At 48.5% G+C, this 68,702-nt stretch overlaps 3 protein-coding genes across 13 annotated transcripts in view; all 3 read right to left on the bottom strand.

Moving 5' to 3' along the window:
- Window positions 1-6,153, bottom strand: part of ZNF853 (zinc finger protein 853) — a 7,402-nt gene extending 1,249 nt beyond the window's left edge. The window contains exons 1-3 of one of the 2 annotated variants that reach the window (XM_067705446.1): window positions 5,583-6,153; window positions 4,675-4,792; window positions 1-2,123 (exon numbers count right to left, since the gene is read on the bottom strand). The exon at window positions 1-2,123 is cut by the window's left edge and continues 1,249 nt beyond it. In XM_067705446.1, the coding sequence (XP_067561547.1) occupies window positions 88-2,123; window positions 4,675-4,792; window positions 5,583-5,594 (2,166 nt within the window). In that variant the 5' untranslated portion in view covers window positions 5,595-6,153 and the 3' untranslated portion in view covers window positions 1-87. Of the gene's footprint in view, window positions 2,124-4,674; window positions 4,798-5,582 lie in introns of both variants that reach the window. The other variant, XM_067705447.1, reaches the window with a different exon arrangement.
- A 14,494-nt stretch (window positions 6,154-20,647) lies between these two features.
- Window positions 20,648-38,057, bottom strand: INTS15 (integrator complex subunit 15). Of its 5 annotated transcripts, none has more exons than XM_067705452.1 (6): window positions 37,562-38,055; window positions 36,899-37,120; window positions 34,722-34,887; window positions 30,077-30,601; window positions 29,243-29,282; window positions 20,648-21,274 (listed from the first exon to the last, which is right to left on the bottom strand). In XM_067705452.1, the coding sequence occupies exons 1-6, from the start codon at window positions 37,751-37,753 to the stop codon at window positions 21,262-21,264; spliced, it is 1,158 nt and encodes a 385-aa protein (XP_067561553.1). In that variant the 5' UTR covers window positions 37,754-38,055; the 3' UTR covers window positions 20,648-21,261. The 5 variants fall into 5 exon arrangements, with proteins under 5 accessions (XP_067561553.1, XP_067561549.1, XP_067561552.1 ...); XM_067705448.1 differs by having other exon boundaries at window positions 20,648-21,463; XM_067705451.1 differs by lacking the exon at window positions 37,562-38,055 and adding an exon at window positions 37,321-37,512 and having other exon boundaries at window positions 20,648-21,463.
- Window positions 38,058-39,435: 1,378 nt separating this feature from the next.
- On the bottom strand, window positions 39,436-53,294 carry ZDHHC4 (zinc finger DHHC-type palmitoyltransferase 4). 6 transcript variants are annotated; one of them, XM_067705453.1, is made up of 8 exons: window positions 53,172-53,294; window positions 52,542-52,709; window positions 51,756-51,879; window positions 50,503-50,576; window positions 49,824-50,002; window positions 47,442-47,567; window positions 45,525-45,769; window positions 39,436-39,818 (listed from the first exon to the last, which is right to left on the bottom strand). In XM_067705453.1, exons 2-8 carry the CDS (start codon window positions 52,598-52,600, stop codon window positions 39,528-39,530), a joined length of 1,098 nt encoding a protein of 365 aa, XP_067561554.1. In that variant the 5' UTR covers window positions 52,601-52,709; window positions 53,172-53,294; the 3' UTR covers window positions 39,436-39,527. The 6 variants fall into 6 exon arrangements, with proteins under 6 accessions (XP_067561554.1, XP_067561555.1, XP_067561557.1 ...); XM_067705454.1 differs by lacking the exon at window positions 53,172-53,294 and adding an exon at window positions 52,906-53,150; XM_067705456.1 differs by lacking the exon at window positions 53,172-53,294 and having other exon boundaries at window positions 52,516-52,703.
- Window positions 53,295-68,702: the final 15,408 nt, after the last annotated feature.

Below are 68,702 nucleotides of genomic sequence, written 5' to 3' on the forward strand. Positions count from 1 at the left end.
GGGTCAAGACGTCCTAGCGGGCGCTGAGCTTCCTGGGTGGGGGACAGGGAGAGCGGCGCCCTCCCCGACCTCGGCCCCCGCCCGGGGTCACGGCGCCTTGTCCGCAGCCTGCTCGGCGCGCGGGGCCCCGCCGGCGGCCGCGCGCGCGCCGCGGAGCAGACCCAGGCCCCGGGAGCGGCCGGCGCCGTGCAGCTGGCGCTCGTGGCGGCGGATCTGCACCTTGTGGCGGAAGCGCTCGCCGCAGTCCTCGCACACGTAAGGCCGCTCGCCCGAGTGCGTGCGGCGGTGGCGCAGCAGGTTGGACGAGACGCTGAAGCGCTTGCCGCAGTCGCCGCAGGCGTAGGGCCGCTCGCCCGTGTGCGTGCGCTGGTGCTGCACGAGCGCCGAGCTCTCGCTGAAGCGCTTGGCGCAGTACGGGCACGCGTAGGGCTTCTCGCCCGTGTGGATGCGCTGGTGCGTCACCAAATTCGAGTGCTGCGAGAAGCTCTTGCCGCACTCGCCGCAGCGGTGGGGCCGCTCGCCCGTGTGCGTGGCCTGGTGCCGCACGAGGTCCGTGCTGCGGCTGAAGCCCTTGCCGCACTCCCCGCAGATGGTCGGCCGGTCCCGGGCGCGCCGCCGCCGCCGCTGCCGGGCCGGCGTCAGGGCCGCGCTGCCCGCCGGGCCCGGGATGGCCACCACCGAGGGCGCCGACACGGCCGGCAGCACCATGAGCTCCTGCAGCACCACGTAGCCCGGGGGCGCCACCACGACCGCGGCGGGCGTCCCCGGGACGGCGGCACCGCTGCCCCCCGCGGCGGGCACCAGCTCCAGCTGCAGCTCCGACGGCACTGGGGTCAGCTCCAGCTGCAGCTCCGGCGGCTGGGCCCCCAGCTCCACCGGGGTCAGCTCCAGCTGCACCTCCTGCTGCTCCTCCAGCTGCTGCTGCTGCTCCAGCTGCTTCTCCAGCTGCTGCAGTTGCTCCTGCAGTTTGAGCTGCAGCTGCCGCTGCTCCTGCTGCCGCTCCAGCTCCTGCCGCTGCCGCTCCAGCTCCTGCTCCGACCCCAAGTCCACCGGCATGAGCTCCAGCTCCACCTCTTCCTCCTCCTCCTCTGGCTCCAGCGGCCGGGGCTGCAGCTGCTGCTGTTGCAACTGTTCTTGCTGCTGCTGCAGCAGCTGCTGCTGCTGTAACTGTTGCTGCTGCAGCAGCTGCTGCTGTAACTGTTCTTGCTGCTGCTGCAATAGCTGCAACTGCTCTTGCTGCTGCTGCAACAGCTGCTGCTGTAACTGTTCTTGCTGCTGCTGCAACAGCCGCTGCTGCTGTAACTGTTGCTGCTGCAGCTGCTGCAACTGTTCCTGCTGCTGCAGCTGTAACTGCTGCTGCTGAAGCTGCTGCTGCTGCTGTAACTGTTGCTGCTGCAGCTGTAACTGTTGCTGCTGCTGCAGCTGTAACTGTTCCTGCTGCGGCTGTAACTGTTCCTGCTGCTGCAGCTGTGACTGTTCCTGCTGTAACTGCTGCTGCGGTGGCAGCTGCTGTGATTGTAACTGTTCCCGCTGTTGCTGTGACAGCTGCTGTTCCTGCACTTGCCGCTCCTGTGGTTGTTCCTGCTGTTGCAGCCGCTGCGGCTGTGGTTTCCGCTGCTCATAGTGCACAGATTGGGGATTTTCCTGTAGTTCCTGCTGCTGCCGAGGCAGCTGCTGCTGCCCATCTTGCTGCTGCTGGAGCTGTTCCTGCTGTTGCTGTGACAGCTGGTGCTCTTGCATGTGCTGCTCCTGTGGCTGCTTCTGCTGTTGCATCAGCTGCGGCTGTGGTTTCAGGGGCTCCTGTCGCACAGGTTGGGGGTTTTCCGGCTGTGGTCGAGGCAGCCGCTCTTGCCCGCCCTGCTGCTGCTGTTGCTGCTGCGAGTTTGGCTGAGGTCCTGACCCTTCGTCTCGTGGCTGCAGCTGTTGCCGCTGCTCCTGCTGTGGCTGTTGCTGCAGCTCTGGCTGCTGTTCTAACTGTCGGGGTTGCAACTCCTGCTGTTCTGGCGGGGCTCCCTCAGCGGTTGCACCGGCCCCCCTCGGGGCTGAGACTGCTGGCCGCGGTGGGCTACTGCTCCTCTCCTGAGCCTCTTCCTCCTCCTGACTCTCACTCCCACCGCTGCCACCTGTAGCGGAAATGGCAGGAAGCCAGGAGAGAAAGATCTACAGGCAGCTCTCCGATCCAGACTCCCAGGATCTCCCCCCTTATTCTGCCCCATGTACAGTCACTGTACCATACACTCCTGAGCCCTCAGAAGGGACCCCAAAACACTGGACCAAGTGACAGTGGCGGTATGGTAGAAACGGAAACGCCCAGAGGTGTGGAGTTGGCTTGGAGAGGTGCCCCAGGGACAGCTGGTCTCGTCACTCTGGACCCCAGCCCCTGACCTCTCCTCTGGGCCTTCTGCCACACAGGCTCCGTGCCTCAGACCTTGGCAGTGACACCGTGGGGGCCTGTGGCTCCCCAGCACCTCTCCCTGAGAAGTCCTTTGGGCTTAACTGCCATCCAGTAGGAAACAGTGAACCAGCCATTCCCACGGCTAAGCCACAGGCCCATGCTGAACTCAGACCTCAGTTAAGGTCACACCGTAAATTAAAGGAACTCACCTCCTCTGTACATAATAACGAATTTCTGTAAGGCTGCCTGGAAGTGTTTCTGCGGCAGTTTCTAAAAGTCACCAAAGTGTCAGAGAGAACATGAGGTTTCCAGGTCGAAAGTCCTCAGTTCAGAAAAACTCTACCAGTGAGCAGCTGTCTAACCTCCTGCAGGTTCAGGGCCCTCCTTATCTGTAACATAGCTTAGTGATACCCACACCAACAGCTTAATGAGTGAAGCAGGAAGAGCCCTGACATTACCCCTAGCAGGTGCTTGAAAAATCCCTCTCCCTGTGGGTTTGGAATGGGTTTGAAAACTAACAAACAGTTCGGAAATACTGAGGATATAACTAGCTCCAACTGAAACAGTCCTTAAGCTGGAAGTGTTTTAGATTGTTATTCTGGGATGGAAAGGACCAACTCACGGCCCCAAGTCAACATGGCAACTGGCCAATTATTTAACCTCTGGGAACCTAAATTTCCCCATCTGCTAAAGAAGACAAATCCCTTTCAGGGAAATCGTGAGAATTAGAGGGGATAAATGAGCAGCCCCAGCACGGTACAGGACGCAGTGTAAGCTCAGCTAAACAGGACTCATTCCGTTGCTGTTTCACAAAACCCACACGCAGTCTCTCACTTTGAGCATTCCTGCTGTGTTATCAGAAAATCTGAAGAGGCTTTCTCCATTCCCAAGTCTGATTTCAACATCTGTTCTTCGTACAATATCATCTTTTCAATTTTGTAATGGAAAGTAGAGGTTTGATTTTGTAAATTTTGCTTTCTGGCTACTTTTCCAGGAATATATTGAATAATAAATAATATTGAACTAATAAAGCCAAGGGATATCTACATGTAAATAATTCCCTTTTAGGAAACTATTCCCAATAACCTTTGCTTAGACTAATGGATCAGTGAATGCATTTTTCCTATACACTCACATCAGGTGGGAGTATGCGGGAAGGGAGGGAAGACAGCCATGAAAACCTGTTTTCTCGGCAAATCGACACTCACATGGACACTCCCTTCTCCCACCACCTCTGGGTGCAGCAGGGACACAGCACGCCTCTGTGTGGGTCCTCTCATTTCTAGGACAGTGCCTGGCCATGTGGCCACTCCGGACTTCTTCTGGCATTTTAAACATTGTTAACAACAATGCTGTAGTAAATGTATACTTAAGTGTCGCCTGATGTGTCTGCTCTCGTGAGATTTTTGTCAGTTAAATATTTAAGCCAAAAGAGTCCTGGGAATTCCCTGGCGGTCCAGAGGTTAGGACTCGGAGCTTTCACTGCTGAGGGTGCGGGTTCAATCCCTGGCCAGGGAACTAAGATCTTGCAAGTTGCGCAGCACGGGCAAAAAAAAAAAAAAAAAAAAGCCCAAAGAGTCCTAGTTAAGTCCACACATCCCCATCCAACCCCTCCAGTTCCCTTGGTCCTTTTCATGCTCTGTTCAACCCTGCCCCAGCCCCTCACTCAGCACCCTCGAAGCCCAGAGTGGGGAGTTGAGTCCCACGAGTGTGGCCACCATGGAAAGATTCGCCCAGAGCAGGTCCCAGAGAGAGACGGGGTCTTGGAAGGTTCTGCAGGGCCACAGTTGCTTCTGGGCAAGAGGGGAGAGAAAGCTGGATGGAAGCAGAGGCCAAAGAAAAGCCACGCGGCCAATGACAAGAGGGCGCCTCTGCCGCTGAATTCAATCTGGGACCTTGAGTCTGGAGCCAGGGACAAGTGGGAGGAAAATGGAGGCTGTGTGAGCCCTGGGGAAACAGCAGAGGGTCCCAGCCAGCACTTATACAGGTCCGGGGCAGGGGCTGAGAACGTCTGCACTGCCAGGCAGCCCTCACCAGCAAGACTGCAGCCCGAGCCACCTGCTCTCTCGATGTGAACCTGCCGACGTGAGTGGGTGCAGTCTGCCCTCCACACCCCGGAACTGCCAGGTGGGTGCCCCTCCAGACAGCAGGCCGCCCGCCACCACTCAGGGCTCCCTCCCAGCTGTGGCAGGCCTGCGTTCTGTCAAAGGATCCTCGCTGGGGACCTGAGGACCATCTCCTGGTTTAGGACGTCAGAGGCCCCCCCCCCAGCCCCTCACCTGAGAGGGTGTCAGGCCTTGAGCCCCCATCTTCAAGACACCGCAGCTCGAGCACGAAGGTCTTGGTTGCCGGCCCTACCTCCATCCTGGCAGTCAGACGGAGATCCCAGGGAGCCCGCTGTGCTGAGGAAGGAAGGAAGCTGTTCAGATGCATAGGAGCGCTGTGAGCCCCGGGCCCAGGGGCACCAACTCCCTTGACGACCCCCAGAGCTGGCAGCTCACCCCTGCTAGAAAGAAGGACCGTGTGGTCCACAACCAGGAAAGGGATGAGCAAGGGTGGCCTAGAGGCTTGGATCCCCAGCCCGTTCGCCTGCACAAGGAGTCCTGCCTCTCCAGACTTTGTGCAGGGCCCGCATTCAGCCCCACAGCCGGGGCAGCCCATGCAGCTGTGCGTCACTGAGGGACGATACTAAGGTGGCTAGCTGCACTCCCAGAAGGGACATTTGGGGAAGTCTGCAGAAAAAAAGAGAGACTTGTCCATCTCACACTCCCCTAGCCCCCTTCCAAGCAGTGACAAGTCTGTTCAATTCCCTGGCCTCCTGCCTCCCAGGCTGCTGGGGGGTTCACCCCACCTTCCCAGGCCGCCAGCAGACCAGCGGTTCCAGGCCATGTGGGTCGGTCCAGGTGCCACCTCAGCTCCCAGGAAGGCAGGTTTCCAGGGTACCACGACCCACGGAACTGGCGGGCTGCCTGTCTGGCCCTGTGCCCAGGCAGTCCTGAGGTCTGGAGGGCTCCCCGCCTCTCTCCCGCGTCCACCTTGGCCCCTGCAGAGGTGTGCCCATGTCCAGTCCTCCCTCCCCTCCTAACAGGGTGACTCCAGGTCTCCCTAGCCCTGCAGAATCCAGTCCAAAGCCTCTTCAGAGAAGCGTCCCTAGGTTCACCCTGCTGTCCTACCCACTGGGCCTCACCTGGTACAGCATTTCCTGCTCCTCACGCAGCCTCTGCACTAGGGGAGGTGTGGTCAGCAGGGGCTGGAAGGTGAAGGCCCAAGCGTTCAGCCAGCACCTTCCTGAGAAGCCTCCATCCAGAAGGAGCCGGGGAGGCGCCAGGCCGCCCGGGGGCCTTTCTGGGCACTCAGGAGGGTCGGCCGCGGTCTGGGTTGCCGAGGTCGCGCTGGGCCAAAAGAAGCGGGCAAAGCGGAGTTCAAGAGCAGAAGTTGGTGTCGGCTCCCTGGGGTGGGGGCTGGAGGAGGCCGAGCCCCCAACCAGCGCGGGGCTCAGGGCCGGCCGTGCGGGACCATCGCGGGCGCCGAGGGCTACGGGGCGGCCCCGAGGGCGGCCCCGGTGGACGACCCAGCCCGAGGTCGGCGGGGCCGGGTGCCACTGGTGTCTTTTCAGCCCGGGGCAGCGCGGGCCCGGCCGGGGTCCGCCTGCCGCCACAGGTGCCGGGAGCCCGCGGGCGGGCAGCCTGGGCCGGGCCCCGCGGGCGGCGGGCGCCACGGCCGGGCCGGGGTCCCCGTTCGCTCGCCCGCCCGCCCGAGCGTGCGACCCGCCGGCCGTGCGTCCGTGCGGGCAGCGGCCGGGCCGGGGGCGGGGGCGGCGGGGGCCGGCACAGGAAGTCCCCCCGGCATCCGCATCCTGTCCCCCGCCCGCCGCCCGCGCGGCCCCGCGCCCCGGCCCCCGCTGCCGCCGCCGCCACCGCCGCCGCCGCCGCCGCTCTAGGCAGCCGCGAGCTCGGTGGGCTTAACCCTTCCCCGCCCGGCCACTCGCCCGGCCGCATCCCTGGGTGCGCGCGTCCGCGCCGGGGTTGGCGACTGTCGCCGCAGGAGTGTAGCGGGAGGCTCCCAGCTGGGGCCCTGCCGCCCCGTGAACGACAGGCACGGCCTCAGGGCGCCCCTGGCCAGGGTACAAATTGGGCTTAATTAGCACTCAATTAGATGACACTGAGTTAGTGAAGCCCCACCCCGGGCCACCTGAAGAGGCCTCCCCCTCCTCCCCTTGGACCTCCGGTCCTGGACCCTGGAGTGGCGAGGACAGGCCTGAGGGGGCGGGGAGTGTTGCAGCCAGGACGGTGGGCGTGGGTCCCAAAGGACCAGATGGCGTCGTAGGGGCCACCCTCGGGCCACCCTGGTCAGCTCGTCCCTCTCTGCGCCCCCTGCTCGCTTCCTCTGTGCACAAGGCCCCCTGCCCCACCCCCGCCCTCTGCCTTCCCCAGTCCCCACCCCAGCAGCACCTGGCAGCGGCCTCCCTGGACGTGCCTAGCCACTTCCCGGCTGGTCAGGGGTCCTTCCATCTCAATATCCCATCCCTTTACTGCACTGTCTCTCTGATCTGGAGATGAGTTCACCCTGAAATCGGGATACTCCAGTTCTCTGAAAACCCAAAGAGCTGGCCATAGGGAGCTGCTCCTGGGTGGACTATGGGAATGCCCCGCCGGAGGGGGACACGAGCCCTCATGTGGTCACAGCCCCCTCCCCTCCTTACTGTCTCCATGCTCACATAGCTGCCACACGTGTGGCCCCCTTGTTCCATTTCTGGATTCTTCCTGGCCCTTCAGGCAATGGCGTTTGGGGCTTCCCCTCTGGCCCTTGTCTGAACTGCCTGTACTCTGTCTGGCAGCTTCACCTCAGACTAGGAGCTCCAGTGGGCAGGGCCACATCTTCCTCCTCCGCAGAACAAGCGCAGTAAGAGCCTAGCTTTGGAGACAGAAAAATCCGGGTTCCCAGGGACTTCTTCCAGCCATAGAATGAGGCCAATCATTGCCTTCCATCTGTGGGGTGGGGACTGCACCCCACTAGCCGGATGTCTGAGGATAAGTGAGCATCCCCCTCCTGCACAGGGCAGGTGTGCACCTTCCGCTCCCCTGGGAGGGGCTGAGGGCACAGCTGTCTCTGCCTTCTCCTGCCTCTTGGGAGACCTCACACCCAGAGGCTCTACTCACCCCTTGAATCTTTAACCTCCCCCGCGGCTGGCTGCTTTCCAACAGCATTTACTCACTCTCGTGGCTCTCTCATCTTAAAAACATACAATCACCTCTCTCTCCTGCCCTGGGTGCCCAAACTTCCCGGAAAGATGACCCATAATAGTTCCATCCACATCCCCATTAGCCTGTCCCTCCTTCCCTCTCTGCAGCCTCGCCTCTGCCCCATCACTCCACCCAGATAGCTCCCTCATGTCACCAGACACCTCCATGTCACTGGATCTCTCATCTCATTCCACCTCTAGGCAGCTGTGGACATCTCTCTGGTGGCTGCTGGGAGAACACCCTTGGTTCCCCTTCCTCCCGATCTGCTGCCTTTTCAGGCTCTGCTTCCTACCACAGGCTCCTTGCTCACCTTTACATCCTGCAAACCTGCAGTAAGGTGTCTTCCCAGGTCAGCAGGTCTCTCCCTAAGAGCATCATTTCTCTGGTCCATACCTGAGCACTGGCTCAACCACAGCCACCCTTTCCCTTTCTTCCTCATTTTCCCTTTAATTTTTTTTTTTTTTTTTTTTGGCCGCGCCTTAGGGCATGCAGGATCCCCAATCAGGGATCAAACCTGTGCCCCCTGCAGTGGAAGCATGGAGTCCTAATGGACTGCCAGGGAATTCCCTCCCTTTGATTTTTTTTTTTTATCAAGGTAACACACGTACCGAGCTGTGTAAGTCAAATAGTTCTACAAAATCTGTAGCAACAAGGAAAGTATCTCCTCACTTCTGAGTCCACTCCCATTTCTTCTAATATCTCTTGCCATATTTCTAAATAACATGCTTCTAATGCTATTACTTGATTTTTCCAGTTTAGATGGTATCTATTGACATCCCACTTTGGAAGGTGCAGATTTAACTCTTTAAACCACACAGACACATGCATACTTTCCCTCTCATCCTCCTGTTGTCCAATCATTTGTCTGGTGTTTATCCCGTTTTCCGGAAAACAGCTTCAAACCCTAGGCATTTCCTCGGTGATAGGAATGCCTTTGTTATTCCTGCTGGACCCCTGGAGAGCTTCAGGGTGGGTGCTAGTCATACCCTGAAGACCAACTATGTGATTCTGTAATTGGGGCTTTGAGCCAGTGATATCAACCCAACCTCTGGGGAGAAGGTGGGGAGCTGGAGATTGAAGTCAGTCTCGTGGCCAATGATTCAGTCAATCATGCCTACGTAATGAAACCCCAATAAAATCTCTGGACACCAAGCTCAGCTGAGCTTCCTGGTTGGTGATAATCAGAGGAGTGGGATGCATTCTGATTCCACAGAGAGAGGATACAGAGCGCTCCATATTCAAGACTCTCCCAGACCTTGGGTCCCTTCATGGCCCATGTCTGGTCCTGATTTGTATCCTTTATAATAAAACTGTAATCATAAGTATAGTGCTTTCCTGAATTCTGTGAGTTGACCTAGTGCATTATTGAACCCGAGTGGGTCATAGGAACCCCTGAATTTGCAGCCAGTTGGTCAGAAGTGTAGGTGGCCTGGGAAACTGCAAACTTGCAGTGGATATCTGAGGTCAGGGCAGTCTTGTTGGGGATCATGTCTTTAACTTGTGGAGTCTGTGTCAACTCTGATGGTCAGTATCAGAATTGCAGTGCAGTACCACACCTCTCAACACAATTTTATCAGTTTTGGTAAATCCATGTTTACTGTTTCCATAATTATATCTATGCAAATGTTGTTCACTGCTCAGCCTAGTGAATTATTTTTCTTAGTTTCCTTCTTATACAACTCTTGGTTCTTCCTGGAATTAATCACTCCTTCTCTCTTTCTCTCTTAAATTTCTTTGATTCATTCTTAGAATCAACAGTTAGGTCTCCTCACATCTTCCTTCAGCTCTATACATGCCTCTCAACCCAACTTTCCACCTGGTGAAACTGGTCAGAAAATCTATTTGTTTCATTTTGTTTCCAGAGACATCCCTTCTGGAGCCTCCTTCCTTGGGATCCAAATTGGGCAGGTTGCCCTCAGGGCTGCTGCCATCAGCCTGGGACTCTCCACTGCCATCAATCTGGGACTTTCCTTTGCCTCTCTCTCTCTCTCTCTCTCTCTCTTGCATCATTCTGTTTCCTCATACCACGTCTTTCTCTTTCTCATTGTAGTAGAGACATTTTGTGCTTGACAAATATTCCAAGAGCTCCCCTATATTTCCAAGCATTCCATGCAGTTAAATTGGGGTTAAATGAATAACTTGGCCAAGGGACTATGAAAGGAAGTGACATATGCTACTTCTAAGACAAAGCTCTTATGAGCTGGTGTGCTTCCTCCATCTCACTCCTCTGCTGCCGTGTGGCCTTGGTGGAGATGTGTTCCAGATAGTACAACTACAAGAGTGGAATCTCAGTCAGCCCAAGGCCCGGAAAATCCATTCAGGAAAACAGCAGAATTCTCAAGTAATTAAACATAACATTTAATACAGGAAAATGGTACAAACATGTTAAAAGGGCTTCAGTATTACAAAGAGGGAAGATGAGACCACCCAGAAATTAGTGCCCTCGGGGCTGGAGGAGCAAAGGGGAAAAACAATATTTCAGGGAGCAGTGTCATCAAGCCTGTTGTACCCACTGTTGGAACTGTGAGTCCAAAGCAATTTTATGAGCCCAGACCCACCAGCCACTGGTGAAGGCACCACCAGAAACAGGAAATGTCTTCTCTTCCATCTCTCATTAGTGCATCTCACTAGTATAATAGAATCTAGCCTGAGGTCAAGACAAGGGAGTCTGGGAAATGTAGTTTGAAGTCTTGCAGCAGAAAAAGTATATGGCAAGTAAATTTTGGGGAACCCTCATGTGCAAAAACCTTCATTCTCATGTGACTGAGTATGGATTACAGATTGGCAATTGTTTCTCAAAATTTGAAAGACACTGCTTCATTGCCTTTTGGCTTCCAGTATTGCTACTGGGGATGTCCAGGGCCATTTTGATACCTGATCCTTTGCATGTGACGGGTATTTTCTCTTTGGAACCTTGTAAATCTTTTTTTTTTTATAACCTGTATCCTGAAATTCCATAATGGACACTCAAGCAGCTATTTCAATCTGGAAACTCATGTTTTTCTGTTCTGAGAAATGAATTTGAGTTATTTATTTGATAATGTCCCCCTTCTGCTTTCTTTTCTCCTTTTCCAGAATTTTGATTATTCAGATATTGGACCTTCTGGACTTCCCTGGTGGCGCAGTGGTTAAGAATCCGCCTACCAATGCAGGAGACATAGGTTCAAGCCCTGGTTGGGGAAGATCCCACATGCCGCGGAGCAACTAAGCCTGTGTGCCACAGCTACTGAGCCTGCCCTTTAGAGCCCATGAGCCACAACTACTGAGCCCATGTGCCACAACTACTGAAGCCCACGCGCCTAGAGCCCGTGCTCCACAACCAGAGAAGCCACCGCAATGAGAAGCCCATGCACCGTAATGAAGAGTAGCCCCCGCTGGCAGCAACTAGAGAAAGCCTGTATGCAGCAACAAAGACCCAACACAGCCAAATAAATAAATAAAATAAATAAATTTATATATTAAAAAAGATATTGGACCTTCTGTTCTAATCCTCTCAAGTCATTTTAACTCCTCTTCCATTTTTCATCACTTAAACTCAGTGCACTTTCTAGAGCCCAGATCTAGAGGATGTTCTCTTCATTTTCTTCTAAGCTTTTTGTTGAATGTTTTTATTTCTGCTATCCTGTCTTCAATTTCCCAGCACTTTCTTATTCTCAAGCTGTTGCTTTTCTCATACTTGCTGTTCTTGTTTCATGATTACAATACTTGCTCTCATCTCTCTGAACAGTTAACTTTGTTCCTGCTCCCTCTGTCATCTTTGTTTGCTGCAGTTCCTTTTGTTGTTCGTTTTTTAATGTGTTTGTTTTGTCTCTCCTGTTGGAGGGTTTCCTAGCATGCCAGGTGACCCTGGGTTGTTCAGTCATATGCGTGGAGTGAGTCACTCTGCATACAAGAGAGGGAATTGAACAACTGGAGAACTTCACCGGGGGAGGGGTGTCCTCAAACACCTGTTAGTACTTTCTCTTAGGCCACTCAGTTTTTCTAGAAAGGACTCATTTAAGCTCTAGCCTGGAAAAGTAACTCGATCATGAGCATTCTAGGAGCCTAACAGGGAAAAGAGGATTCCCATATTACGCAAAGCAGATTTCATCAAATCCCCCTGCTTTCAAGATGAACTCTCCCTGCCTTGGCTCTGCCCGGTGTTCCCCAAATCAGAGCCTATTTGGTCTCAGGCTTCTGCCAGGGTGGAGGAGGAGGGGTCTCTTAGCTGGATACAAAGTGGGAGGTGAGGTCTGGGGGCCCACTGGCTCCTTTTAATACTTTGTACCCATCTTCCTGTTTTTAGGAAGCCTTGGATTCTGCAGGCTTTCTGGGGGTCTGCGGAGCTCAGGTGGCTGCTTCTCGGCTTCTGCCTCTGACAGCTTAGCTTTCAGCTTTCTCTACTCTGCTAAGTCAGGTCCACTAGGTCATCTGTGTTCCAGTTTCTAAAATCTGGTGGATGGGTGCTTTTGGTTTTCTCTTTCCTGAGAGAGGCAGAGACTGTGTGCAAAAGAATCAGAGAGAAGGAAAGACAGAAAGGAAATTACACAGGCCTGGAGGGGGAGTGGAATGTGACAGACTTGCACCCAGATGGCAACTCTGGGGCTGCAGGAAGTTGCATCTCCAGCTGGGGACGATGGAGAAGGTCCAGAGTATGCTCTGGGGAAGAGTGACCGATGAGGGGGCAGCACTGACTGCCCAGGGTGTGTGTAAAGCGTGCATGGTGGTGACCAGTGGGCAAATGTCAGGCATCGCTTCCCCAGGTCCAACCCCCCACCCTCCCATCCCCTGATGTTCACTCTCAGAGAACTGGAACTGAGGTGCTTGCCTGGTTCTGAGTTTAAAATCGGATTGGGGCTGTAAGTCAGCTCTGCTCCCAGAGCAGGAGACCTGGGAGGCACATGTTCTTGGCCGCCACATCTAAACTCCTAGGGAAGACTCTGAATGGCTCAGCTCAGTTTGGCTATCCAATCTACATTGCCCGAGGCACAGGGATCACGTGCCAGGGAGGCAGGGGGGAAAAGGGATCTAGTGGTGTGTTCAGCTACCACCTAATTTCGGTGGAAGGAGAAAATGGATTTGGCGGACAGCCAGCAATCTCAGCTCCACAAAGTTAGGAGGGAAACTGCACCTTAGGGCTTGGTGGTGGTAGCTCAAGCCCAGGGAACAAAGGGGCAGAAGTTCTCCTTTCAAACGCCTTAGTCAAGCTACACCTATGGAGGAAAGCGTGTTTCGCCCCATTTTGTGGCTGAAAACACCAGGGCTCAGAGGATTAAATGAACTCCTCCAAGGCCACAAAGGGCGAGCTGGGGTCAGATCCTGGTCTGTGGAATTCTAAAGCCCACGCTCTTGATCATTCCACCAACTAATTCCTAGTCCAGCAGGTGACGTAAAATCCCAGGGGCTGAGGTGCACCTGGGGTCGCCACGCAAATATTAGCAACTGCGTTAAACATTTCTCAGCTTTATTTTCTTGATCTGATCACAAAGTTAATACTGCGTGTTGCAAACACTTTAAACGTGATATCCATCGAGCAAAGATTTGCAGGTTGGCTTTCATGCGCTCTCTCTAATTTTAGTAATATTTCACCCAATCTATCCAACATAGTATCATTTCAACGTGTAATTGATTTTTTAAATTATGAATGAGAACTTTTACGTTCTTTTTATATATGTCTTCTGCACGCACAGCGCATCTCCATTTGGGCACATTTCAAGGGCTCCTCAGCTGCCACATTGGTTACAGGTTTCCATGTGGGACAGCAAAGCCATAATGTAGAAAGTTTAGGGAATTCCCTGGCAGTCCAGTGGTTAGGACTCGGTGCTCTCACTATCAGGGCCTGGGTTGGATACCTGGTCCGGGAACTAGGATCCCACATGCCGCGTGGCGTGGCCAAAAAAAAAGTTTAACTCTCCTAAAATCCCAACCTCCAGAGACAACCCCTCTTAACAGCTAGGAACACAGTTTTCCAGATGTTTCTTATAAAAATCCATAGGTATATGTATTTGTGAATTCATCAGGAATCTCTCGGCTGCCGGTAAAAGAAAATCACCCCGAACTGGTTTGAGGAAAAAAGTTGGGAAGCATCTATTGACTCATAATTTAGAAGCCCAGGGTATAGATACCATGTTTAGGCATGTCAAGATCCAGGGCACAAGTGTCATCATAAGGACTTTGGGTCTCTTCATTTCTCAGCTCTGTGTTCCTCTGTGTGGTCACCCTCCATCCACGTGATTGCCCCCCCGCCTCTCCCACCCCAGCTGTGGACTTACACCCTCCTAGCTTCAAGTGAAAAGACAGATTCTCTTTCCAGTAGTTCTGGCTCAAGTCTTTTTTTAAAAAAATATATTTATTTATTTATTTTTGGCTGTGTTGGGTCTTCGTTGCTGCGTGTGGACTTTCTCTAGTTGCGGTGAGTGGGGGCTACTCTTCGTTGCGGTGCGCGGGCTTCTCATTGTGGTGGCTTCTCTGGTTGCGGAACACGGGATCTAGGCCCACGGGCTTCAGTAGTTGTGACACGTGGGCTCAGTAGTTGTGGCTCACAGGCTTAGTTGCTCTGTGGCATCTTCCCAAACCAGGGCTCGAACCTGCGTCCCCTGCATTGGCAGGCGATTCTTAACCACTGCGCCACCAGGGAAATCCCTGGCTCAAGTCTTAGAATTGGGTTTCATTAGGGTTCATTGGGTTCATGCGTTCATTTCCAGGCAATCACCACGGGGGCTGCAGAGCTCAGCTAGGCCAGGCCTGGGCCAGGGATGGAGCCAGGGACTCAGGGGTGAAGTGAGGATGCTATCAGTAGCAGGAAAAAAGGGGCAGAGTTTTGAATGGGCAGAAACAACAGAGATACATCATAACTAGAATATATTGTTATTTATTTATAGTGTGTTTACACAGCGGGGGTCATAATATACATATTGACTTGCAACAACTTCTTTATTTTTGTGGCTTGCAGGATGTTAGTTCCCCGACCAGGTATTGAACCCTGGGCCACGACAGTGAAAGCGCCAAGTCCTAACCACTGGACCACCAGGGAACTCCCAACTTGCTCTTTAAACTAAATATATTTTGGACATCTTTCCATGTAGAACAAATACCTACCGAATTAGAAAAAATCCCTCTTAGAATCCAATTGCAAGGATATACCTTAATTTACTTAACCAGGCCCATACGGATGACTATCTAAGCTGTTTCTCATCTTTTGATACTGCAAACATGCTTGTACATGGAACTTAATTTAACTGTGAGAGTTCTTCTGTGAGATACAGCCCTACTTGTGGAATTGCTGGCCAAAGATATTTTATTTACTTTATTTTTTTTGGTCACACTGCACAGCATGAGGGATCTTAGTTCCCCGACCAGGGATCGAACCTGCACCTCCTGCAGTTGGAAGGATGGAGTCTTAACCACCGGACGGCCAGGGAATTCCCGGAAACAGATATTTTAAATTTTGATAGATATTGCCCTGACAAAGTTGTACCAATTTAAACCATTACCAGCCAAGAATAAAAGTGCCTGTTTCCCAACCACTCTGCCACATCAAGGATACTTTCAGTTCCAAATTTCAGAAACAGTTAAAACTGGCTTAGAGAGGAAGACGCTATTATCTCATGTAAGAAGAAGTGCAGTGGCGGGGGTTCTAGCGTTGGTCAATTTAGTGGCCCAAGGACACCTCAGTGACCAAGAGGAGTCCCAAGAGGACTGCAAGATGCCTACGTCCTAAGAATAGAGGTGCCATATCCTCGACGACAGTGTCCAACCAACACCAAAACGGCTGTGTCCCCATTTCTGGTCCCTTTGGGCTAGAGAACTTTCCAGAAAGCCATTCTCTCAGACCTGCCCCCACCCCGGCCAGAAACACATCCCCTGCCCATGACAAAACCAAATTCCGAGCAGAGGTGTGGAAGGACATGCCGGTTTAGACCAACCACAATTCATTCCAAGGAGGGGCCCAGCTTCCACGGAGCAGGTGCCTGTCAAGTATTTGCCCCAACTGAGGTCCTTTAGGAGGCTAATAATTCTGCCACATACACTTGCTAACCACACATTTTTTTTTAACAGCTGGCAATGTGATGGGTAAAAATGACCTCGCTTTAATTTGCATTTTAAAAAATTCTCAGTGATGTTGAACAGGATTTCGTAAGTTGAAGAAGGCATAGGTATCATTAAAATACTGTATTTTAAAGAAACTGGAAATTTTCTTTTCTGTGTGGTTATGCTACCGATTCGGATACCAAGTTAATTTCACCTGCTTCAGTTTGCTTTGTGTTTCTGTCTGACTTAATGAAGTTAAACATTTACATGGTCCCAAAGTCAAAACTACAAAACAAGGTACATTCAGCAGCCTCGTTTCCATTCCTATCACTTCACTCTGCTGCTCCCCCTTCCCCTAAGCTACTATTTTATTAGTTTTTCCTTTATCCTTCCTTCATTTCAATTTATATTTCCCCACCTCCTTCCTTTTGCAAAAGGTAGCACACTATACACACTTTTCTGGGCCTTGCATTTTTCTTTTAACTTAATAAATCCTAGCAGTCGCTCCCTGGCAGAATATCTTAAAAACAAAATCCAAAAAACAGTAGCATAATACTCTTCCATGTGGATAAAAAAACATGTTGATAGACTCACAGGAAGTTTTTGATCTTTTGCTATTACACGTAATGCTGCAATGAAACGACCTGTATGTGTATTATTTCCTATTTTTGCCATTGGAACTAAAAGGAGGTTCCTGGGTCAAAGGGCAACCACATATACAATTCTGCTAAATATTGCCAGATTTCTTTCCAAAGGGGTTATACCATTTTGCATCCCCACCAGCTCCACTGAATTCAGCAGGTGATTCTACTTTTCATTTCTTGACGTTCTAGCCAGCTTTTTTTTTTTAATCTGCTAGGTAATTCACAATTTCTTTTTCCCTGGAGATAGTGTCACATTCATCTTTTATCCCTTTAAACATGACTGTTTTAGTCCGACTCTGACAACTGTGACACTGGAAGACTTTCTGCTGGTTCCCACTCTTGGCACCGGGTTCACTTCTCATTGTTTATCGGTCGTTCTCCTTGGACAGTCATTTGTGGGCTGAGCCTAGGATGAATGACTTTCCTCCAGAGGATGTGTGTTTGCTCCTGCCAGGTACCTGGGAGGACTACAAGTCTAGGACCCCCACGGACTGAGGTCACAGTGGGATGTGCCCTGGGGTAACCAGTGCTGTCAACCAGGGTGAGGACCCACCCCTGTCCCTCACTTCTCAGGAACCAGACTTTCCTTTGGTTTTTCTCAGGCTCTGCTCAGCACCAGGGAAACCTTCCATGCTGTCTTCTGTTCTTACTGAAGGTACAGCCCTGGGGGTTCCAGCAAAATGGAGAGAGGGTCTCCTAGTAGACCGCCACTTTGAGCCCTTAACCCTTGAGGCCCTCAGGGCAAAAGTGTCTTAGCGCACCTTACCTGCTTTCCCTTGGCACCCGACTGGACGTTCTTTGCAACCTGTGGGCTCATCAATAGACTTCTGTATTTTATCCAGCATTTTAATTTAAAGTTAAAGGGTTGGTCTGAAAAATCTAGCCCATCACTACCAGAAATCGAAGTCCTAAAATCCCTTAAAAAATTATCTTTTAATTAGACAAGTAACATGTGAATACATCATCCTTATAAAAATGTAAAACGTGCAGTACTGGCTAGGACATATACCAGACGCCGGCTTCTCTTACTTATAGTAGTCAGGGGCTGATTCAAGTCTTGTCTTTCATTATGACTCAGAATATTTTGTTTGTTTGTTTGTTTATGGCTACGTTGGGTCTTCGTTGCTGCACCCGGGCTTTCTCTAGTTGCGGTGAGCGGGGGCTACTCTTCCTCGTGGTGCGCAGGCTTCTCATTGCGGTGACTTCTCTTGTTGTGGAGCACAGGCTCTAGGCGTGTGGGCTTCAGTAGTTTTGGCACGTGGGCTCAGTAGTTGTGGCTCATGGGCTCTAGAGCGCAGGCTCAGTAGTTGTGGCGCACGGGCTTAGTTGCTCCGCGGCATGTGGGATCTCCCCAGACCAGGGCTGGAACCCGTGTCCCCTGCATTGGCAGGCAGATTCTTAACTACTGCGCCACCATGGAAGTCCCCAGACTATTTTTTTTTAATTAAGAATTAAAAAATAAAATGAAACTTTAAAACTGTACAGAGAAGGAAAGGTCTCCTTTGGCCGTCACCCCATTTCTAGTATCCCCCCCAGAGGTTTCCACTGTTTTCAGTTTGGTGTATACCATTTTTAAACACATGTACATACACATCCACGTATACCTGTGGGAAAGCTGCAGTATCACCTTGTCTTTTTATTTGTCACATACATGGCTTTAGGCATTACACTCTTCATAATGCTATCCAAGCTTTCACTTGGCAAATATTTCTCGAGGAACTTTCCATATCAGGAGCCCAAGGGGCAGAAACAGGAAACCTCTGGGTCAAATCTGGTTTAAGACTTTGTCATGGTCAGCCCACATGGCATTTGGGGTTTTGGGGGGAGGCACTTGTTATCAAAGGATAACGACATATGGAAAAGTGCACAAACCTGTGGAACCAGCCTCTACTAGTCACGACCCAGCCTCCCCCACCATCTTGACTTCTAACAGCAGAGACTGGTTTCCAAATGTGGTTTTTAAATTAAGAAAACGCAACATGAAAAATCGTATTTCCATCTTCCGTGAAAAGTCAGAAGTCCTGGCAACGTTCCCTTGGCCCAAGCGACCAGGTCTGGCAACGACCAGCTCTAGGTGTTCTCTAGTTTAGCGTGGAACCTGGTCCCCGCTGGGGTCTAATTCTGGAAGCTTCATCCCTTGACATCACCTGCCTGGTCCCTAGAGACGCCCAAGTTTACAGCACCTAGTCGGACAGTCCTCTATTGATGCCTATTTGAGGTGTGTCTGGATCTTCCTTATTAAAGAAATACTGCACCCAGTATTTCCATATACATGTGTATGTGTATATATACGTATACCTTTCTCTCCAAAGGAATCAAAAACATGTTCACAGGAAACCGTGTACACAAATGTTCATAGCAGCAATATTCATAAGAGCCAAAGGGTTCAAATGTCCATCAACTAATAAATGGATAAACAAAATGTGGTCCATCCATACAATGGAATATTATTTGGCCATAGAAAGGAATCAAGAACTGACACTTTACAGTACGGATGAACTTTGAACACATTATGTTAATTGAAATATGCCAGTCACAAAAGAACATATACCGTATGATTCCATTTATATGAAACGTCCAGAAAAGGCAAATCTATGAAGACAGAAAGTAGACTAGCTGTTGCCAAGTGCTGGGAGGAGGGGGTCAGTGACTGGTAATCGTTGCAGGGCTTCTTTTTCGGATGGTGAAATGTCCTAAGACAGATAGTGGTGACGGTTGCACAGCTCTGTAAATAAACTGAAAACCACTGAATTGTACCCTTTAAATTAGTGAACTGGGTATTATCTGCCCATAAAACCGTTACTTAGAAAACAGACAATACAGCCCTGAACACCCTTGTACATCTCTTTCTAGTATTGCTGGACCACAGAATCATCTTATCTTCTAATTTCTCCAGAGCAGCTCAACTGATTCACTCTACCACAAACCGCAATCCTTCTCTCCCCACATCTTTAGCGACACTTTCTATGGCATTTCACTTTAATTTATATTTCCCTGGTTACCACTTTTAGAATCCTTTCTTATTTATTGGCCATTTGTATTTTCTCTTCTATGAATTTTCTGTTTATGTCCTTCACTCAGTTTTAAAATTGGAATGTCCTTGGATTAATGTGTAGTTTCTTTATACACTCTGGGTAGATACACTTTATTTCATATGTTGCCTAGTATTTTCTCACATGTCAGTTTTTAATGGATGTAAAACACTTAGCAAGTGCCCGCACATAACAGCGTAACAGGAGGGCCATCGTTTTTAATATGCTGACTTAACTGACCACATTCTGCTAAAAATACCACAAAGGAAGTCTGTGGCTCTAGTGGCTTTATTTCCTACATTTTACCCTTCTTTTTATTTTTATTTTGGCAAAAACCACCTCGGGTCTGAGAGGAGCTAAGACTATCCAGCCCTGGACACGGATGGTGACAACCACCTTCCGAGACAGAGCCAGGTTTAGAGACCCTCTCCAGCCAGGAAGCAGTGTGAGAGCTCCTTTTCCACCCTTTGCAGAAACACTTGGTACCAGAGTTGAACACGAAGAACCAGCAAGTGCTACTCTCCTTAGCTCCGTGGATGAGTCCCACCAAGAGAGATGGAAGCAGAGACTTGACTTTGGCTCCTGCCCTGACATCAGCAGATTTATACAGGCAACAGGAAACACAGGGACAATGAAATCAAACTCAAAGAAAAGGTAATTTCCTCTCTAGTTCACGGCTCTCAAAAGCAACCTAAAAGCAGGGTCCTGATAGGCGTCACTTGCAGGCTGGTTCCTACACACCGGCTGGGGCAGCGGTGAGCACTCCCGGGGCCCACGGAAGACCACGAGCTCGTGTCCCTGAGAAAGCACCCTGGTCACGGACCCTGGAGGCCAAGTATGGCGCTCTCTCTCTCTCTCTCTCGTCTGGTCTTCCAGGGCACGGACTTCAGCAGCAGCAGGGTAAACAACGGCAAGGTTACACTTTACCCCGAGTTAATCTTGGTCCTCCACGCTCACTGTTTGCTGTAGCCGCCTCTCGTTCCTCACGCTCAGCCTAGGGGAGCCCAGCCATGGGGTTACTGGTTATCTTTCCTTCCTCCCCAAACCAATAAGTGAGAACTCCGAGCAGACACCTTCCAACCGCGTGCTGGAGAAAACTCCTGAGGCCTGAGTTTTGTTCCTGAAGGAAGAAAGGAACCGTAACTGAAGCAGACAGACCCTGGGTGCCCTGCACAGGGTGCGGGGAGCGCCTGCAGCGTTTCTGCCAAAAGGAGCACCTACAATTGTATCCAATCTTCTCACCAGGATCGCGGCGGACTGGGGAGGACATCTCCGAGGCTCACAGCTACTAAGTTTTTAAAATACAGGCCATAAAGTCTATAAAACTGTTTAGAAAAAATTTATTTGAACATATGGAAGGAAAACTTAGAGACCCCAATAAAACAGAGACGTTCCTTTCCCTACTGATGGGGGCCACGCTCACAGGTTCCCCCGACCCGTGGGGACCAAGTGCTGGGTGAGAGCTTGCCATGCCGGCGGTTCAGCCTTGCGCTCCTGGAGCCATGGGAGTGCCTTGTGCTCCTGGCGGGACACAGCCCGTCCACAAGGAGGGAGGCCAGACACGTGGACTCGCACACGCTGCTCCTCCACCAGTGCTCCGACGGCACAGGCTCAGGGCGTGTGTCCGCAGTGACACCCCAGACCACAGGTTCACAGCCCTGGCAGCTTTTAAAGATGCCCGCATCGCTCCGCAGAGGGCTGGACGTTTCCTTACATCGATCCCATCTGGACTTTTACGAATGAGACGGGTAGGAGGTGCCTGGACGGCGACGTCGCAGAACTTCCGCACCGACCCGGTTCTGTGGTTCTGCAGCAAGGAGGGGCCGCCCGGCTGCCCCCCGAGCCCTCTCCTATGGATCGGTCGTCCTTTCCTGGGAAGGCTTCCTCCAACCAGGCATGGAAGGCACGGTGCCACTCAGCGGTTCGCGGGGGCCAGCCTAGCGGATGGGCCTGAACGGGAAGGTCATGCCTGAGATGAAGGTGTGCCCGGGGTGCGTGGGCAGGGCAGGGTGGGCGGCAGGGTGGGCCGGCACAGCCCCGTAGCCCAGCGGGGGTGTGTGGATGTGAGGGTAGAACCCGGGAGGGAGCGCCGCGTGCGGCGACTGCGGCACGGGGCCCGAGATCACCAGCTGGAGAAGGCTGCAAACACAAGGAGAAGGGTTAGGATGCCAACGGTGCCAATGGTGGCATCCGCCCAACCCGTGGCGCTATGGGTGGGGGGCAGGCTAGGCTGCCGTGGTGGTCCTTGCTCCTGTGCCGGAACAGACACCAAGTTTCCAGGGAGGCTGGAGGGTGGCTCATGGCTGGGTAGCAGGATGGGGGTGACCTGGAGGCAGCGGGATGTATTGACAGACTGGGGCCTGGAGAGGCGAGGGGCCGTGGTGGGAAAGCCGGGATCCTGCCGGAAGCGATGGGGAGGGAGGGAGGGGGCCTTAGTCCACAGAAGCTCCGACACAGCCTTGGCGTCTGTGGCTTGGGGACCGTGCAGGTGTGCACTGGTGTCAGCCTCACCTGTCCACACCTTCGGGGGCTGTGACTGAGGAGCCACAGCAAACAGGACAGAGGGCCACGCTTCTCCAAGTCACTCCTGGTGACCGAGTCCTAACTGAATTCCAAGCAAAGCCACACAGAAGGTGGCTTTTCACATGACCCTGACGTCCGGAGTCCTCAGGAATGGCCCCGGCCTGGACCAGCCCTCACCCACTTTCAGGGCCCCCTCCTGCCCCACTCCCCTCCCCAACCCCCTCCCACCCTGGCCTGTGCTCCGCTCTCTGTGGTTCAGCACTTCAACAGCCTCTGCCTCCAGGAAGTCCTCCCTGCTCCTGAATTCAATGTCACCTCCTATGCTGGTGCCTTCTGAGACCCCTTGAAGAGCTTCCTCTCATTAGTCTCATCCTATCTAATGCCACCCTCCCCTCTCAGCACCATCAGCAGAGCGTCCTAACTTTCTCTCCACCTCTAGCTTGTCCGGACTCAGCCTGAAATAACCAAGTCCCCCGGTTACGCCCCTTCAGGACAGAGGGCCCCTCCCCAGCCCTGCCCTCCCCCTGGATCCCCTGGCCTCTGTGCTTTGCTCTCCCAGCCTCAGCCAGGGCCGTGGCTCCGGCTGGGTCCTGTCTCTCGAGTGCGTACACTGTCCCTCCACATCACCAAACCCCGCCTGCCAGGTCCCGTTCTTGCCCACCACTTGCCCCTCAGCTTCCCGGTCCCACGAGGCCACACCTTCCCTGCATGCTGTCCTGCTTGGCCCAGCGAAAGCCCATCCCGACGGGCCACTTCACCCTTGGGAGACTGACTATGGTTGGCTGCTTCCTGGAGCTCTGAGATGAAGCAGGGGGCGGGCCTAGGTCTTTGGCAGAGTGACCCTCACTCTCTCCCACCCACCAAGTACAAAGTCTGGTACCCTGGGCCCCCAGGAGGGGCTCAGGCAGTAAACCCAGGTGTGAAGAAATCTGGTGCCTTTTAGTGGCTTGAAGCTCTTCTGACTCTCTTCACTACGTTTTAATAACTACTACGGTTTCATAACTCTGGGTAAGAAGTTCAAGGAAACTAAGCAGTAAGTCCAAGGAGGGAATACACTGCGGAGGCAGAATGTAGGTCACGCGCTCGTTTGAACCCGCACACCCTGCCACAGAGGGGTTTCAGGAAGTTTCTGGTTTGAACCCGCACACCCTGCCACAGAGGGGGTTTCAGGAAGTTTCTGGTTTGAACCTGCACACCCTGCCACAGAGGGGGTTTCCGGAAGTTTCTGGTTTGAACCCGCACACCCTGCCACGGAGGGGGTTCCGGAAGTTTCTGGTTTGAACCCGCACACCCTGCCACAGAGGGGGGTTCAGGAAGTTTCTGGTTTGAACCCGCACACCCTGCCACAGAGGGGGTTTCAGGAAGTTTCTGGTTTGAACCCGCACACCCTGCCACAGAGGGGGTTCAGGAAGTTTCTGGTTTGAACCCGCACACCCTGCCACAGAGGGGGGTTCAGGAAGTTTCTGGTTTGAACCCGCACACCCTGCCACAGAGGGGGTTCAGGAAGTTTCTGGTTTGAACCCGCACACCCTGCCACAGAGGGGGTTTCAGGAAGTTTCTGGTTTGAACCTGCACACCCTGCCACAGAGGGGGTTTCCGGAAGTTTCTGGTTTGAACCCGCACACCCTGCCACAGAGGGGGGTTTCAGGAAGTTTCTGGTTTGAACCTGCACACCCTGCCACAGAGGGGGGTTTCAGGAAGTTTCTGGTTTGAACCCGCACACCCTGCCACAGAGGGGGTTTCAGGAAGTTTCTGGTTTGAACCCGCACACCCTGCCACAGAGGGGGTTTCAGGAAGTTTCTGGTTTGAACCCGCACACCCTGCCACAGAGGGGGTTCAGGAAGTTTCTGGTCTGAACCCGCACACCCTGCCACAGAGGGGGTTCAGGAAGTTTCTGGTCTGAACCCGCACACCCTGCCACAGAGGGGGTTTCAGGAAGTTTCTGGTTTGAACCCGCACACCCTGCCACAGAGGGGGTTCAGGAAGTTTCTGGTTTGAACCCGCACACCCTGCCACAGAGGGGGTTCAGGAAGTTTCTGGTCTGAACCCGCACACCCTGCCACAGAGGGGTTTCAGGAAGTTTCTGGTTTGAACCCGCACACCCTGCCACAGAGGGGTTTCAGGAAGTTTCTGGTTTGAACCCGCACACCCTGCCACAGAGGGGTTTCAGGAAGTTTCTGGTTTGAACCCGCACACCCTGCCACAGAGGGGGGGTTCCGGAAGTTTCTGGTTTGAACCTGCACACCCTGCCACAGAGGGGGTTCCGGAAGTTTCTGGTTTGAACCCGCACACCCTGCCACAGAGGGGGTTTCAGGAAGTTTCTGGTTTGAACCTGCACACCCTGCCACAGAGGGGGTTCAGGAAGTTTCTGGTTTGAACCTGCACACCCTGCCACAGAGGGGGTTTCAGGAAGTTTCTGGTTTGAACCTGCACACCCTGCCACAGAGGGGGGTTCAGGAAGTTTCTGGTTTGAACCCGCACACCCTGCCACAGAGGGGGGTTTCAGGAAGTTTCTGGTTTGAACCTGCACACCCTGCCACAGAGGGGGTTCAGGAAGTTTCTGGTTTGAACCCGCACACCCTGCCACAGAGGGGGTTCAGGAAGTTTCTGGTTTGAACCCGCACACCCTGCCACAGAGGGGGGTTTCAGGAAGTTTCTGGTTTGAACCTGCACACCCTGCCACAGAGGGGGTTTCAGGAAGTTTCTGGTTTGAACCTGCACACCCTGCCACAGAGGGGGGTTCAGGAAGTTTCTGGTTTGAACCCGCACACCCTGCCACAGAGGGGGTTCAGGAAGTTTCTGGTTTGAACCCGCACACCCTGCCACAGAGGGGGGTTTCAGGAAGTTTCTGGTTTGAACCTGCACACCCTGCCACAGAGGGGGGTTTCAGGAAGTTTCTGGTTTGAACCTGCACACCCTGCCACAGAGGGGGTTCAGGAAGTTTCTGGTCTGAACCCGCACACCCTGCCACAGAGGGGGGTTCAGGAAGTTTCTGGTTTGAACCCGCACACCCTGCCACAGAGGGGGGTTCAGGAAGTTTCTGGTTTGAACCCGCACACCCTGCCACAGAGGGGGTTCAGGAAGTTTCTGGTTTGAACCCGCACACCCTGCCACAGAGGGGGTTCAGGAAGTTTCTGGTTTGAACCCGCACACCCTGCCACAGAGGGGGTTTCAGGAAGTTTCTGGTCTGAACCCGCACACCCTGCCACAGAGGGGGTTCAGGAAGTTTCTGGTCTGAACCCGCACACCCTGCCACAGAGGGGGTTCAGGAAGTTTCTGGTCTGAACCCGCACACCCTGCCACAGAGGGGGTTCAGGAAGTTTCTGGTTTGAACCTGCACACCCTGCCACAGAGGGGGGTTCAGGAAGTTTCTGGTTTGAACCCGCACACCCTGCCACAGAGGGGTTTCAGGAAGTTTCTGGTTTGAACCCGCACACCCTGCCACAGAGGGGGTTCAGGAAGTTTCTGGTTTGAACCCGCACACCCTGCCACAGAGGGGTTTCAGGAAGTTTCTGGTTTGAACCCGCACACCCTGCCACAGAGGGGGTTCAGGAAGTTTCTGGTTTGAACCCGCACACCCTGCCACAGAGGGGGGTTCAGGAAGTTTCTGGTTTGAACCCGCACACCCTGCCACAGAGGGGTTTCAGGAAGTTTCTGGTTTGAACCCGCACACCCTGCCACAGAGGGGGTTCAGGAAGTTTCTGGTTTGAACCCGCACACCCTGCCACAGAGGGGGGTTCAGGAAGTTTCTGGTCTGAACCCGCACACCCTGCCACAGAGGGGGGTTTCAGGAAGTTTCTGGTTTGAACCCGCACACCCTGCCACAGAGGGGGTTCAGGAAGTTTCTGGTTTGAACCCGCACACCCTGCCACAGAGGGGGGTTTCAGGAAGTTTCTGGTTTGAACCCGCACACCCTGCCACAGAGGGGGGTTTCAGGAAGTTTCTGGTTTGAACCCGCACACCCTGCCACAGAGGGGGGTTTCAGGAAGTTTCTGGTTTGAACCCGCACACCCTGCCACAGAGGGGGGTTCAGGAAGTTTCTGGTTTGAACCTGCACACCCTGCCACAGAGGGGGGTTCAGGAAGTTTCTGGTTTGAACCCGCACACCCTGCCACAGAGGGGTTTCAGGAAGTTTCTGGTTTGAACCCGCACACCCTGCCACAGAGGGGGTTCAGGAAGTTTCTGGTTTGAACCCGCACACCCTGCCACAGAGGGGGGTTCAGGAAGTTTCTGGTCTGAACCCGCACACCCTGCCACAGAGGGGGGTTTCAGGAAGTTTCTGGTTTGAACCCGCACACCCTGCCACAGAGGGGGTTCAGGAAGTTTCTGGTTTGAACCCGCACACCCTGCCACAGAGGGGGTTCCGGAAGTTTCTGGTTTGAACCTGCACACCCTGCCACAGAGGGGGTTCAGGAAGTTTCTGGTCTGAACCCGCACACCCTGCCACAGAGGGGGTTCCGGAAGTTTCTGGTTTGAACCCGCACACCCTGCCACAGAGGGGGTTCCGGAAGTTTCTGGTTTGAACCTGCACACCCTGCCACAGAGGGGGTTCAGGAAGTTTCTGGTTTGAACCCGCACACCCTGCCACAGAGGGGGTTCCGGAAGTTTCTGGTTTGAACCCGCACACCCTGCCACAGAGGGGTTTCAGGAAGTTTCTGGTTTGAACCCGCACACCCTGCCACAGAGGGGGTTCCGGAAGTTTCTGGTTTGAACCCGCACACCCTGCCACAGAGGGGGTTTCAGGAAGTTTCTGGTTTGAACCCGCACACCCTGCCACAGAGGGGGGTTCAGGAAGTTTCTGGTTTGAACCTGCACACCCTGCCACAGAGGGGGGTTTCAGGAAGTTTCTGGTTTGAACCCGCACACCCTGCCACAGAGGGGGTTTCAGGAAGTTTCTGGTTTGAACCCGCACACCCTGCCACAGAGGGGGGTTCAGGAAGTTTCTGGTTTGAACCCGCACACCCTGCCACAGAGGGGGTTTCAGGAAGTTTCTGGTTTGAACCTGCACACCCTGCCACAGAGGGGGGTTTCAGGAAGTTTCTGGTTTGAACCCGCACACCCTGCCACAGAGGGGGTTTCAGGAAGTTTCTGGTTTGAACCCGCACACCCTGCCACAGAGGGGGGTTCAGGAAGTTTCTGGTTTGAACCCGCACACCCTGCCACAGAGGGGGTTCAGGAAGTTTCTGGTTTGAACCCGCACACCCTGCCACAGAGGGGGGGTTTCAGGAAGTTTCTGGTTTGAACCCGCACACCCTGCCACAGAGGGGGTTTCAGGAAGTTTCTGGTCTAGTCCAGAAGACAATTAACGCAAAAGGAACAATCAGAAATCAAAGAGGTAGTCCAAGCGACTGTGGGCCACTCTCTCCCCATGTCAGTGTCAGGCTGCCCCCGGGGGACTGGGGCCCAGGGCTGTACGTCGGAGCAGCAGCGACAGGCCCCTGGGGGGGGGTCCCTCGGGGCAGTTATAAGTTCCAGAGGATTCCCACGGGGACCCCTAGTTGTAACACTGAGATGATAAACAATTCATACCCTATCACATTTTAATGCCCTGAAAACATTAAACATTACATAAAAGCTGTGCACAAAGAAGGAAAAGGTTGCAAAGGGATTAGTGCGAGGAGGTGAAGAGGTGCCGCGTGCACTGGCGATGTCCTCAGACGCGGGAGACTTTCTTGGAGGGAAGAAAGGAAAGAAGGAAGGGACGGAGGGAGGGAGACAAAGGAACAGTGTGGGCTCCCGAGGGCGAGGTGGCCTCTGGACAAGCTGTCCACCCTGCCGATGTCACTTCTCAAGGTGGACCGTTTTGTTGCTCCAGAAACCCCCGTTTAACCACCCAGATGCCTGCCTGGAGCTACCTGCCCGTTAGGGCCCGACGCCAAGCTCCCGGCCCTCTGGCCGCAGCTCCTCTCCTGTCAGCCCGGGAAGTAGCATCTGGCCCATCTTCTGGCCTCAAATTAAGCCTTTGCTCAGCCTGCCACACCTGCCCCACTGCCGGGCCCCGGCAGGGCTGGTGGGTCAGGCCCTGGGCGGCTGGGAGCACACACGGTGCCGAGGGGCCCAGTGGGCTTGCTCACCCTCTGTCCGCACTGCCTGCCAACGTCAGCCCTGGAGCCCCACTATCCACCTTAAAAACCAGTGCGACCCTCTGAAGAAAGAACTTGGCTGTTTTCATTCCTGTAAACCGTGCCCAGGTGCACACAGCAGGCAGCAGGGCAGTTCTGCCTTCAAGGATAAACATCTCCTCACAGGGTGGCCACAATTACTGTTTTTAGTGGACACATAATGTTCCATCCTCCTGATGTATCACTACTAACTTACTAAGTATCCCCAAGCTATGGGATGGTTAGCTTGTTTCTGACTTTTTGCTACTGATAAGACTGCCTTTGCATGAAACATTTTTGTGCACATAGCTTTTTGCTTCTTAGCTTCAGTGAAATTAATTCGATTAAGAGAAACTCCTGTTACACAAATAACAGTAAAAGTCACAGTAGCTAACACTTCTTAGGTTATTTACATGTCAAGTACCATTCTAAGTGCTTTCTATGTTTTTACTCAATTAATCCTCACAAAACTCCTATGAGGGGAGCAGGGCGGGGGAGGCAGGGGGACCTGAGGCAGGTACTACTGTTTTCTTGATTTTATAGAGAAAACAAGGATAGTGGGAACTTGTCCAAGGTCTTACAGATAGGAAGTAGTAAGGGTGGAATTCTCACCAGAAGCTGTTAGGACCACACAGTTCCTGCTTTTCACCACTATTACCACTGCTTCCCCCCACATTAGGACAATAACGACCACTTACGGAGAGACTCCCGTGTGCTGTGGACAAACAACTTTGCAAACACCACCTCATTTACACCTCACTACAACCCTGGGAGGCAGGTGAATTACGGTCCCCATTTTACAAGGGGGGAAGCCAAGGCAAAAGAGTCAGCCCCGGCATCACAGCAAACCACAGACAGAACCACGCTCAGAACCCGGTCTGTGCCACCCGAGACCAAGGCGCTGGCCTAACGGACACAGTACTTCCGTGAGGGCTGTGCGATCAATGTCGCCACAGCACATGCCATCACCACGACCCACACGCACGCTGACTTAGTGAGCAGTAAAGGCCCCCGAGTTCGCTCCGGCTTCTCCCTTGACGCCCAGAAGGACGGCCACTTTTCTTACCTCGTTGATGGACTCCCTGCTTGGGTCTCCTCTCCTGTGTTATGCTATCACATCCATTCCCCCACTTACTGTCAGGTTCTGGGGGGCCCCTTATTCACAGACGCTCTAGACCCTGCAAACCAGCTCTCCCCAAGAAGCCAGGACAAGGGGTCCGCCCTGCCTTGCACCCCACCATTCCCTCACCCACCCCCGCCCCCGCCCAGCTAGAAGTCTTGGGAGGATACTTACTTATTATGGGGCAGCCGGGAGCACAAGGTTCTCAGGTCATCTGAAATGAAGGAGACACAGAATTAAGGAACGGCCTGGAGATGACGAGGTGAGAGGTTTGCTAATGTTCAAGGATGCGAGCGAGACAGTAACAGTACCTCATGCTCACCTTCCTAGCACCATTTAGAAGCGGGGCTCTCTTTTTCTTCCATTTTTGCTTTAACACACGCCCTCAACAGAAGACATCACTTAGGAAAGGGGGCAGCTCTACTGGTAATTTGTCAGATGGCTGGGAAAAGGCCCAGAGACAACAGATCAGACGCCCAAGGCTAAGAGCAAGATAAGAGGGAAACCCATCTCCAGGGACGACTGCATGGGCCTCAGGCAACGTCTGTGAGCCAGCAGTCAAAGAGCAAACAGAAGTGTGTCATTAGCATCAGATCATTCTTCTGGGCGAGTTCAAGCACTGAAATGCAGAATTAAGGCGCCCTCTGAACAGGTGATGGAATGGTTCCTGCACTTAAACAGGTGCATTTCATTGTACGTAAATTATGCTGCAATGCAGAAGAACTGCAGAAAAAGAAAAGATTCCCTAAGAGGAAGGAGATTAAGCCATTATTACCTGTGCTCTGGAGGCATCCCCAGGCCTGGGCAAATCAGCCAGGAGACACCCAGATGCCACGGCCACGGGATTCTACCTGGGCACGTCCTGCAACTTCCGCCCACCTACCCTGCGTTCACTGAGAGGAAAGACGTCCTAAAAGCGGAAAACAGCCCTTGTCCAGGAGCCCCGATTTTCTTTCCGGCGGGTGGTGGTGACCCACCCCCGGGAGGCCTGGGCAGACAGTCACCCACCTCTCGTGCACAGCAGGGCTCCAGAGGCCATGGCCACCTGCAGAGCCTGTGCCAGCCGGTCCAGGGAGAGCTCGATCTCCTGGGAGGCGTTGAGGGGGTTCAGTTCATCCGCCAATCTGTTGATCTCCTCCACCAGCGGGACCATGTGGTCAAACAGGATGAGCCCCAGGCGGCCGTACAGGTTCTTCTCAGTCAAGTGCACCTGGAGCATCATGAGGACCTGCAGGACGCTGAGGTGGAGCTTTGAGTACAAGAGGTGGGAATCTCTGTCCGTCCCCCCCGAGTCCTTGGTGACTTTGGCAGTGATGGGGCCATTGGCTAAGGGGGGCTTCTTCTTCCTTTTATAAGCCAGAGGGGCCTTCACACACCAGCGGATCAATCCAGTGAGCGGGGTGAGCTCTAAAAATCCTATTGGGAGATTGGCTGCGATCGGAGTATTTAAAAAAGTGATGAGAATCAACCTCGGGTCCTCAAAAATCCAGTTGACAATCATCTCAAGCAAGTCCAACGGTGGGATGAGATCGTCTGCAAAACAAAGTCAGAAGGGTCTTCAGCCCCACAGACAGGAGACAGGGACAGACAGACCTTCAAGCTCACAGTACTCATCAACCGACATCCGGACGACACACCTCTGTCCTCACCTACCCTCTGTCTCCTTTCCTGGAACGTCCCCTCCGAGAGGGCTGGGCTCTCATCCGACTTAGGAAGGCCTGGCCATGGTTGGGCTCAACACATTAAACCAACAATTCCCTAGAACTCCATGATGCCTTGTGATCCTGTGTGTCAATTTAAATAAAAGTCCACTATCTATGTCCAGAGCTACCACCACCACACTTCATCCCTTCCCTTGTGAGTAGGTTTCATCCCTGTGTTTGGTGTCCCCTCAGTGGTACGGTGACAGCTACGGGGGCTGTCAGGGAGCAGCTCAAAGTCCAGACAACGATCTGTCCGCTGCCAGGAGCCATCCCAGCCCCAAACCTGGAACCTCTAAGCAAGGCCTGGCCTCCTGTGAGTCCTGAGATCTAGTACATTCTATGGCAAGACAGAGAACAGTAACTTTAAAGACAAAAGTTGATATTTATTCTGAGTTTAAGAATAAACTAAGTCCTACCACAGATGAACTCACTTAATCCTCAAACAAACCATCTATTATATAAAGGATGAGGAAACTGAGGCACAGAGATGTTAAATCATTTTCTCCAGACTCATTAAAACTACGTGGTGGGCCCAGACCCGACCCCAGGTGGCCCAGCTCTTACCACTAGGCTACACCGCCCATCCTGGGGTCAGCGGACACTGCCCTTAGGCTGTGTGTGCGTGGGAGCGGGTCCCCAGCCTCCTGCCTCTGGGGCTGTGCACACCTCAGCTCATGAAGCTGGGGATGACGGAGCCCCTTCCGGGCTGCTGAGGTCCAGAGCCAAGCATGAGAAGAGAGACTGAGGGGCAGAGCGAGCCCCGTGTTGGTGTGAAGTCTCCAACTGCTCTTCCTCAGGAGACACCGGCCTTTCCCCTGGGACTGTCTACTGCTTGCGGGCTGACCCACGCCATTCCCTTCTGCTACGAAATGACGGTGACAAGAGGGAGTTGTCGTCTACGACCTTTACTTGGCAAAATAAACAGTGGTGACCCTGTGTCCGGCCCCTTGACTCCCCGAAGCATTTCTGTCTGGGACACGCCAGTCTCAGGCCCGCTCCTCCAGCAACCCAGCCCCTCCCCCGCCCGACACACGTCTAGCTGGGGCATCTCCGGAGCCTGAAGGTGGCATATGCACACATGCTGTGTACACGTGTGCTCGGTGAGTACACGTGAGCGTGTGTACTTGCGTGAATAATCTCCACAACCTTTGTATGCAGAGACCCAGGTTCCCTGTGACAATGGGGCAAGAGGGTGTTCTGTTCGGTTAGGTAAGCCCCTTCCGTTTCACAGCTTCGGAGGCACAGACGCCCGTCAGCCACAGTACCAAGAGCAGCGGCAAGCACCCTGCTGCCGGCGGACTCAGGCCCACCCTCTGGGCCACCACTATGGAGCCAGGGATGTCCGTATCTCCAACCTCATCCAATTGTACATAGAAATACATAGCTCTCTCTCTGTCAATCCTACCTCGACAGAGTGGTTTAAAAAAAAGTCTTGACATGTCAGACTGGCAAACTGACTTAAGAGAAAAATACCACGTCTCATGTCCATCCTAGAACGTTAGTGGTATTTTCTGAACATTATTTCCTTCTCCATATGTTAATGAATCCATTCCCAATGTTAAGGCCAATTTCTGTCCTTGTCACCCTGGAATAACCGATGACTTGAAAGAGCAACTACGATGCTGCAAATCCTTCCTATGGGAACATAAAAGGCCTAAACACCGTGCCTAGCTATCAAGAGCTCTTGAGAAGCCTCTTAGGAGAGCGCCAGGGAAGACTCCACCCCAGCAGCGGGGCGCCCACAAGCCCTGCCACCCATCCCAGCGAGCAGCACGCAGCGATGAAAGCCAAGTATGCAATTACACGCGGGTATGACACGCACTTAAACGTTCACGGTAGGTCCATGCGAACTTTCTCAAGAGAACTAAAAAGTCGTTCTAACGGCAAGGAAGAGAGTTACAAATAAAAGGAGAATCAAATACAATCAGGGTGCTGGCAGGAGACCAATGCTGGACTGAACAAAAGTGGAGAATGCTGCTAAGGCTTTCCAGCAGCTGGGTTCGCTATTAGACCAGGAGAAGAAAGAGGCTACCTGCCAGCCCTCTGAGCGGCCAGAGCTGAGGGCAGAGGAGGAACCTGAACTAGAACAGCGGGCTTCGGGTCTGCCTCTGCAGAGAAAGCTGTTCACGAGGGCGAGGCCTGTGCCTTCCCCAGATGCAAAGCGAGGGCAGCAGCCCTAGCCAGGGGCCGCGAGGGCTGTGGGGGTCATTCAAGGACACAGATGTAGAAGGACTCAGTGCTTGTCAATCCATGTTCCTTGGAACCCACTCCTGGGGGAGGAAAGTGGGCAGCAGGGCCCAGTGGGTGGGGTCTGAGACCCCTGCCACAATTCAACCAGAGCTGGGCAACTTCTCTTGGTTTTCTTTATGGGGGGGTCCAGAGGGCTCTGCTGCTGGACAGGGACAACGGCTGTGGGCTTCTCCCAGCTGAAGTCAAATGCCATCTAATGGCCTCCCTGAGGCCCTCTCCTGGTACCTTGCTAAGGAAGTCTCAGAACATCACCCACAGGCCAACAGACACGCTTGCCTCCCGGCGCAAGGACACATCACGGCCTGGGTAATATTGTTGCCACAAATGTTTAACTTGAACCTTTCATAAGGAAACAGACAAAACTAAATTGAGGGACATTTTGCAAAACAACAGGCCTGAGCTCTCAAAAAATGTCAATATCATAGAGATTTTTTTAAAGGCTGGGAACTGTTTTATTTTTGTTTTTAACATCTTTATTGGAGTATAATTGCTTTACAATGGTGTGTTAGTTTCTGCTGTATAACAAAGTGAATCAGCTGTATGTATACACATATCCCCATATCTCCTTACTCTTGCATCTCCCTCCCACCCTCCCTATCCCACCCCTCTAGGTGGTCACAAAGCACCGAGCTGATCTCCCTGTGTTATATGGCTGCTTCCCACTAGCTATCTGTTTTACATTTGGTAGTGCATATACGTCCATGCCACTCTCTCACTTCGTCCCAGCTTCCCCTTCCCCCTCCCCGTGTCCTCAATTCCATTCTCTATGTCTGTGTGGGAACTATTTGAAAAGGACCAAAGTGACGTAACAACCATGTATGAGACTTGACTGGATCCCGAATTCTCCTGGTCCCTCAAAAGGGGGGAAAAAGGCTATAAAAGACATTATTGAGACGATCAAGGAAATCTGAACAACGGCTAAATATATGCGATAAAAGTATTCTGTCAGTATTTAATTTCTTACATGTGATAATGGTATCATGTTTGTGTAAGGGAACGTTCTTGTTCTTAGATACACATTTAAGTACTTGGTACCTGACACTGGCAACAAGCTCAAGGGTTCAGGAAAAAAATACTTGTGAGTGTGTATGTGGAGAGAAGGGGAAAGAAAGAGAGAGCAAAAGGAAAAGAGAAAAAAAAGAATATATGGCAAATGTTAATAACTGGTGAACCTCGGTAAGAGATACACAAACCTTTGTTGTAACATTCTTGCAGCTTTCCTGAAGTTTTGCAATTTTTCAAAATAAAAAGTCGGGAATAAAAAAGCAAGGCATGGGGACTTGCCCGGTGGCCCACTCGTTAGGATGCTGTGCTTCCAATGCAGGGACCACAGGTTCAGTCCCTGCTTGGGGAACTAAGACCACACATGCTGAGTGGTGTGTTCCACAAAAAAAAAAAAGCAGGTCATGTCTGGAGAGAAAGCCATATCTGTCCCAGACACCAGACCCTTCCTTATTAGCTGTCTACCACCCGGACCATTCTGAGTCAGGCAAATGGGACTCACTAAGGAAAGTTCCCTGTTAGCAAATTCCAGAGGTGCAGGTGGCCCATCCCTTTAGCTTTCAGCCTGAAATAAAATACACATTTCAGAGAGAGAGGAAAAAAAAAAAAAAGGCCATCCGCCGGCTGGGTGTTCAATGCAAATACAACTAGCAATCGGCCGAAGCCTCCTTAAGGGTAACAATCTGCTTAAAGTTTACCTGACGACAGGTCATACAGCGCAGTGACTGAGGTTATGAACTGGCAGCAGAAGCGAGGGCTGGCACTGAATATCTGCTTCAGCGTCTGAACGGATCCCGGCACCAGACAGCAGTAGTCATCCACGAGGGCCCTGGCTAACCGCACACAGTAGACCACAGGCGTCCGCTGGAAAGAAGCCACAGTCCACGTAACTACAGGTGTCGTGAGCCAGAAGACTAGCAACTATGTACACGTGGTGAAGATCAGAACTGGCAGAACGCCTTCCAAGAGGGGAAGAAGACGTTAACAGCTTACTTTGAAGCAGAGATTGGCAAATGAAAGCCCACAGACCAAATCCACCCTGCCACCTCTTTCTGTAAATAAAGTTTTATTTAAACACAGCCCTGCTCATGTGTTTGCTATTGTCTCAGGCTGCTCCTGCACTACAAGGGCACAGCTGAGTAGGGGTGACAGAGATCATATGACCCGAGGGACTTCCCTGGTGGTCCAGTGGCTAAGACTCCACGCTCCCAATACAGGGGGCCCGGGTTCGATCCCTGGTCGGGGAACCAGATCCTGCATGCCGCAACTAAAGATCCCGCATGCAGCAACTAAGGCCCGGAGCAGCCAAATAAACAAATATTTTTTTAAAAAAGAGAGAGATTATATGACCCGAAAAGCCTAAAATGTTTACTATCTTGCCCTTTACGTGAAAGGCCTGCCGACCTTTGAAGTTTACTTCAGAAAAAATCATTCCTGACTTCAAGTGAGGAAACGACAATTTTTGTAACCCTACAGGTGAGACTCCAAAGGTAAAAATTAACAGTTGCTACCACTTTGATGTGACTCAGGAGAGTCTGTGAACTATCACATGATTTAGAGCAGTACTTTCTCAAATTTTCCTACAGTCCTTTCCTATTACGGATTCCGTTAATATGTTTGAACCCTACATCACCACCCTGCCGTCTTTTTCCTTCCCACTCAGATGCCCATCTGTAGCCACATTTAACCATTGTTCAGGATGCTACAGTTTCAGGGCTACAACACAGCCTGCAGGGCAAACTGCAAGGAGGCATCAGGCCAGATTGTTCATTCACGCACCAAACCAGCCATCTCCACCCTTTTCTCTGGAGGAAGCTGCAGCCCTACACCCCAGTGTGGCAAACCCTGACCCAAGCCACAAGACCCTTTCCTGTTGTTAACATCTGCTTTCACTTTGCCAAAATGCCAGCGCAACAGCACCATGAGAGATAAATGGAAAATTATATGAGGAATTTCAAGATGCTAAACTTGACTTCATCAGGTTGTCAAGGGATAGAGGTAATCTTGACATTAAATACAACACACAAGATTTATTCAGGTGTCCCAGAAATCAGAATGGTGGCCATTAAGGTACAGATTCCCTTGAGATTTACCTGTGTATTACAAAGAACACAATATATTTTTACTAGCCAAATTTTAAAGATAAATAAGATCACAGGAAAAACTTTTAAATAAATTGAAAAAAAACCCAAATGATGTCAAGTCCTTGGGAATGAAGCAGGTTTGAAAAACTGAATGTAGTAAATTTTGCTAGCTTAGCTGAGGATGTTAATCAAAAATTTGAGTTAATAACTACTCTAAGTGGATTATGAATTTTTCAACAACTCTGAGTAACGAAAAAGCAAAACAGAATAGATCTTCCAAAAAACTATCTAACACGAAGTCTACTATGAAAATACTTTTTTTTTTTTTTTAGATATTTAAAAACACTATAGAAGGCTCCTATGTCCATATCCATTAGAAGAGCCATCAGCTTTGAAATGGCACCCCGGAACAACTCCCATGTTTACTGATCTAACTATAAAAAACAAGCAAACATTGCCACAGTTTGACACATAGTGACCTTAAAAAAAAAAAGAATCCAATCTTTGAGACTGCATGCATAGCTGTTTTCAAAATCCTACCTTGTTTTCAACTAAGAAAAATTAACTTTCACTTATTCTGAAGATGGAGCCTTCATTTACCGTTACAAACTACTGTTTTCTCAAGAATGGTGATCACCTGTATATACAAGTGTGGGGTATCAGCATACAGGGCAGGAACATCAAGAAGATAACATATGGAAAAGACCTCTCTAGAAATCCAATTAAATTAAACTTCCTGACACGAAACACCTCTTCAGAGACTCTCAGAGATGCTATCTCTAGAGACGTACCTGGAGCCAGGAGGCTGCACATTCCAACACTGGGATTCGACACACAGCCACTGCCATGGAGACCAGCTTTCCCAACAAGCTCATTCGGCTGTCATCGGCTTTGTTCCCTTGGGGGCTGAAAAGGGATGAGAAAATAATCTGCCGGACAGAGTCCTTGGTTTGCTCCTGGAAATAACTGCACATGATTTCAAGAAGTTGGAGCTCCTGAAGTGAATTCAATCTCTGTAAAACAAATCCAGGAGAAGCGATGAGAAATTTGGCCTATTAATTTCACACAGTGAGAAAACAGAAAACACTGGTTTCACCAGGGAACTTTTCACCTCCCTAAAGCCCGGGTCCCACGGAGAACTCTCTACTGTTAATCTCGAGAAATACCATTCTACGTCATTATGCATCACCCTAGGGGGCTCAGGGTGACCTACAGCGGTTTGAGATTCTCGGTAACAGGCCTTTAAAGTCTCTTCCTTTAACACCATTGAGACATGGTTGTCACAAGCCCCGCAAAACGGGCATTTTGGCTGCTGCTGAAGGAGCAAGGCCAAGGGTGAGGACGGAGCCCCCGATCCGAAGAGCGTTTGTGGTCTGGCCGACGCTTGTCACCGAGAAGGAAAAAGGAGCCAGAGTTTACTTATCGGGGACGCGGCAGCCGAACGCCCGGCGCACCTTGGGCTGCGCGCCGCGCTCCTTGGGCACCTGGAACACGAACTCCTCGAGCAGCTCCACAGGGCCCTTGTCCACGATGGGCAGCGGCGCGCTCTGCAGCTGGCTGCTGAAGTAGATGTCCAGGTGGTACAGCACCTCCTTGGCGGCGCTGAGCGCGTCGCGGCGCAGGAGCGAGTGGCGGATGTCGCTCATGGTGCCACCTCTGCGGCCGGGGCGCCGGGAGCGCGGCGGGACTTCCGCCCCGGGCCCCGCGGACGCGCCCGCCGCTGCCGAGACAAAGAGGCCGCGAGTCGGCCTCCGCCCGCCGACCCTGGGCCTGGGCCGCGGCGCCCGCCCGCTCCCCGCTCCCCGTTCGGGCCCGCTCAGGGGGCAACCGCCGCCGCCGGCGGCCAGCGGGCGCCCCGGGTGTGCGACTCCGGCGCCACCAAGAGCCCTGGGAACCCGATGCCGCGGAGTCGAAAGGCGGCAGATGCCGACCGCGGCAACGGCGGCCCGCAAGGGCCAAGCGCAGGCGGTGGCGAGGGCCCGCCCCCTGAGGGCGTCCCCTGGCGGCTCGGCCCGCGGGCGCGGAAGGGCCCCGCCCCTGAACCCCGCCCCTGGGCCCCGCGACCGCCGAGCGGGTCCCGAGCTGCCGAACTGGGGGCCACATCCACCAGAGAACGCAATCTAGGTCTTGTGCGCGCCCCCCAGCCCCGCAAGGCCCGCCCGGAGCTCCCCTTGCTTTCTCTGCGCGGCGTTCAAAGCCTACACATGTGATTTCATGGAGCTTTTCCAAGGATAGGGTGGTGGTGCAGGGCCGTGGCTCAGGCCCCAGCCGTTCATCTTTAACGCTATATCTAGTCCGAACTCGGGGCTGCGACGACAAATGATGCCTGCCTGCCTGCGAGTCCCTATTCCCCAGCCCCCTCCAGATGGGCCCCGCCTAGCCTGGGAGGGCCATAGGAATCATGTCTCCTGCGCCTGACTACTACGACCTCAAAACCCTCAGCACTTTCTGTGACTCTCTTTTCCTGCATTCATCTCTCTGCAATGAATGAGCAGCGGGGCTAGCCTGGGATTTTAAAAACAGCAGAAATGACTTGAATGTGGCCACAAGAGGCCAGTGGAGGGCAGGCCAGAGGCCACAGGAATGAGCCTTCTGTAAAAGGTCCATTCTGGCCTGAGGGTGGGCCTAGGAGAGGATGCTGGGTGTGGTCAAGGAGATGAAAAAAGCCAAGGCCTTTCCCAGGGAAAGATGGAAAGGACATTAAAGAGGGTGCAGCTGAGACAACTTCAAGTCACAGAGACCCTCCTGCATATCAGGGGACACAGCCATAAGGCCCCTCCTGTCCAGGAGCCCAGTGGGAGACCAAGGTCAACTGGAACCTCTGGGAATTCACCTTTGAACCCCTTGGCACCAGGACTTTAGAGATGCTCCACTCCAGCCGGCTGAATGAACAGAGGATGAGCAAGGGGTATTTCTGCCCCAGGGTTTATTAGCATGGCACCTGGCAAAGCTTAGGCACTCAGTAAACACTAGTTTTCCCTTCCCTTCCTTAGCTACTGAGAGCCAATTCATAAACACAGTGGAAACCGGGAAAAAAGAAATAAACCAATGCTTAGAAAGTAAGTATCCAGGACTTCCCTGGTGGTGCAGTGGTTAAGAATCCGCCTGCCAGTGCAGGGGACACGGGTTCGAGCCCTGGTCTGGGAAGATCCCACATGCCACGGAGCAACTAAGCCCGTGTGCCACAAGTACTGAGCCTGCGCTCTAGAGCCCATGACCGCAACTACTGAAGCCTGCGCGCCGAGAGCCCGTGCTCCGCAATAAGAGAAGCCACCACTCGACACAACTAGAGAAAGCCCACGTGCAGTAACGAAGACCCAACGCAACCAAATAAATAAAAATTTTTTAAAAAAGAAGAAAGTATCCATATGTATAAATAACATATACTATATTTAAAAGGCAGTAACACTCTTCCCATTCTTATTTCTTCTTTCTCTCATAATGTGCAACAGCAGGTAGAAAGATCTCGCGAAGGTTGCTCCAAAGCCCACGGGAGTGAATGTTCCGGTAAACCTCGGGCTCTGCTGATGGGGGCCAGGCCACGTGGGGGCAATGCTGGCACCAGGCTCGGGCACCTCTGTACCACTCGTTAGTGGTCTGGTTGGTAGCGGCCAGGTACAGACAGAAGCACAGGTAGCTCCCCAGGAGGAAGCTCAGCACCACAACAAAGCCCAACAGGAAGACAATCCTCGGGAAGGTCAGGAACAGGTACTGGGGGCAAAGAAGAAGCAGCACGTTAGGCAGCTAGGCTGTGACATGAGTCGGGGTCAGGAACCACCGGCCATGGTCACGTCCATATACACTTCAGAACTGCCTTCCCAGCTCCCCCACCTCCATACACATCTGACCCACTGAACACAAAATCAGAACCAAAAACAGCACTGACAAACCTCCCAGGAAGAATTTCATATGGGATAAATTAAGTGTGTGCATTGAAGGAAAAGGGGAAGGACACTCAGGAGATGATGCCAGTTAGCTATTCAGAAAATAAACAGAGAAATGAATGTAGATCTTAGTTCATGCATCAACATAAAGTCCAGACGGACAGAAGAGATCAATCTCTCTCTGAAAACAATACGACCACAGAAATACACGTACAAGGGTATTCACTGTAGCACTGATTTTAATAGCCCCTCTTCCCAAAAGAAACAAGTTAAATGTCCATCCAGGAGGAAGAGTAAAACTCTGGGATAGTCATGCTATGGAACAACAAGGAGCCTTTAAATTAGGTCAGTGTCTATGTACTAATTTGGAAAAGATGTTGGTAATATATTGCCCAACAAGGAAGACAAAATGCAAAAATCACAATGGAATCCTATTTGTGTAAAAACAAAACTAACTCCATGAAAGTGTATGGCCATATAAATAAACAGAGAGAAAAAGCCTGAAATGTACACCAAACTATAAAAGTGGTTGTCTCTGGAGAATGAAACTGTTGGGAGGGGAGGGGAATAATTCCCAGTTTATATTTTATTTTTGTCCAAGATGTTTTAAATTTTCTTCTCCCCCCCCCCCGGCTTTGTAGAGATATAATTGGCATGTAACATTATGAAAGTTTAAGGTGCATGTAATATACAACATAATGATTATATATATTATATAATGAAATGATTACAATAACGTTAGTTAACACATCTGTCACCTCACAGTTACAATTTGTGTGTGTGTGTTGAGAACCTTTATGAGCTACTCTCCTGGCAACTTTCAAATGTACAATACAGTATTGTTAATTACAGTCACCATGCTGTACGTTACATTCCCAGGACTTATTCATCTTTCAACTGGAATAACTACCTTCCTTATTTCTCCCACCTCCCCCGACCCCTAAAAGTTCTGGACTACTTGAATTTGTATAAGTTCGTTTTTATGATAGACAAATAATTCTGAAAGAGTTCAATATTTTTAAAAGTTAGCAGAAAAGAAGTAGATACTTATCAAAACTCCATCAAAACTCCCGATGGGCGAGAGACTTGCTAACTGAAGTTACAAAGAAAAGAGACAGATTCGATGAGGAAGAATGTCTAAAGCTTTTTTTTTTTTTTTGCGGTACGCGGGCCTCTCACTGTTGTGGCCTCTCCCGTTGCAGAGCACAGGCTCCGGACGCGCAGGCTCAGCGGCCATGGCTCACGGGCCCAGCCGCTCCGGGGCATGTGGGACCTTCCCGGACCAGGGCACGAACCTGCGTCCCCTGCATCGGCAGGCGGACTCTCAACCACTGCGCCACCAGGGAAGCCCTAAAGCTTTTTAAACAACAAAAAATGAGACACACAAACAGAAAACAAATATAACAAGAATGAACTACCATTATTATCCAAAGACCTCAAACCAAAAGTTATTCTAATATCAAATAGGTAAACAATTAAAGGGCAGAATTCACAAAAAAAGATATACCAATGACTGACAGACAAGGAAAGTAATCAAAAGTAATGAAAGAAATGTAATTTGTAAAAAAGGGTAAACCATATTCTGTCAAACTAGAAGCACTTCCCATCCCAGGCATCATCAATCCCTGCTCTTATGCAGTGAAAGGAACACTTACACACTGCTCTAACCACAGGTTTTAAAAAGCAATTTGACAACATATATAAATATCGGAAGACTTATAAATGTTGTCAGTCTTTGACCCAGTATTTATGTTGTTGGAAATCTATCCTAAAGAAAGTCCTAAATACAAAAACAAAACCATATACACAAGATTACCCACTGCAAAGGGGAAAATGCACTTCACGAGTGGAGGGAACTGGTGGTCACCTCCGTAAACCAATGAATCAACCTGGGCTTCACTGCTCCTATGTCACCTGATGGGATGCACTATGAAATACACATCCCTACCTAGGAAGCATTTTTGCCAAAAACATTTAACTTGAATCTAATCAAGGCTCTAGAACTAACTTCCAGTTTACACTAATATAAAGAAAGAGAAAAATTAGATGACAATTAGGAAAAGAAAAATCTAGAACACGGGACATTTTAAAAGATAACTAGACTACTAAACGTCAATTTAATGAAAAAAAAGCAGGGGCATTATTTTAGAATAAAAGGACGTAATATTCAAATGTAATGCATAACTATAAAATGGAATCTGGTTCAAGGAGGTAGAAGAGCTATAAAAGACATATTTGAAACAATGGGGAAATCTGAATATGGACTAGAGAGTATATAGATTTATTATTACTTTTCTTACATGGGATAATAGAATTGTAGATACGTATGAGAATGTTGACATTCTGAAAAAATGCATGCTCAGGTATTTAGGGGTGAAGCAACTTCATCTCCAACTTATTTCTAATAATACAGAGAAATACATACACACGTATAGAAAGAAAACAGATTAAAATGTTAACAATTTTAAAATCTAGGTGGAAGGTATATGGGTAGTCACTCTGTTATTCTTTTAACTTTTCAATATGATTACAAATATACATAATTGGGAAAAAAGTTGAGAATAAAAACTACTCAAGGTTAAAACAACAAGGAGGTATCATGACATACCTATGAGAACAGCTGAAGTGAAAATCAGTGATAATGATAAACCTGGCAAAGATGCAGAGAAACCACTTACTCCCCCGTCCCTGGGGAGGAGAATGTAGAAAGGTACAAGCACTCTGCAAAACAGTGTGGTTCTCCTTTTCAAAACTTAAAATGGACTTACCATACAACCCAACAATCACACTGAAGACTTCTTTTCACACAGCAGCTTCTAAACCAATGTTCATAGCAGCCTTGTTAGTGATAGCCAAACACTGGAAATTACCCAAATGTCATTCAAAGGCTAACTCATTAAACAAACTGTGATCCATTCTCACCACGGAAAACTATACGGCAGTAAGAAGGAATGAACTACTGATACATGCAACCACTAGGATGAATCTCAAGGAAACTGTGCTGAGTGAAAAAAACCAATCACAAAATGCTACTGTAGCATTTTGTTAATTGTTAATAATTAATTGTTATTAACAATTGTTAATTGTTAATAATTGTTAATGTATGTAACAATAAATAACATAATAACAAAGATAGAAAACAGATGAGTGGTGGCCGGGCATTAGGGAGGTGGGGAGGAGGATGTGGGTATCAGGGATAACACAGGGAGTCTGTGGTGATGGACAGAAGAGCACCTTAGTTGTGGTGGCAATTATGCAAAGCTACACATGTGACAAACTGCACAGAGCTACACACACAACACAAACGAACACATATATAACTGACACTGTGGACTGTGCCAATGTCAATTTCTTGCTTTTGTGCTGTGGCTGCACAGGGATTCTGGCATGGGGAGAGGAGCTTAGGGGTGCACAGGATTCCTGTAACCTCCTGTAAATCTATCATTATTTTAAAATAAGAGTTAAAAAGAAAGATGCAGGCTTTAGGACTATGTGTGTATTTTATCATATTAAGACAATATCCTTCAATTCCTATTTTCTAAGTGCTTTTATTATAATGGGTATTGAATTTTTTGACAGGCTTTTCAGCATCTAGAGAAATAATATCATTGTTCCTAATACTTAATAATGCTGTATAAGATACTAATCAATTTCCCAATATTGAACCAACCTTGCATTCATTTAATACGTCCCACTTGCTCATTTTATTTTCTTTGAAACAAAAGGAAAAAAACACTCAAGGAGAATTAGGCAGTTACCTAAAAAAAGACTGCTCGTAAGCCATTTCCCATAAATGAAATAGAAATCTTTTAGCAATCAAGTGAGTTTTTAAAGAATGGCTTTGACTTTCACATTATGGTAAATTAATGGGCAAAGAATAGTCTTTTCAATAAATGATGCTGGGAGACTACCCTGGTGGCACAGTGGTTAAGAGTCCGCCTGCCAACGCAGGGGACATGGGTTCGAGCCCTGGTCTGGGAAGATCCCACATGCCATGGAGCAACTAAGCTCGTGCACCTAGAGCCCATGCTCTGCAATGAGAAGCCAGTGCAATGAGAAGCCTGTGCACCACAACAAAGAGTAGCCCTCGCTTGCTGCAAATAGAGAAAGCCCACGTGCAGCAACGAAGGCCCAACGCAGCCAAAAATATAAATAAATAAATAAATAAATGATGCTGGAACAACTGGATATCCACAAACTAAAGAATAAAGTTGGGGCTTCCCTGGTGGCGCAGTGGTTGAGAGTCCGCCTGCCGATGCAAGGGACACGGGTTCGTGCCCCGGTCCGGGAAGATCCCACATGCCGCGGAGCGGCTGGGCCCGTGAGCCATGGCCACTCAGCCTGCGCGTCCGGAGCCTGTGCTCCGCAACGGGAGAGGCCACAGCAGTGAGAGGCCCGCGTACCGCAAAAAAAAAAAAAATAATAATTAACTCAAAATGATTAAAGACCTAAATGTAAGAGCTAAAATTATAAAATACTTTAAAGAATATTTAAGTGTAAATCTTCATGATCTTGGATTAAGCAATGATTTCTTAGCTATGACACTACAGCAAAGCAACAAAAGAAAAAATAAATTGAGCATCAAAATTTAAAACTTCTGTGCTTCAAAGAAAACTATCAAAAAAGTGAAAAGACAACCAACAGAATGGGAGAAAATATTTGCACATCCTGTATCTGATAAGAGTCAAGTGTCCAGAATACAAAAAAGAACTCTTGCAACACAAGAATAAAAGACAACCCAAATAAAAATGAGCTGCTTCTCCCTTAAACTTTCTTCTCCAAAGAAGATATACTAATGGCCAATAAGCACATGAAAAGATGCTCAATATCATTAGTCATTAGGGTAAATGCAAATCAAACCACAGTAAGGTATCACTTCATACCCACTATATGGCTATAATAAAAAAAAGATAATAACAAGTATTGTTAAGAATGTGGAGAAATTGGAACCTTCATAGATTGCTGGTGGGAATGTAAATGATGCAAATGTTTTGGAAATCAGTGTGGTGGTTCCTCAAATGATTACAACAGAATGTTATTTAGCCATAAAAAGGAATGAAGCACTGATTCATGCTACAAAATGAATGAGCTTTGAACATATTATGCTAAGTGAAAGAAACCAGCTCAAAAGGCTACATATTGTATGATTCCATTTATGTGAAATGACCAGAAAAGGCAAACCCATAAAGACAGAAAGTAAACTGGTGGCTGCCTGGGTCTGGGGAAAAAGGGAATGGGGAGTGACTGCTAATAGATAAGAGTTTGTTTTGCAGATGATGAGATGTTCTGAAATTAGATTGTGGTGATAGTTATGTGGTTCTGTGAATATATTAAAACCACTGAACTGTATACTTTAAAAGGGTGAATTTTATGGTGTGTGAATTATATATTGATTTTTAAAAATTATATATCAATTTTTTAAAAAAGGAATGCCTTCACGTTTTGACTCAGAAAACAGATGCCCTTTTTCCAATTTTTAAACCTTAAGTCAGAAACATACAGCCCACAACATAATTACCTGAATATTAATTACCTGAACAACAAAGACAGTGTCAACCACCTGCAAGTGTCCGAAGTCATTGATGTAAGTCTCCAGGTACAAGTCCGACACCATCACCAGCTGGACTAGAAACACAGTGCTCACCACAGCCATGGTGGCAGCCGAGGCCGTCAACGTCAAGAGGTAGAAGAGGAAGTACCTGATGTTCCAGGCCCCGATACAGTTGTTCACCCACACACAGTGATGGTCAAAGCGGTGCACACACCGGTTGCACACACCTGCACAGAAATGGGGGAGCCACAACCCTGCGTTGATCCTTGATAATGACACCGTGCACTCCTACTGAGTTTCACACACTGACACTAGCAGGATGAGCTGGTAGTGTCAGTGGCAGCTGCTGTCACCAAGCTTTCAGAACCGAAGGGGACAATACAGTAGCCAATACAGTAGCCACATGTGAGTAATGAGCACTTGAAATGTGGCTACAAGAGAAACTTGAAAGAATACTTTGTTGATATTGATAAATTCGCAGTTGTTTTTCAATTATGCATTGCTCCTTTGAGATCAATGTGAATAATGCTGAACTTATTAACTTGGACAGACATAATTTTAAAACTGATGCTTTTGCTTTAAAGTCAAATCAATTCTTCTGATAAAGACGAACCATTATGTCAATATAGATATGGATTTTAAAGAAAAATGCTGGTTTATTTATTTGTTTATTTATTTTGGCTGCGTTGGGTCTTCGTTGCTGTGCACGGGCTTTCTCCAGCAGCGGTGAGTGGGGGCTACTCTTCGTTGCGGTGCGCGGGCTTCTCATTGCTATGGCTTCTCTTGTTGCAGAGCACGGGCTCTAGGTGTGTGGGCTTCAGTAGTTGTGGCACACGGGCTTAGCTGCTCTGCGGTGTGTGGGATCTTTCTGGACCAGGGCTCAAACCCGTATCCCCTGCACTGGCAGGCGGATTCTTAACCACTGTGCCGCCAGGGAAGTCCCAAGAAAAATGATGTTTTGGTACTGATTCAGTCATTGAAAAACTTTTAAGAATGTCTAGAATAGCTTCGGAATGTGAATCAGCTCTTTCAACTGTAAGTTTTATGCAATCTAAATACAAATCAAGAATTTCCAATAAAAATTTAGTGTCGGGCTTCCCTGGTGGTGCAGTAGTTGAGAGTCCGCCTGCTGAGGCAGGGGACACGGGTTTGTGCCCCGGACCGGGAAGATTCCACATGCCGTGGAGTGGCTAGGTCCGTGAGCCATGGCCGCTGAGTCTGTGCGTCTGGAGCCTGTGCTCCACAGCGGGAAAGACCACAACAGTGAGAGGACCGCGTACCACAAAAAAAAAAAAAAAAATTTAGTGTCTATTGATTGAGATGTACTGTAAATGTAAAAAACACAGAATTGCAAGGAATTAGTATGAAAACAGAATATAAAAAAATCCACTAATGATACTTTTATACTGATTACATGTTAAAATGGTATTTTAGATATCTTAAATGACATATAATTAAAATAAATTTTTCCCATTTATTTTTACTTTTGCAACATGGCTACTAGAAAATTTTAAATCACATCGGTGGCTCACATTATATTTTTGTTGGACAGCACTAACCTAGAATCTTGCCCACTGCCCAGAAGAGTAGGCTCTGCCAGGACTGAAGTCTGCAACACAACATCCTACAGAAACATCTCTTGAGCAGTAAGCACTGCCATGTGGTAAAGGAAGGGCTGTTTTGCCCAGAGCTGAAGGTTACCCACTACAGGAGAACACAAGACCTCACCTCTAGGCATCTCAAAGAAACCACTATCTAACTATCCCCTACCAACAGAGGCCGCCTCATGTCTGGAGGTCAAATGGCCCTGCTTCTAGATTTATGTAACATTCCCTTACAGATGAAGCCCACTTGTCTGCTGTGCGAGGGCAGAGCTGGAGGGGCCAGAACCAGACTTACTGCAGTGCTTGGATCGCGCTGGTTTCCTTAAATCACAAGTAGAACACCTTACGTTCTTTGGGAACATCCCTTCATCAAATTCATAAACTTGAAGAAAGAGTAATTCATTTGCTTTTGTTATGGTACCTGAAAAAAGGAAGGACAAGTGTCAGTTTCGAGCAATACAGTGGACCAGATGTTCACACAATCTGTCCTGGCAAAGCACAACTAAAACTGCTGTATTTAATATTCCAAATAATTTATTTTTTAAATTAACAGCTTTGAGATATAGTTCATAAACCCAATTCACCCATTTAAAGTGTACCACCCAATGTTGTTTTTTTAAAATTAATTAACTTATTTATTATTTATTTTTGGCTGCATTGGGTCTTCATTGCTGCGCACAGGCTTTCTCCAGTTGTCGTGAGCAGGGGCTACTCTTCGTTGAGGTGCACGGGCTTCTCATTGTGGTGGCTTCTCTTGTAGCAGAGCACGGGCTCTAGGTACGTGGGCTTCAGTAATTGTGGCGCACGGGCTCAGTAGTTGTGGCACGCGGGCTCAGTAGTTGCGGCATGCGGGCTCAGTAGTTGTGGCGCGCAGGCTCAGTAGTTGTAGGGCGTGGGCTCAGTAGTTGTGGCAGGTGGGCTCAGTAGATGTGGCGCTGAGGCTCAGTAGTTGTGGCGCACGGGCTCAGTAGTTGTGGCACACGGGCTCAGTAGTTGCAGCCTGCGGGCTCAGTAGTTGTGGCACAGGGCTCAGTAGTTGTGGCATGTGGGCTCAGATGTGGCACAGAGGCTCAGCAGTTGTGGCATGCAGGCTCAGGAGTTATGGCGCACAGGCTTAGCTTCTCCGCGGCACGTGGGGTCTTCCCAGACCACGGCTCAAACCCGTGTCCCCTGCATTGGCAGGTGGGTTCTTAACCACTGCGCCCACAGGGAAGCCCCCATTCAGTGGTTTTTATAGTCACAGAGTTGTACGACCACCACTACAATCAACTTTAGAACATTTTCATCACCCCAAAAAGAAATCCTTTCAGCAGTCATTCTCCATTTCTCTAATCCCACAATCCATGGCAACCACTAATCTATTTTCTGTCTCTATGGATTTGCCTTTTTTGGATACTTCATATAAATGGAATCATACAATATGTGGTCTTTTGTATCCGGCTTCTTTCATTGAGCATAATGCTTCCAAGATCCACCCATGTTATAGGATGTATAAGTACTTCATTCCTCCTTATGGTTGAATAACATTCCATCCAACAGGTATATCGCATTTTATTTATCTGTTCATTAATTAATGGACATTTGGTCCTTCAAGGATAGAAAAGATTAAAATAAGGGAATGGGGACTTCCCTGGCGGTGCAGTGGTTAAGAATCCACCTGCCAACGCAGGAGACACAGGTTCGAGCCCTGGTGGGGGAAGATCCCACATGCTGCGGAGTCACTAAGCCCGTGCACCACAACTACTGAGCCTGCACAGCTAGAGCCTGTGCTCTGCAACAAGAGAAGCCACCGCAATGAGAAGCCCGTGCACCACAGCGAAGAGTAGGCGCTGCTCACCGTAACTAGAGAAAGCCCGCGCGCAGCAACGAAGACCCAACGCAGCCAAAAATTTAAAATAAATAAATAAATAAATTTAATTTATTAAAATAAGTGGATGGGAAAAAAAAATACCTAGCAAGTATATTTCTAAAAACAGTGTAATAATAAATATGAGTATCAGACAAAGGAGACTTGAGAGCAAAGAGTATTACTAGTAACAAAGAGGCTCACTGTATTTTGAAAAAAGATTCAAGAGATGATACTAATTCTAAACTTGAATACGTCTAATATGAGTATATATATCTATTATACACACACACACACACACATACACACTCATATAATAGCTTCAAAATAGGTGAAGGAAAAAATCTGTCAAATCTACCAACAGAATGAGATCACATACCTCTCTCAGTAATCAAACAAAAATATTAGTATGAATATAAAAATCTGAACATAATTAACATCTTGATCTAATGGACTTATATCGTTGCCTGTGCCCAAGGACTAGAAAGTATAATACTCTTTTCAAGAACACATGGATCATTTACAGAAACTGACCACATGCCTGGGCGTAATGCAAATATCAGTAACAACTTTAAAAGAAACAGTTTCATATAGACGGCAAGCTCTGTATATAACACAGTTAAGTGATAATGTTTAAATAGTTCTAAATAATCTGTGGGACAAAGAAGAAAAAAATAAAACTAAAAAACATTCAAAACTGAAAGACCATGCAAACCCTACATAGCAAATTTTTTGCAAAGCCCTTGGAGGGATCACTACTTGTTTGTAGCACTGTCAGTGAGACAGACAGTTGATCTGTCACCATTTTCTATACTAAGCGCCTCAACTTACCAGGGTTTGTTTCACAAGTTAGGGCAAAAAAAACCAGGTTTACAATCAGCAGCAGATAAGGCAGAAAAAGGTAATTCGAGGAGAACTCCAGCTCTTGACAGAGGCCAAATATTTCCCAGGTGTATTCAGTATAAACCATTCCTTGCAAGATGAGATGCAGGATAACAAAGGTGTGGTTTCTGAAAGGACACAGGTACAAGACTTGTTCACAGGGGCTTCTCTGTGAAAAAATCACACCACACTACAGGAAGTGAACCAACGGACAACCACTTCCTTTGGGTTTGAGACAACAGTAAGAATTACATTAGAAATCATGTGAAACATTTCACCTAGTGCCTACCACTTAGTAAGTACTCAATAAATGTTATCTATTATCATCATCATCTTTGTGGGGAACTGAGGTCTCAGTATCAGTATATATTTCTTTTTACAGAAATGCACGTCAATACTTTCCCATTCTTTAAGTATTGATACTTAAAATTTGATATGTCAAAACCCCAGAGATAAAAGGCAGATTATCTGTCAGTAGAGGTTCTGAACCCAGGACTCTTGATCCCTGCAGCATCCCTCCCTGTATCACGCTGGAAACAAACAAGGAACCTCCTAGAGCTAGAGGACAGCAACAGTTAATAATCGAAACAGAAAAGAAGATAATACTTAAACTCTGAAATATAAATACCGTGTATGGAAGAGGTAATGAAGCAATCTTAGCATGGCTCTCCGAAGGCATTCTGGAATTATATACGAAATTATCTGAAACAGAAGAAAAGAGAAAGGTTCAGTTTCATTTCTCTTTCTCCCCACACCTAAACAAATTAGATGCTTCCCTTTCAGCCAGCAATATTGGTGATATTAAGGCATGTTTCTGCATGTGAGCAGAGAAGAGATTTAAGTGAGAATAAAGAGGAGGGCTTCCCTCAGCTGGCCTTCCTATGATGTCAACTCCTCCATTTCCATCCTGACCCCAAACAAGGCACTAAGTTGGGGTCTTCAGGCAAAGAGAGGTGAGCAGAGGGGCTGGATCAGGTAATGCTGATGTGATCTGTTAATGTAGCCTTTCCCTGCCTTGGGTTCAATCCTAGGTTCCAGAGTCGACCTCCAGATCACGGAGCATTAGCCCAGGTCCCCCCACCAGGCCAACCCCTTCCCAAGGCTGCTCACCCCAATTCTGCTCACTTTGATCCCTGGAGGAGTGTGGGCGGCCCGATGTTCAGCTTTCTACTCACACTACCCCCAGTTTCACCCATCAGGCCCCTCCAGGCAGACACTGCTCACATCCATGCCCAACTACAGGCATCAACTCTAGAGAAAAACAGCCAACCTTAAGAATGCTATCTTCTCTTAAAGCATCATCAAAAGATTACTTTTGGGACTTCCCTCGTGGTCCATTGGTAAAGAATCCACCTTCCAATGCAGGGGATGCGGGTTCATTACCTGATCGGGGAACTAACATTCCACATGCCCACGTGCCACAACTACTGAGCACACGAGCCTCAACGAGAGAGCCTGCGTGCTGCAAACTACAGAGCCCACATGCTCTGGAGCTCACGTGCCACGACTAGAGAGAGAAAACCCGCGCACCACAACTAGAGAGAAGTCTGAGCGCCGCAACTAGAGAGAGAAACCCAAGCACCGGAACGAAGAGATCCCGCATACCTCAACAAAGATCCTGTGTGCTGCAACTAAGACCCGACACAGCCCAAAAAAAGGGAAAATAAATAAATTAAATAAATTTTTTAAAAAAAGATTACTTTCAACAGTAACAAAAACAGAAAGAGAGAGACTTTCGAATATACTGCAAGTGCCATAAATGAAAGGACAAGTGAATGAACGAATAAAAAATGACATCTCTTTTTTGTTCTGACAGAAAACTGGTGAGCCTTTTAGACTGGTGGTATCCAAAATCCCGTGGTCTCCAACCATCACTGTTACCTGTGCTCCTCTTCTGACCAGGCCTTTAAAGCAATGGGTTTTCGAGCAGATGCAGATCGTAACAACACCAATCAGCATAAAAGCCAAGTAGAACAAGAAGAGAACCAGAAAGTCCATCCTGGGGCTACAAAGGAACAGAAGGAGTGTGACTATTACTGAGGGATATAGTCCAACACATATTCTCAGACATCAATTCCCTAAGTGACTCCAATTCCCTAAGTGACTCCAAGCAGGATTCTTCATCCTTCAAGCACAAATTGTCTCTCAGTGGGGCTTCCCACCTGGTCACCCTTCAAAAGTTTCCTAATCAAACCACTGTGGTCTGCCTTGTGGCATCTCCTGCCTGCAAATCCCAAAATAAGTGGGGAAGAATATGCAAAATGCATCCCCCTTCCCTCCCACAACGATAAATCAGTCTTTTACTCCCCTGAATATAAATATTCACAATGACACTGATATGAAGGTAACCAAAAGAATCTGCTGACATTGCTCTTGGAACAAGCATCCACCAGAGGCAGTCAGGGGGCCCCAGCCAGGATCAGGCATGCTGTCCTATGAAGATCCCTCCAGGACAGTGACCACAACAATCAGGGATCACCCAGGGGGACCAGAGTCAACACACAGGCCTGTATTAAGAAACTGGAAATGGTTACTATTGGCCTTGGCAGATATGGTTCTGGGCAGAACTTCCAATTAAGATAACCAAACTAGAAAATCCTCACGAGATAAGACAGAGGAAACAAAGAGCAGCAATTCTCACGAAGTGATTCAGGGTCCCCAGCCTACATATTTCTTTTGTTTGGATAGTTTTCAGCCGGCAGCTCTGGCATTCCTCCTCCGAACATTCACGGAGAATCCAAAAGGCATCTCCTCTTGTTCAGCGGCGTGCGCCCGGCACAACAGGTGGCACCCAAAGCTGCAGGAGACATGGCTCCTCTAGGAAGCTGGATCTGGCTGCGGAGACATCAATTCAACCCTCACATAATATGACAGGCTAGGAGTCAGGGGCGGAATACATTGTGTAAAAGAATTTGGAAGTCAAGGGATGTTGAGACCCCGCAGGATGTACAGGGCTGTAAGATTTCTAGACAAAAAGCTCATTGGGAAGAAATAACCCGGGAGCCTTGGATCTCGGTGTTTATCCCTATACCTGAGGAGTCCACGCTGGGGACCCAACAGAAAAGCATTCCCGATGCTACTCTCCGTCCGAAGATCCCAGCGGGTGGGCCTGGCCGGCGCTTTCCCCGGGAGCCGAAACCGGGGTTGGGGGGATGGGAGGTGCAGAAGATCTGTGCGCCGGGAGGGGTGGAGGTGGGGCTGCAGCTCCATACACAAAGGGGAAGGGCGAGTCAAACAGGGAGACGAAGGGCCCTGTGCCAGCCCGGGTATCTAACAGCCCAGCGGAGGCGGACTTACCGCCGAGACCAGTCTAACGCCAGCCGCACCTGGTCCGCGCCTCTAGAGCGCGTCCCCAGACTTCCGGTGGATCCGTGACGTCATCACGCGACGCCATCGGCCAGGCCGACTTCCGGCGGAGTTGCGTGCGGACAGACGGTGGGGTGGGGCTGCGGCTCGTGTTCTGCACCCTCGGAGTAGTCTTTCGCTTCCCGCTTTGACTCCTCCAGAATGTGGTCAAGTCTGACGGCTGGGAGGTCCAACTTTATAGAGCCGTTGCCAGAAGTCTTACAAAGAGACTGTCCCAGGCCTGGTGCGGGCGACGACGCCGCTGTTGTGAAGCGGACCGAGCCGCCCACCGGCCTGGGTAGAGCCCAGTCATGGCTCGGCTCCCAGCCGAGCAGGGACCCCGGGCGGCCCAGGGCAGGCACACCTAGGGGCTCACACCCTGTGTCTTAGTGGTGGACAGAGTTCGCTTTGCTTTCTGCCAATCACACCGTTGGGACCTGTCTGAACCGTCCCAGTGTCTTTGCTCCTGCTGTCTCAGAACACCTCTGAACATCCTGCCTCTGGGAGCATGACGATTGATTCGACTCCAAACCTAGAGGATAAGAAGGAAGGCTGTTTAATGATAGTTGAACCTGGAGTGAGAAAAGCTGCTTCCAAACATAGCATTGACAAGTCCCCTGTGGGGTGTCCCTTTTACCCTGAACGCCTCTGAATCAGCTGAGACCAGTCTATTCTCGATGCCTCTGAAAACTTGTCTGTAACTGAGCCAGGCCTATCCTTCTTTTGAGGGGAAATGTCTGTGATCTCCAAACGCTGGCATTAAAGCGCTTCTCTTTTGCGGTCTTTGCTACCTACCCAGCTTACAGCTTCTTAATTTTTTTTTTTTCCTTCTTAAAAAACTTACCAAGCTGGGCACTTTCTGATACATTGTGTGAAAGGCCTTCACGAACTTGTGGACACAGAGTTGAAAAACAAAACCCCAAAATCAGAAAATGTGATACCACCAGGGAGGACTGTGGTTATGGATGGATCCTCATCACGTATGCAGAGAGGCTGGACTTCATCAGTGTCTCCAGCTGACTCCTCACCCTGCTGGTTAATTCTGAGCCGGTGGTTAAGTATTTTAATTAGCTTTCCTCACTCATAAATGCCGAATTTTAGTTTTAACCCCATTCATTTTTTTCTCTGGATGGTTTCATTTGAGCCTAACTTTGATCTTCGTTTGATTACCTGTGGTATTTTGCGCTGGACTGCTTTTCTTTCGTTTCTTAAAATTTACGCAAGTGATACAATGTTGTGTTCTCCTTGTAAAAGAGTCAAACTATACAAAACAAAACCAGAGCCCTCCCTTGACCATCACCCCTCCCAAATCTCAGTCCCTCGGCAGGATTAATCACTTATTTAGTGTGTATCTTCCACAACTCTTTTATACATTTATACATATGTACTTATCAAACAAATATGTATTGAGTACACAGTATATGCCAGGCACTATTTTAGTCACTGGGAACATAGCAATAAAACAGAAAAATCCCTGAACTTCATAGTTTACATTCTAGATTGTACGTACACATTTATAATTTTTTGTTTACCGAAATAGCATTATCTTATACATAATGGCTCTACATCTTGCTTTCTTTTTACTTCCCCCAAAATATGTCTTGGTGATCCTTCCACACCAATACGTATATATTTGCTATATCGTATTTACCTCATTATGTGCAATTCATTGTTTAGCTGAGCCATAGCTCATCTGCCAGGGTCCCAAACTCTAGTGCCTACAGGGGAAATGCAGGTAACAAATCAGTAAAGTGACGAAGTGGAGCAGGTGTGTTTTGTTCTAAGCAGAAGTAGCTATTTATTTACACAGACCAAAGGGTTGTTAACTTGAATTCCAGTGTTTTAAGAGTATTTGAAAACCTGGCTTCTTATGACATAAATCAAATTTTTTAATGTTGGCAAGTAATTCAAGATTTTAAAACACTATTCAGGCTAAGCACAACATACTTTCAGGACAAATCTAACCTAAGGGCCACCTTAGGTTTGCGACCTTTAATATAATCGTCCTATTACTAAACATTTAGGTTAATTTCACATTTTGCTATTACAAACTGTGCTGAAGTGAAAATACCTTCATGAAGTTCATTACACACAAGTAGGTGTATTTCTCTAGGAGAGCTACAGGAAGTAGAATTTCTGGGCCACAGAATAAATAGGCATTTTTAATTTTAATAAATACTAAATTGCTCTTGCACTACAAATGTCTGAGAGAGCCTGTTTCTCCAAACCCTTGCCAACATTTGATAGATCGGCTTCTGCTTTTTTTTTTTTTTTTTTGACCCTGCCATGAGACTTGTGGGATCTTAGTTCCCTGACCAGGGATTGAACCCCAGGCCACAGCACTCTGGACCGCCAGGGAATTCCCAGATCAGCTCCTTTAATATGTATATTCTGATGGGTTAAATGGCATTTTATTTATTTATTTGCTCACCACACACTTAGGTAGCACCTACTGGGTACCAGGTACCGTTCTGTTAAAAATTTTAAAATATTTATCATTTAATCTTTATACTAACTCTATGAGATAAGTACTATTATTAATATAATACCACTTTTATAGATGAGGAAATGGAGGCATAGAAAAGTTAAATAATTTTCCTTCAGGCCGTAGAGTTAAAAAGTATTAGAGCCATGATTCAAACTCAGGCCGTTGGGCTAAAGAATCAGTGTGCTTAATTGCTGTGCTGGGCTGTCTTCACTACAGCTGGCTGGTTTCTAGTGATGTTGAACATCTTGTGTGTTTATTGGCCAATTGTCTATCCTCTATTGTGAACTGCTTACAATTATCCTTTGCCACTTTTATTTGTTTACCATTTTCTTGTTGCATTGTGGTAATTATTTACATATTTTATGTATTTGTTAGGGAACAGGCTAAGGTGCTTCTCTTAGTTCAGGCTCCCTAAGAGCAAACCCCAAGACAAGGATTTGGTATAAGTAGTTTGTTTGGGGAGAGGTTCCCAAGAAACATGGTGAGGGATTGGGGGAGAGAAAGGAGAGGAAAGCCGGGAAAGCAGATGTTGATGAGTAGAGGGGGGCATGTGGGGCTCAGTCCCACTGGGGATCATCTGAGAGGCTCCACAGAACACACCTCAGGATTGTCCCATGGAGGAGCAGCTACTCCTGGGACAGTAACTCCCGAGTCCTTCGGGCCTGCCCACACATAGGCCAGCCCAGCCCCACGTACAGAGGACACCTCAGGCAGACACTCAGGAAGCCATCCATCTCCACGGAGGGCTGTGGGGATACAGGCAGGGCACCTACAGTGTCTGCTCTGCTGTTATAACAGAGAGACCCCAAAACACAATGGTTTTATTAGGAAAGAAGTTTATTTCTTTCGCATGCGATAGTCCAGAGGTAGGTGCAGTCCAGGCGTGGTAGGCAGTTCCGCTCCAGGAGATCCATGCGATCACACAAAGACCCAGATCCTTCCTATCTTGTTGCTCCACCGCTCGGTAAAAATTTCCAAACCTTCTCTGATTACATCACCCCTCACAGACTTAGAATTTTTTTCACAGAGCACCTCAGCCAAAAGAAATATCTAATAATCCCATCTATTAAATAATTACCTCTGAACAACTTCATAAGTATTTGTGTCCAAACAACTTAGTGCCCCTTGCACATTGCACAGTTTATCAAACTTTAAAAACAGGTTGAAAACCACCATTCTCATTCCTGCTCCACATTCCAGCAGCACTTGCTTTCTAAATCCATCTTCACAAAGATGAGACGTCAGGAATTTCTCCATCTAACGGCTGAAAATGTGAACTAACTCAAGCTAGCATTTCATGTACAACACAGATGTTACTTTGTTTTCTCAAATTTTTAAGATATCCCATAGCATCCCCATGAGTTTCTGCGGCACGCCCCCACCCCCCCGCCCCGGGCACTTTGGGCACAGTATGGAGCCACAGCACAAGGGTGTTGCCCTTATGCCAAAGTCACTACCTTCCAGCCCCTGAGTAGGAGAAAGAAGGAAATGAAAGGCTGTTCACTTTCAAGAATGGAACTTTCCAGTTGCACTTAGCCTTTCCTGCTCAGATCCAATTGGCCAGAACTTAGTCACGTGGCCATACCTGGCTGCAAGGGGAGCTGGGAAATGTAGTCTCTGGCTGTACTGCTGTGTGTCTAGCTAACACTTGGAAGGTTGTACCGCTGTGTGTCTAGCTAACACTTGGAAGGTTGTTACTTCTAAAAGGAAGAAATAGAGAGAAATTATTCTCTATCTTATTCTGGATATTAATCCTTTGTCTATGATATCAATTCCAAATATTTTCTCCTACAGATCACATCTGTTAACTTTGCTTATGGTGTCTTTGTCATACAGAGATTTTAAATTCTGAAGTACTCACATTTATCAACCTTTTGTTTTGTGGCTTTTGGGTTTTGTTTTGTTTTATTTTGTTTTGTTTTGGCCGCGCCCTGCAGTGGAAGCGTGGAGTCTTAACCACTGGGCCGCCAGGGAAGTACCAAGGGGCTTTTGTTTTTGTATCGTATTCAGCAAGGTATTCTTTATTTCTTTTTTCACTTTTAGGTGTACAGCAAAGCGATTCAGTTAAACGTATACATGTATCTATTCTTTTTCAAATTCTTTTCCCATTTAGGTTGTTACATAATATTGAGCAGAGTTCCCTGTGCTATACAGTAGGTCCCTGTTGGTTATCCATTTTAAATATAGCAGTGTGTACATGTCAATCCCAAACTCCCAAAGCAAGGTATTCTCCAATATTACATATACCAAAAATAAAAAGCACACACACTCATACACACAAATATATTCTGCAGTGTTTTCTTCTAGTTGATTTAAACCTTTATCTCGAATTCATCTGGAGTTTCTTTCCCTGATGGCTGAGATCATTTCAGAAGGGAAAGGAAACATTTAAAGTGGTAGCCAAGGCATTATGTATCTATATATCTTTCTCCATTTACAATGGAGTTACCTTCTAATAAACCCATTGTAAGTTGAAAATTGTTAAGTTGAAAATGCATGTAGTACACCTAACATACCAAACATCATAGCTTAGGCTATCCTACCTTAAACGTGCTCAGAACACTTAACATTAACCTACAGTTGAGCAAAATCATCTAACACAAAGGCTATTTTATAATAGTATTGAATATCTCATGTAGTTCATTTAATACTGTAGTGAAAGTGAAAAACAGAATGGTTGTGTGGGCACAATATGGTTATAAGCATATCTGTTGTTTACCCTCATGATTGTGTGACTGATTGGCGGCTGCAGCACACTGCCACTGTCCAGCATCACAAGAGAGTGTTGTACCACATATCGCTAGCCCAGGAAAAGATCAAAATTCAAAATTCGAAGTCTGATTTCTCTTGCACCATCATAAGTCGAACCCTTTTAAGTCAGGACTGTATTAAATTCTCAACTGCCTTACAACTCACCTTCCTGCTTTTCATGGCAATCTTCTGCACACGTTCCACATGGAACAGTGAACACTGGTGTTTCCTACCCAACACACCTCCATGCGTGTTCTTTGGGTATGACTGAACTACCCCCACCTCTAGGAGTGGGTCTTAATTGGTCTCAGCCAATCAGGATAATCCTATCCTCCTTATCACAGTAATTTTTCAAAACAAAAGCCAATGTCTGGAATGCATGACCAGCCTCTGGGATGCAAGTGAACCAATTAGAATGAAGCTAGGATTCCTTTCCAATGGTGTCTCCTCTCCCTTAGATTGACTAAAGATATTAAGGAGGAAGCCTGTAGCTTCACTTCCCTTAACTTGTAACTATGAGGAAAGACAGCCTGAGGATAAAGCCTACATACTGGAGAGGGCAGACCCAAGAGAGGCGCAGAGAAATGAAGTCAGAGCCCTGATCAAACTGTGCCTGAAGCCCACACCACAGCTGGACCTCCTAGTTAGATGTCCCCTTTATTTTTTTAAACTATGTTGAGTTACATTTTCTGTAACTTGCAGTTGAAGACATCCTAATCCTAAAAGAAACAGGTAGTCACTCAGCTCTTTTTCCCCTACCTCATATTTTTCTCTTTAAACTCATTTAAAATTTTATAGAAATGTAGAAATAAACAGCAAAGAAAAAGACTGTATTTTACTATCATAACTGCTACTTTATTATTGTGTGTTTCTATAAACATGAAAATGTGAACTTTATATGCGTTTAAAAGGTTTACATAGCTGTAACTGTAGTGTCTAGACAATTTTTAAATTTTGCTTTTTAAATTTAGTTTATCATAAATTCTTTTACTCTATCTAGATAATTTTAATTATTATTCAGGGATACAACATAATGAACTTAATCTTATCATTGGACATTTGTATTATCTCCTACTTTTCAGTATTATAGTTTTGCAAGTATTCATATTCATAGCTTTTATTTTTATTCAGTTGAATTACTTTCTCAGGACACATATCTCAGCGGTCAGTCAGTTCCTGAAACTCATGTATTTCTGGCATTTTATTTTTTCCCTCTGTTCTTCAAAACCTCTAAGCATGAACCTTGACACTTGTACTTTTATAAATAGCAGAGGAGAATACATGCTACTTAAGCCTAAATCCAAAATTTTAATTCAAGTGTGATAGGAAGGATTGTATCACCCATGAAACATGTAGCAAAGAATCCCTCTTTGGAGCATTCCTAGGCCCTCCTGTCAACCCCTGAAACTGGACCTGTGGTATCAGTTTTTTACCTGCTACAAGATCGGTTGACAGGATCAACCACATTTTATACCGCCATCTCTTGTCCCCAAGGGAATGACTGAAGCAATACTTTGGAAAGGGGATACGGGACTTCATAGCTACCCTTGCAGAGACAAATATAGCACATGATGCTTGCTTACAAACAGTGATTTATTGGTCAGGAGGAATTTTACAATGGAGAAAAAATATATAAAGGAACATGACCAAAGTATTTTTTTTGGATGACAAGCATTGGGTCTGTATTTGCTTACTATTGTATCCATATCAGCTATTTTAGTGCCTCGTTCATAGTAGATGCTCAGTAAAAATGTGTTGAATGAATGAAAGAAAAAGGATGAATTCTACCCAAAGGAAAATCTATATCCTGGATAGCAACCAAAACAAAAATTCTTCTGGCCAGTAGGTGGGGCCATAGAGTATCACCATTAACCAGCTTGAAGCATTACATAGGTGTGGCCAACTTAATACTTTCCAATGGGCCTTTGCTTTCTTGACTGCTGCCCCTTCAGGTAACTGTTTTCAGCTCTCAGTTCAAAGGGATTGTCCGAGCAGAATCTCTATTTCCTGATCACTTCTGGTCTTGTCTTAAGCCTGTGCCCTGTTCAGCTCTCCTCACCCCACATGCTCTGTCATTCCGGACACCAATACTGCAGTCCACTGTCAACTGTGGTATCTCTCAAAAGAGGGAATAAGAATAGCTATACTAAAAAATTATCCTTTGTTTATCTGAAATTCAAATTAACTGGGAGTCTCGTATTTTTATTTCCTAAATCTGGAGAGCCTATCTCTAGCTACCTATCTTAATGCCTCTCAACAGAAATTCTCGTTTTCTACCCCAGTTGAGACCAAGAATTAGTTTTGCAGTTGGAATCTGGTCATCCCCTGGTTAGCAGTGTTGAGCAAAAGGAGAGTCCAGCCCTGGACATTGAGCTGGGGCTGAGCTGTCTCTGGCTGACCCTGAGACATTTTCAGAAAAGAGAAGCCACCTGACAGCCCAAAGAAAAGGCAGACAAGCAAGAGATTCCAGGCTGACTGATGGAGGATGGCCCCTCCCTTCACATAAAGTATACAGTTTGTTCTTCACTTGTTTGGTTTGTATGTTACACAGAAAGAGGCTGGAGAAAGACAAGGGATGATGTTGTGAATACTGTCTCAGAGCAGTGGGGAAGAAATGAGGAGCACTTCTTGGTCAGGGTCCCAGAGTCATGACTTCCTTGTTAATGCTCTCGACACCAAGCAAATCAGGACTGACACTGGGCCCTGTGAAGGGCAGGCATGAGTGTCATCCCAGGAGGAAATTCAGAATGAAAATATTCGGTGGGAAGTCATGTAGGGGTTAAGCAGATGAGTGCAGGGGCTTCCCTGGTGGTGCAGTGGTTAAGAATCCGCCTGCCAATGCAGGGGACACGGGTTCGAGCCCTGGTCTGGGAAGATCCCACATGCCGCGGAGCAACTAAGCCTGTAAGCCACAACTACTGAGCCTGCGTGTCTGGAGCCTGTGCTCCACAACGGGAGAGGCCGTGACAGTGAGAGACCCGCGCACCACGATGAAGAGTGGCCCCCACTCGCCGCAACTGGAGAAAGTCCTTGCATAGAAACGAAGACCCAGCATAGCCAAAAATAAATACATAAATTTATTTAAAAAAAAAAAAAAAAAGAAGATGAGCTCAGGAATCAGGCTTCCTGGGCTCCAGTCCAAGATCCACCTTGTCTAGCTGTATGGTTTTTACTTAACCACTGTGAGTCTGTTTCCTCATCAGTCAAGTAAGGATAAGAGACTCTACCTCAAAGCATTGTTGGGAGGCTTAAATGAGATAATGCACGTAAAGCACATTCAATCAACACTGGCCACTGCTACAGATGTTAACAACTGTGATCAATACAGGAGAACAAAGTGGGAAGTACTTCTGACCTCTGAAGAGGTTTGGGGTATCAGGGTTCTTTATGTTGCAAGTAACAGTAAGCCCAACTCAGATGGGAATAAACAACAAAGGAGATTCCTTGGCCTCTGTCACTGGAATATCAAGAGATGGTGCAGGCTTCAGGAATGGTTTGAATCAGCAGCTCAGTGACATCATCAAGGATAGAGGTTCTTTTTGTCCCTCACTCTGTCATCCAAGTATCAGCTTCATCCTCAGACCAGCTTTCCTTCTGGTGGTGGGATAGCTGCCAGCCACAGCTGGGGCTTCGTGCTTCCCCATTCACTTCCAGATGTTTACCCTGGTGTTCCAAGTAGGAGTGCTGAGATTCACCCTGGCTGGCTTGAAGCAGAGGCTCACTCCTGCACCTTGAAGGGCTGGGAAAATGGACTGTGCCTTTTGGTGAATTAAACAAGGCCCCCTGCTGAAGCTGCAGGGGAGATCAATTTCTGGCAAATCACGTGAGCTGCTCAGGGGAGAGGAAGATTCCAGACAGAGACCTGGGTAATACTAGAAAGGGCATGGATGCTGGGTAGGCACTCAATAAGTGGGTATCTAATAAGTTGTATCTGGGATGATGGGCACAATAAGTAAAAAACGTTCCCCCAGTTAAGAGTGAGCCCAGGATGAAATAAGTTGCCACAGTGAAAACGTGGGATGAGTGGGGCGTAGCAGGAGCTCGTGGTGGACGCCCTTCGTCTCCCAGACTCAAAGGCAAATATATTAATAAAATTCCTTCCTGGCAAGCCGTCCCCTGGTGTAAGTTCGAGAAAATGTGTATTCAAAGGAAGAGGGAGGAGATTCTAGCCACAAAGCTGCAATCTCACAGTTCTGCAAGGTCACCCAGAACGGATGCAATTCCTTAGGAAGAGCAAGAGGCATAAAGAGAGAAGAGGCAGAGGCTCTCCAGCATCACGGGGTGGCAGGAAAAGAGGGGCTGGCAAAGACAGCCAAGTTAGGGGGGTCCACCAAGAGGGCCGCCATGGAAGCCAAAGGAGGAAGTGTTCTCTAATCTCTCCAGGGGCGCTCCAACAGGGGAGGCAAATGGGAGGCCCTGGAATGAGCGTCCCACAGACATGAAGAAATGTCCCTGGGGAAGCGAGGTGCTCCCTATCCTGGCACAGGCTTTGGCGGCCCCTCCGGTCCCCTGAGCTACCACAGCAACTCCTCTTGCTACAGATGGCACGTTGAGGGCTAGGAGCTCCAGAATCCGCAGGATTAACAGCTTACAAACTGCAGCCTGGAGAAGGCCGATCCGGATCCTGCCGTGTTGGGAAGCAGTCCTGAACATTAGCCCGAAGCCAGGGGACCGGAGGGAGAGGCTCCTGGGATACACAGAGTGTGTAGTTTGTCACACACACAACACAGTGAGGTTGTGCATCACCCTGACCGTCCCACTCTGATGGCGCTCCCAGGAGTGGAGCGGGGCGCCGAGGGAGTGTGTGCAGCTGAGATGAGCTCAAACTGCCCCCAAAGTCAGCTGTGCCAAACGCAACCTCCTTCGTTTCCCCATAACTGGACCGAGCTTGGCTCCCATGACCTGGGTTCTAGTGGGGCGGTGAGTCTGCTCCTCCAAGCCTTCTCCTGAGCCTCCCTCCTTGCCCACTGCTCCAATTCTTACTTCTTTTGGGTGTGAAAGAGGCTTAGTCCCAGTGAAAGCAGTCTCACTCTATGGTTTATGGTGTAAACCATAGGTTTTTGCAATAATTTTTTTCCCCTTCCAAAATCCCCAACTTGACACCAAAAAAAAAGAAAACAGTTTGTATTTCAGAACTTGATCTTTCACCAGACACACTAAAGTCCACTAAAGAGGGTGAAAGACCAAAAGGTGCTCTTTTAAGGCTAAATCTCCCCATCACACACACACCCCAAGTTCCCATCTAAAGCTACCTTGACGACTGGGGGAAGAGCAACAGGTATAAGGGATAGGCAGGGAGACTTCTCCAAATCTCAAACTATTCTCCACCACATTTATTCAAGGACAGGTGCTGTCTTATTCCTGGCAGGACTGGAGATGGTTTACATAGACATACAAAACAAGATAAAATAACTTTCAAGTGAGTAGAGGGGAAACAAGACAAAGGGGAAATGAGCATAAGAAAGACAAGGTGCACCGGGGGGGATCTCACTTCCATCGTGGAAGCAGGGGTGCCAGGAGAGGCTCCTACCGGCGCTTGGCTCACAGACCAGCTCTACATGTAGCTCAGGCCAAGGCTTGTGCCAGGGGCTGAGCAGAGTCAATCCTGCCTGGACCCGGACGTGACAGCTACTTTGTTCTTCACTGTTGTTGCTAACGCTTCCTGTGACATGGTGGTGGGATTTACAGTCCCAAATGCTGCTCATCACACCACACTCCTCTCCAAAGAGCACCCCCAACAACTCCCATCCTTAATTCACACCAGATCCGTGGTCAAGTAAGCCCCCAACTTTTACCCTGTTTACCGCTAAGCCAACTCTCCTACTATCTTGTTGGATTGAAACGATTGTGGCAACCAGCATCCCTGACTCTGGAGGCTGAGTCCCCACCCATCATCTTCCCCAGCATCCCAACATTTGCAGGCTGGGTGGGAAGATGAGTGTCTTTATCTGTGGTAGGGACAATGCCAGGTGCTTACCACCCGGCTTCCTCTTCCTGGGCACAAGGGAAGGTGACATCTCCCAGGCTCCTTTGAAGTTTGTTCTGGGCATTGAAAAGCAGGCAGAAGAAATGTAGGTCACTTCTAGACCATGCCCTTAAAACATTCCCGCACAACCCTCTGGCAATCTCTTCCCTTTCTATAATGACTTCTACAGAAGTGACCACATGTTTACAATGTTGGCATCACAAGATAGAAGGATCTAGAACCCTGCGTCTTTTCCTGGAGGTAGCCCCCACCCCCGACCCAGGAAAGCCACCCAACCCATGCCAGACTGTGATGTAGGCAATAAATAAAACTTTATTATGTTAAGCCACTGAGACTGCGGGTCGTTTGGTACCACAGCCAGCATGCATCACCCTGACTAATACACTAGCCAAGTTGAGGCCAGTCATCAAAATTCCATTATGACTCTGGTCAACTTCAGCTCTCATGTCACTGGGATGGACAATCATCTGGACCAACCCCTCCATCCCCTCAGTAGGCTGTTGCCTATTCCCCTGCCTTTGTTACCCAAGGTCCTAAGGATACAGTGCAGATATACTCAGAGGCTTTGGGTAGGAGTACATGATGTGACTGCAAGATATCAGTGCCCAGTCCTCAGTCCTGAGTGGCTAGATGTGTCAGGGTAAACTTGGCATGGAGAGAGGAAGACACGAGCCAATTTTAAACTGATGTCTGGGTCTTCCCACTCAATCCCTGTCTGCCCACATTTGCTCTCCTTGGCCAAGGCCACTTACCTAGCTCTTAACACATCCTGAGTGAAGAGCCTTTTAACCATATTCTGATGAAACTTCACTACAGCAATGCACAAGTTTGCTAGGGCTGCCTTAAAAATACCACAGACTGGGTGGCTCAAACAATAGGGATTAATTTTCACACAGATTTCAAGATCTGAGATCAAGGTGTTGGTAGGGTTGGTTTCTCCTGAAGCCTCTGTCCTTGGTGCTGTGTCCTCACATGGTCTTTCCTCTGTGCACATGAATCCCTCGTTGTCTCTTTGTGTCCAAATGTCCACTTCTCATAGGGACACCAGTCAGATTGGGTTAGGGGCCACCTTAACAGCCTTATTTTAATTTAATCACTTCTTTAAAGATTTATCTCCAAATGCAGTCGCATTTGGGGGTACAGGGGTTAGGAATTCGACATATGAACTTGAGGGGACACAATTCAGCCATAACGAACAAGATCCATTTTGTGGTGTTCGCGGTCATATTCCTGTGGATTATTTAAGGAGAAAAAAGCATCTTCTTATGGGGGAAGTCAGATCAACTACAATATACTCTTAACAGGGCGCCAGGGCTGGGCTGGATGTTTCCAAAGTTTGCTGGAAGAAAAAAATTAGGAGAAAATCTGCACAACCTTGGGTTTGGTGATGGGTTTCTAGGTACAGCACCAAAAGCATAATCTTCCCCCTGCAAATTTAATAAACTGGACTTTATTCAAATTTAAAATTTGGCTCTGTGAATAACACTGTTAAGAGAATTAAAATACAAATTACCCACTGGAGAAAATATTTGTAAATCACATAACAGGTGAAGGACTTGTATCCAAAACACACACCAAAAAACTCTTAAAACTCAACAAAAATTTTAAACAGACAAAGTATCTGAACAGACACCTCACCACAGAAGATACATAGATGGCAGATAAGCACATGAAAAGATGTTCAACATCATTTGACATTAGGAAGAAGCAAATTAAAATATCAATGAGATACCACTATATACCTACTAGGGCTAAAACCCAAAATAACCTTTACAATACCCATTGCCTATAAGGATGTGAAACAACAGGAACTCTCATTCACTGATGGTGGAATGCAACATGATACAGTCACTTTGGAGACAGTTTGACAAAGCTAAAGTCTGTCTTACCATATGATACAGCAATCGTTTGTATTTATGTACAACTCCTAGATATTTACCCAACTGATTTATGTCTACACAAAAGCCTGTATGTGAATGTTTATAGTAGATTTACTAATAATAGCCCCAAACTGGAGGCAACCAAGATGCCCTTCATAGGTGAATGGATGGTGACCCATGCAAACAATGAAATGATGTACAAAAGTCAAGACACAAAAACATGGATGAATCTTAAACGCATATTACTAAATGAAAAAAGCCAGTCTAAAAAGGCTGTTTGATTCCATCTATATGACAATCTGAAAAAGGCAGAACTAAAGAGACAGTAAAGAGATCAGTGGTTGCCAGTGGACTGAGGGAGCAGGATTGATCAAGCACAGGGGGTATTTTAGGGCAGTGAAACTCCTATAGGCTATAGTAATGGTGGACACATGACATTAATCATGTGTCAAAATCCGTGGAAAGATATAGCACAAAGAGTGAACCTTAATGTATGCAAATTTAAAAAATCGTTTGGGAAGTTAGGGCATCCCAAGATGAAATACAGAATGCGACCCCCCCAAATCAAACTGTATTACAAATGTATGAAATAAACTCAATGAAGGGAATGAGGGGAAAAGATGCTGACCTAACTTGGGAACTGAGTGGAGACTATATGACTAAAGGTGCAGAAGCAAGGACACCCCAGTAGGAATGAGCCCATCCAGTGCCAAATCTTAGTTTCTAATACCATTCTTCGAGAAAAGAAACCAGAGCTCCTCGGAGAAATGGCTGATTCTAGGGGTGGGATGAGCCTGGCCTGCGTTGTAGCAGCAGAAAATAAGACAGTGTAAAACACACATGATTTGAGCAACAAAATAAATAATGTAGGACTGGATTATGAAACAAAGTATAAAATAAATATCCATGAGTCTATACAGATACAAATGATTGAATAAATCAATAGAGGAGAAGAGACATGTCTCCTATGCAGAAGGATCCCAAATAATTTATGTAGAGCATGACTCCCCAACTTTAAGTGACTTCCAAAGAAGGCAGTACGCAGGGGTGGGGGAGGGAGAGCTGTACAGGGGAGAAACCTGACAAACGGAACCTCAGTCAGGTGATCAAGGTTAACAGCATGTAAATCACGTTGATAGCATGTTCCCTTGATACGACGTGATGAGAATCGCAGTTTGCTTCTCTGGTCTTCCTCCCCAAAACCCACAACCAGTCTAACTATGAGAAAATATCAGGCATACCCAAGAGAAAAACATTCTGTGGAACAGCTGACCAATCCTCTTCAAAACTGTCAAGGTTAAAAAAAAAAAGTACTAAAGAACATATTTAATGAATCTCTTATGAGCTATTTCCAAAAACAAACAAACAAAAACCTGTCAAGGTCATCAAAACAAAGGAAACTGCCACAGATTGGAGGGACCCAAAGAGACATGACAACTAAATGCGGCATCTTGCATGGGATCCTGGGACGGATAAAGCACCTTAGATGAAAACTAAGGAAATCTGAATTAGCCGATAATAGTGGATCAATTTTAGTTCATCGGTTTTGACAAATGTAACATGTAACTAATGTAAGATGTCAGCGATAGGGGACATTGAATATGGGGTATACGGGCACTGTACTATTTTTGAAATTTGTCTGTGAATCTAAAACTACTCTAAATAAAACTACTCTAAAATATAAAGTTTCTATTTTAAGTGGTTTGTGACTTTGGGGAACACAACTGAATTGTCAGAAGAACCTAATAATGCTGGATATAATAATGATCACAGTACTTACCATGTGCGATACTGGGGCCCATCCTGGAGATTCTCTTAAGGTTACTAAGGGCAGGGGCTTCCCTGGTGGCGCAGTGGTTGAGAATCCGCTTGCCAAAGCAGAGGACATGGGTTTGATCCCTGATCCGGGAAGATCCAACAATTCCCCAGAGCAACTAAGCCCGTGTGCCACAGCTACTGAAGCCCGTGTGCCTAGAGGCCGTGCTCCACAACAGGAGAAGCCACCGCATAGAGAAGCCCATGCGCCGCAACGAAAAGTAGCCCCCAGTCGCCGCAACCAGAGAAAGACAACGCGCAGCAATGAAGACCCAACAGAGCAAAAAATAAATAAATAAGATAAATTAATTTTTTTAAAAAAAGATTACTAACGGCAGCCTTGGGGAGAGAATGCACTTCCTTCTGTTTGAGGCATACAGCGTGGCTTTATTTATTTATTTATGGCTGCATTGGGTCTTCATTGCAGCGCACGGGCTTTCTCTAGTTGCCGCAGGCGGGGGTTACTCTTTGTTGCGGTGTGCGGGCTTCTCATTGCGGTGGCTTCTCTTGTTGCGGAGCACAGGCTCTAGGCGCGCAGGGTTCAATACTTGTGGCACGCGGGC

The sequence above is a fragment of the Pseudorca crassidens genome, chromosome 15, assembly GCF_039906515.1.
Source record: "Pseudorca crassidens isolate mPseCra1 chromosome 15, mPseCra1.hap1, whole genome shotgun sequence".
Taxonomy (NCBI): Eukaryota; Metazoa; Chordata; class Mammalia; order Artiodactyla; family Delphinidae; genus Pseudorca; species Pseudorca crassidens.

Excerpts from the sequence above, each read along its gene's own strand:
- ZDHHC4 (XM_067705453.1), bottom strand. The coding sequence starts at position 52,600 with ATGTTCGGAGGAGGAATGCCAGAGCTGCCGGCTGAAAACTATCCAAAC. Across the intron at positions 47,568-49,823 it reads AACTTGTGAAACAAACCCTG|GTACCATAACAAAAGCAAAT; the intron begins GTAAGTTGAGGC and ends TCCTTTTTTCAG. Across the intron at positions 39,819-45,524 it reads ACACTGTCTTTGTTGTTCAG|TACCTGTTCCTGACCTTCCC; the intron begins GTAATTAATATT and ends CTTTGCCCCCAG.
- INTS15 (XM_067705448.1), bottom strand. The coding sequence starts at position 37,753 with ATGAGCGACATCCGCCACTCGCTCCTGCGCCGCGACGCGCTCAGCGCC. Across the intron at positions 34,888-36,898 it reads GTGCAGCCTCCTGGCTCCAG|CGGACGCCTGTGGTCTACTG; the intron begins GTACGTCTCTAG and ends GCTTCTTTCCAG. Across the intron at positions 21,464-29,242 it reads TCCCGGCTGCCCCATAATAA|CCTTCTCCAGCTGGTGATCT; the intron begins GTAAGTATCCTC and ends TTGTGTTTGCAG.